This window comes from Nerophis lumbriciformis, linkage group LG26, assembly GCF_033978685.3.
Source record: "Nerophis lumbriciformis linkage group LG26, RoL_Nlum_v2.1, whole genome shotgun sequence".
NCBI classification, from domain to species: Eukaryota; Metazoa; Chordata; class Actinopteri; order Syngnathiformes; family Syngnathidae; genus Nerophis; species Nerophis lumbriciformis.
Window position 1 is genome coordinate 38,200,437 of NC_084573.2, and position 72,089 is coordinate 38,272,525.

At 39.6% G+C, this 72,089-nt stretch overlaps 2 protein-coding genes across 3 annotated transcripts in view; one reads left to right on the top strand and one right to left on the bottom strand.

Annotated features, from left to right (window-relative positions):
- Positions 1-1,467: 1,467 nt before the first annotated feature.
- On the bottom strand, positions 1,468-30,098 carry LOC133623662 (uncharacterized). Of its 2 annotated transcripts, none has more exons than XM_061986922.2 (5): positions 29,659-30,098; positions 15,881-19,621; positions 15,640-15,769; positions 9,798-10,595; positions 1,468-2,526 (listed from the first exon to the last, which is right to left on the bottom strand). In XM_061986922.2, the coding sequence occupies exons 2-5, from the start codon at positions 19,188-19,190 to the stop codon at positions 2,007-2,009; spliced, it is 4,758 nt and encodes a 1,585-aa protein (XP_061842906.1). In that variant the 5' UTR covers positions 19,191-19,621; positions 29,659-30,098; the 3' UTR covers positions 1,468-2,006. The 2 variants fall into 2 exon arrangements, with proteins under 2 accessions (XP_061842906.1, XP_061842907.1); XM_061986923.2 differs by having other exon boundaries at positions 29,954-30,067.
- A 33,850-nt stretch (positions 30,099-63,948) lies between these two features.
- Positions 63,949-72,089, top strand: part of rin3 (Ras and Rab interactor 3) — a 61,856-nt gene continuing 53,715 nt past the window's right edge. Inside the window, exon 1 of the mRNA XM_061986920.1 lies at positions 63,949-64,073. Coding sequence (XP_061842904.1) covers positions 64,039-64,073 — 35 coding nt within the window. The 5' untranslated portion in view covers positions 63,949-64,038. The remainder of the gene's footprint in view (positions 64,074-72,089) is intronic.

Below are 72,089 nucleotides of genomic sequence, written 5' to 3' on the forward strand. Positions count from 1 at the left end.
CGGCCACGGGGGTGGCGGGCAGGTAAGCTGCTTACCTGCTGCGCGTGACGCCGGCCGCGGCGAAGGCGGACGAGGCGGGGTGTCGGTGCGGTGGGCGCGGTGGTGACCCTGGACGTGCGTCGGGCCCTTCTCGCGGATCGCCTCAGCTACGGCTCCCGGTGGGGCCCTCTCGGGGGAAGGGGCCTCGGTCCCGGACCCCGGCGAGGCGTCCCTTCTCCGCTCCGTAAAAGTGTCCATCTCTTTTTTTTTTTTTCTTCTGTTGTGGCATATGCTGCAGGTGCCTGCTCGTTTTTCGTATGTGGGTAACAACATTTAACTATGTATATATATTTCCCAATTGGTTTAACTGCCACCCGCCTGAATCTATTTAAAATCTTTTTTTTTTTTATTTCAACCGCCCGACCCGACCCGCGGATAAAATCAAATTTTTTTTAATTTCATCCGCCCGATCCGCGTATAATCCGCGGACTCCGCGGTTGTGCCCGCAAACCGCGCATCTCTAATATATATATATTTATTTTATTATATATATATATATATATATATATATATATATATATATATATATATATATATATATATATATATATATATATATATATATATATATATATATATATATATATATAATAAAATAAATACTTGAATTTCAGTGTTCATTTATTTACACATATACACACACATAACACTCATCTACTCATTGTTGAGTTAAGGGTTGAATCGTCCATCCTTGTTCTATTCTCTGTCACTATTTTTCGAACCATGCTGAACACCCTCTCTGATGATGCATTGTTGTGTGGCACGCACAAAAGTGCTTTCATCAAATGCACTAGATGGCAGTATTGTCCTGTTTAAGAGTGTCACAACATTGCTGTTTACGGCAGACGAACTGCTTTACGGTAGACAAAAAAGTGACTGCTGTTGTTGTGTGTTGTTGCCGCGCTGGGAGGACGTTAATGAAACTGCCTAACAATAAACCCACATACGAAACCAAGAACTCGCCCTCCATCATTCAACAGTTATAACGTCATTGGGCAGGTATACTGGTTATATTGTGGGTTAGCGGACTCAGGTCCTCATGGACCTGAGTCCGCCTGAATTTCGGGAGATTTTCGGGAGAAAATTTGTCCCGGGAGGTTTTCGGGAGAGGGGCTGAATTTCGGGAGTCTCCCGGAAAATCCGGGAGGGTTGGCAAGTATGGCGTAGATGGCCCACCTGGGCCCCACGTTGGGCGCAAAATTGTGGAAGTTGCCTCCCAGTGGGTCCTCCAGACCACCAAGCATTTCCGGGCAAGTCCGTTTCATTGTTACAAGACAGTTTTATTTTTCCAAACAAGTCTTTTTGTGAATGTTCGTCGTGCTCTCGCTCCCTCCCAGCTCCAACAACGTCTCTCTTCCAGATTGCTGCCTATATAGGGCGACGGGTGATTAGATAACAAGGCCCAGGTGGGCCATCTCCGCACCTGTCGCTGACTTCGAGGCCGGTCCTGGCACACCCCGCCTCGCTGCAGGCCCGCAGGCCACGCCCCTCTCCACAGTGTTGTTTGGGGAATCCCTTGCCAGCAGTTTCATTGAAGCTGTTTCCAGGAAATTAAGTAGCTTTATAGAAAATAAACCAAACCATGACCCTAAACTTGAGGTATGCACCAAAGCATGATAATGGGGTACGGTTGCACCCCAACCAACCAATGTTTGCTTTGCCACATGCAACACAAAGCCGAGATGTCTACATTTTCATCAAATAGCCAAGCGTACCGTGACCTACTTTGGTTTGGTTTTAGGATCTTTAAATGTTTCAGTGTACGGCCCTCGGGTGTGGACTGGATCATCAACAAATCGTATATACTTAGCTTTTTTTTTACAGCGTCGCGTGGCAATGGCACAAGCTAGGTACGCGATTCAAAACATTCATGATTGTTTTAAGCCAGAGAAACTTGAAGAACGTATCAGTTTTCCAGGAAGCAACTCAGCTGAGGCGTTGAAAAGCTCCTGCCAAAAGCCCGAGTGCTAGCCGGATGAAGAGGACGATGAGGATGATGATGAAGGTGATGAGCAGGAAGGGGGAGGTCTGTGCTCCCCGCTTCCACCGAGTTCAGTTATCCTCGCCACGGACGATGGACCTTCCTTCTCCTTCCGGCTGCCCGTGCAGACGGACCTCTGGGCGGGTTTGAACTGCCACGTGACCTTCTTGGTGGACGACGAGAGCTCAGCGGAGCTCGACGACGTCTCTGTCGACCCCTGACTGGCCGGTGTTGCCGTAGCGTGGGACGACGCCATCCCCTCGAGTGGCTCACCCAGCACTTGAGGTTCTGTGTTTTCTTCAAAGGAGTCCCAACGCGGTTCCTCCGGCAGCAGGGCGGGCTGCGCCTCTCCAACGGGTTTAAGCCCGGCGGCGGCGACTCTGGAGGGGCGACGGGGATCCGAGTCAGACATGTCCGAGTCCCAGTCGCTGTCTCCTGCCACCGCACCGCAACCCAGTACTGACTCGTCGACAGGACCAGAGTCTGAACTTTCAGAGTCTGACTCCCTAAGAAATAGATACGGATAAAGTAACATGTTTTCAGTTAATGTACCAAAGTTCCTTTGAAGTCAAACCATATCATCCTGTTCTACAGTGGTGAATTTTAACCATAGATAAAAAGATACAGATAAAGGTACATAAAGACACATTTTTCAATTCACAGTTCATGTTGATGTGGAAAACACTATTAATATTATCAAATAATGTACATTATTCACTTGTTCAGTCACTTTCTACTGCTGATCCATCTGTTCAAGGGCAATTTTAGAGTCCGTCCAATAAATCGAACATGCATGTTTTGGACTGTGGAAAGAAACGGGAGTCCATCCATCCATCTTCTTCCGCTTATCCGAGGTCGGGTCGCGGGGGCAGCAGCCTAAGCAGGGAAGCCCAGACTTCCTTCTCCCCGGCCACTTCGTCCAGCTCTTCCTGTGGGACCCCGAGGCGTTCCCAGGCCAGCCGGGAGACATAGTCTTCCCAACGTGTCCTGGGTCTTCCCCGCGGCCTCCTACCGGTCGGACGTGCCCTAAACACCTCCCTAGGGAGGCGTTCGGGTGGCATCCTGACCAGATGCCCGAACCACCTCATCTGGCTCCTCTCCATGTGGAGGAGCAGCGGCTTTACTTTGAGCTCCTCCCGGATGGCAGAGCTTCTCACCCTATCTCTAAGGGAGAGCCCCGCCACCCGGCGGAGGAAACTCATTTCGGCCGCTTGTACCCGTGATCTTGTCCTTTCGGTCATAACCCAAAGCTCATGACCATAGGTGAGGATGGGAACGTAGATCGACCGGTAAATTGAGAGCTTTGCCTTCCGGCTCAGCTCCTTCTTCACCACAACGGATCGATACAGCGTCCGCATTACTGAAGACGCCGCACCGATCCGCCTGTCGATCTCACGATCCACTCTTCCCTCACTCGTGAACAAGACTCCGAGGTACTTGAACTCCTCCACTTGGGGCAAGATCTCCTCCACAACCCGGAGATGGCACTCCACCCTTTTCCGGGCGAGAACCATGGACTCGGACTTGGAGGTGCTGATTCTCATCCCAGTCGCTTCACACTCAGCTGCGAACCGATCCACTGAGAGCTGAATATCCTGGCCAGATGAAGCCATCAGGACCACATCATCTGCAAAAAGCAGAGACCTAATCCTGCAGCCACCAAACCAGATCCCCTCAACGCCTTGACTGCGCCTAGAAATTCTGTCCATAAAAGTTATGAACAGAATCGGTGACAAAGGGCAGCCTTGGCGGAGTCCAACCCTCACTGGAAACGTGTCCGACTTACTACCGGCAATGCGGACCAAGCTCTGGCACTGATCATACAAGAAACGGGAGTGCCCGGTGAAAACCCTCGCATAGGAAAACAGAGAGGTCTGATTTGAGATGAAAAGCCTAAAGTACTTCCATGAGGTACATCACCGTTTTCCAACGCTAAAGTACTATAAAATATAGTAGGGAAAATAATTGATAGTTGTATAGATCCAAGATTAAAAATAAACCTCCTGATCTATGGTTATTAACCCCTTTACAAAAGACAGCGAAGAACCATGACAGTGGGTTGTTTTCACAGAGAGAAACAGTAAATTAACAAAACAATCCTGTAAAAAACAGGATAGAGAGGTTTTAAATTATTTGTATTTAATTGGGTAAGTATTTTATTCCAAGTACTTAAATACTTGATAGAGAAACCAAAGTACAGAGGTCCATTTGTTTTTTGTAGCTGGTCACCAGCAGAGACGTGCAACCAGGGAAGGAGGATGACATAGGGCAGTGGTCACCAACCTTTTCCAGCCCAAGATCCCTGGTCCCCACCTGAAGTGGTGGGATGGCGGTGTCCCCTGGCGTGCGCCGGGGGTAGGGCAATGCGCCCCCCTGTCGTCTGGATGTCTACCAAGCGGCAGGGGGCAGCCCTGCAGGACTGTGTCCCAGGTGTGGGATAGTTGGTAGGCTCTTTCGTCCCTGTTGACAGTCTTTGGGGCCTGCTTCAGCCTGCTATTATGTTAGATCCACTATGGACTGGCCTCTCACACTATTATGTTAGATCCACTATGGACTGGACTCTCACACTATTATGTTAGATCCACTATGGACTGGATTCTCACACTATTATGTTAGATCCACTATGGACTGGCCTCTCACACTATTATGTTAGATCCACTATGGACTGGACTCTCACACTATTATGTTAGATCCACTATGGACTGGACTCTCACACTATTATGTTAGATCCACTATGGACTGGACTCTCACACTATTATGTTAGATCCACTATGGACTGGACTCTCACACTATTATGTTAGATCCACTATGGACTGGACTCTCTCACTATTATGTTAGATCCACTATGGACTGGACTCTCACTATTATGTTAGATCCACTATGGACTGGACTCTCACTATTATGTTAGATCCACTATGGACTGGACTCTCACACTATTATGTTAGATCCACTATGGACTGGACTCTCACACTATTATGTTAGATCCACTATGGACTGGACTCTCACACTATTATGTTAGATCCACTATGGACTGGACTCTCACTATTATGTTAGATCCACTATGGACTGAATTCTCACACTATTAACTAGATCCACTATGGACTGGACTCTCACTATTATGTTAGATCCACTATGGACTGGATTCTCTCACTATTATGTTAGATCCACTATGGACTGGACTCTCACTATTATGTTAGATCCACTATGGACTGGACTCTCACTATTATGTTGATGGACTGGACTCTCACACTATTATGTTAGATCCACTATGGACTGGACTCTCACTATTATGTTGAATCCACTATGGACTGGACTCTCACTATTATGTTAGATCCACTATGGACTGGACTTTCACACTATTATGTTAGATATACTATGGTCTGGACTCTCACTATTATGTTAGATCCACTATGGACTGGATTCTCACACTATTAACTAGATCCAATATGCACTGGACTCTCACACTATTATGTTAGATCCACTATGGACTGGACTCTCACACTATTATGTTAGATCCACTATGGACTGGACTCTCACACTATTATGTTAGATCCACTATGGACTGGACTCTCACACTATTATGTTAGATCCACTATGGACTGGACTCTCACACTATTATGTTAGATCCACTATGGACTGGATTCTCACACTATTATGTTAGATCCACTATGGACTGGCCTCTCACACTATTATGTTAGATCCACTATGGACTGGACTCTCACACTATTATGTTAGATCCACTATGGACTGGACTCTCACACTATTATGTTAGATCCACTATGGACTGGCCTCTCACACTATTATGTTAGATCCACTATGGACTGGACTCTCTCACTATTATGTTAGATCCACTATGGACTGGACTCTCACTATTATGTTAGATCCACTATGGACTGGACTCTCACTATTATGTTAGATCCACTATGGACTGGACTCTCACACTATTATGTTAGATCCACTATGGACTGGACTCTCACACTATTATGTTAGATCCACTATGGACTGGACTCTCACACTATTATGTTAGATCCACTATGGACTGGACTCTCACTATTATGTTAGATCCACTATGGACTGAATTCTCACACTATTAACTAGATCCACTATGGACTGGACTCTCACTATTATGTTAGATCCACTATGGACTGGATTCTCTCACTATTATGTTAGATCCACTATGGACTGGACTCTCACTATTATGTTAGATCCACTATGGACTGGACTCTCACTATTATGTTGATGGACTGGACTCTCACACTATTATGTTAGATCCACTATGGACTGGACTCTCACTATTATGTTGAATCCACTATGGACTGGACTCTCACTATTATGTTAGATCCACTATGGACTGGACTTTCACACTATTATGTTAGATATACTATGGTCTGGACTCTCACTATTATATTAGATCCACTATGGACTGGATTCTCACACTATTAACTAGATCCAATATGCACTGGACTCTCACACTATTATGTTAGATCCACTATGGACTGGACTCTCACACTATTATGTTAGATCCACTATGGACTGGACTCTCACACTATTATGTTAGATCCACTATGGACTGGACTCTCACACTATTATGTTAGATCCACTATGGACTGGACTCTCACACTATTATGTTAGATCCACTATGGACTGGCCTCTCCCACTGTTATGTTAGATCCACTATGGACTGGACTCACACTATTATGTTAGATCCACTATGGACTGGACTCTCACTATTATGTTACATCCACTGTGGACTGGACTCTCTCACTATTATGTTAGATCTACTATGGACTGGACTCTTACACTATTATGTTAGATCCACTATGGACTGGCCTCTCACACTATTATGTTAGATCCACTATGGACTGGACTCTCACACTATTATGTTAGATCCACTATGGACTGGACTCTCACACTAGTATGTTAGATCCACTATGGACTGGACTCTCACTATTATGTTAGATCCACTATGGACTGGATTCTCACACTATTATGTTAGATCCACTATGGACTGGACTCTCACTATTATGTTAGATCCACTATGGACTGGACTCTCACACTAGTATGTTAGATCCACTATGGACTGGACTCTCACTATTATGTTAGATCCACTATGGACTGGACTCTCACACTATTATGTTAGATCCACTATGGACTGGACTCTCACTATTATGTTTGATCCACTATGGACTGGACTTTCACTATATTATGTTAGATCCACTATGGACTGGACTCTCACTATTATGTTAGATCCACTATGGACTGGACTCTCACTATTATGTTAGATCCACTATGGACTGGACTCTCACTATTATGTTAGATCCACTATGGACTGGACTCTCACACTATTATGTTAGATCCACTATGGACTGGACTCTCACACTATTATGTTAGATCCACTATGGACTGGACTCTCACTATTATGTTAGATCCACTATGGACTGGACTGTCACTATTATGTTAGATCCACTATGGACTGGACTCTCACTATTATGTTAGATCCACTATGGACTGGACTCTCACTATTATGTTAGATCCACTATGGACTGTACTTTCACACTATTATGTTAGATCTACTATGGACTGGACTCTCACACTATTATTTTAGATCCACTATGGACTGGACTCTCACACTATTATGTTAGATCCACTATGGACTGGACTCTCACTATTATGTTAGATCCACTATGGACTGGACTCTCTCACTATTATGTTAGATCCACTATGGACTGGACTCTCACTATATTATGTTAGATCCACTATGGACTGGACTCTCACACTACTATGTTAGATCCACTATGGACCGGACTCTCAAACTATTATGTTAGATCCACTATGGACTGGACTCTCACTATTATGTTAGATCCACTATGGACTGGACTCTCACTATTATGTTAGATCCACTATGGACTGGACTCTCACACTATTATGATAGATCCACTATGGACTGGACTTTCACTATATTATGTTAGATCCACTATGGACTGGACTCTCACACTATTATGTTAGATCCACTATGGACTGGACTCTCTCTATTATGTTAGATCCACTATGGACTGGACTCTCACACTATTATGTTATATCCACTATGGACTGGACTCTCTCTATTATGTTAGATCCACTATGGACTGGACTCTCACACTATTATGTTAGATCCACTATGGACTGGACTCTCACTGTTATGTTAGATCCACTATGGACTGGACTCTCACTATTATGTTAAATCCACTATGGACTGGACTCTCACACTATTATGTTAGATCCACTATGGACTGGACTCTCACTATTATGTTAGATCCACAATGGACTGGACTCTCACTATTATGTTGGATCCACTATGGACTGGACTCTCACACTATTATGTTAGATCCACTATGGACTAGACTCTCACACTATTATGTTAGATCCACTATGGACTGGACTCTCACACTATTATGTTAGATCCACTATGGACTGGCCTCTCACACTATTATGTTAGATCCACTATGGACTGGACTCTCACACTATTATGTTAGATCCACTATGGACTGGACTCTCACAATATTATGTTAGATCCACTATGGACTGGACTCTCACTATTATGTTAGATCCACTATGGACTGGACTCTCACTATTATGTTGGATCCACTATGGACTGGACTCTCACACTATTATGTTAGATCCACTATGGACTGTACTCTCACTATTATGTTAGATCCACTATGGACTGTACTCTCACTATTATGTTAGATCCACTATGGACTGGACTCTCACTATTATGTTAGATCCACTATGGACTGGACACTCACACTATTATGTTAGATCCACTATGGACTGGACTCTCACTATTATGTTAGATCCACTATGGACTGGACTTTCACACTATTATGTTAGATCCACTATGGACTGGACTCTCACACTATTATGTTAGATCCACTACGGACTGGACTCTCACACTATTATGTTAGATCCACTATGGACTGGAATCTCACACTATTATGTTAGATCCACTATGGACTGGACTCTCACTATTATGTTGGATCCACTATGGACTGGACTCTCACTATTATGTTAGATCCACTATGGACTGGACTCTCACTATTATGTTAGATCCACTATGGACTGGACTCTCACACTATTATGTTGGATCCACTATGGACTGGACTCTCACACTATTATGTTAGATCCACTATGGACTGGACTCTCACACTATTATGTTAGATCCACTACGGACTGGACTCTCACACTGTTATGTTAGATCCATTATGGACTGGACTCTCACTATTATGTTAGATCCACTATGGACTGGACTTTCACAATATTATGCAAGACCCACTCGACGTCCATTGCATCCGGTCTCCCCTATAGGGGGGTTACCCACATCTGCGGTCCTCTCCAAGGTGTCTCATAGTCATTCACATTGACATCCCACTGGGTTGTGAGTTTTTCCTTGCCCTTTTGTGGGCTCTGAACCGAGGATGTCGTCGTGGCTTGCGCAGCCCTTTGAGACACTTGTGATTTAGGGCTATATAAATAAACATTGATTGATTGATAGTTTGGCCTTGTAGAGTCATACCAAAGACTATAGAAATGGGAGCCATTACCTCCCTGCTTGGTACTCAGCATCAAGGGGTGGAATTGGGGGTTAAATCACCAAAAATGATTCCCAGGCGCTCCCATCACCTCCCAGGGGGTGGAACAATGGGATGGGTCAAATGCAGAGGGTAATTTTCACCACACCTAGTCTGTGTGTGACAATCATTGGTACTTTAACTTCAACAAAGAACATCCCGGAACATACCTGCCACTGTACGATGTAGATCCTTCAGGACCCAGGAGCAGGCAGTCCGGAGCAGCGAGGTATACGAAACTGTCCGTGCACAAAAAGTCTCCCTCCTCCGGTTTATAGGGCACCAGGTGAGAAGTCTTGGCGTCCGGTTCCAGGATGGTCTTCTTGTTGTCAAAGTGTTGGCGCAGGATCTCTTGGGTAGGAAACCCCGTCACCGTGGGGAGCTCACCGTGTGGTCTTTCGGACACGGCGAGGTAAACAAAGTTATCCGGTTGGACGAAGGGATCAATGTCCCCACAGTCCAGTCCTGAGCTTCGGAAGGGCTTGTGGTACTGATCCAGAAGGTGTTTTATTGGCTGCCTGGAGGGAGACGGAGGAAGAAGCGGGTCATCTGCCAAGATGCTCACCTTTCTGCTCGGCCTGTGAGAAACACTCCCGACCGTGTCCAGCGTGGCCTGGTAAGTCGAAACCGTTTTACCATCCCTCCACCCGTTCCCATCCCCTCCCGTACCACGGGCATCCCCTTCCCTTTCAGGGTTCGTTTGGAGGTCTTCCTGCGCGGAGGTGTCGAGGAGCGAGGGGTAGCACCATTGGAGCTCAGCGCTTTCCTCCCTGCCCCATTCCTTCAAATTGACTTCGTCCCCGTCCTTCTCCAGGGACGTGCTGCTGCCGCCGAGGTCGGAGCCGCTGATTGGCTGGTCGCTGTCGGAGCCGCCTTCGTCCTGGCTCTGATTGGACGACAGAAAAATGCCACTGGAGTCAGATTCCAGAGTTAGGTTGGAGTCTGGAGAGCTGTCCTCTTTATTGGGGCTGGAAGAGAGGAAACATTGCTTAATGCTTTGCTTTGACGTTTGTGCTGACCTACTTTTTTGGATCCAAGCCCGTCAATAGTTTCTGTAACGCTGCTTGGTCCTTTCATGAACCCAGAATTGTGGATTCGATTTGAAAGTAATTGGTAGCTTAATTCATTTTTACTGTAGACTTATGTCAGTCAGAAGCACACTTTGAACTCTCCAACTAGGGTCATGTACATAAAACTGGATGGACGCGGGGGCCACTTTTATACATCTTGTACAAAAAGCCAAAAGCAGTGAAGTTGTCAGGTTGTGTAAATGGTAAATAAAAAGAGAATACAACAAATCCTTTTCAACTTATATTCAATTGAATAGACTGCAAAGCAAACTTGCCAACCAGACTCCCGAAATTCTGCGCCTCTCCCGAAAACCTCCCGGGACATATTTTCTCCCGAAATTCAGGCGGAGCTGGAGGCCACGCCCCCTCCAGCTCCAATGCGGACCTGAGCGACGTGTTTTCCTCTACCGTAAAGCAGTCCGTCTGCCGTAAACAGCAATGTTGTGACACTCTTAAACGGGACGATACTGCCATCTAGTGCATTTCACACAGCAATGCATCATCAGAGAGGGTGTTCAGCATGGTTTCGAAAAACAGTGACGGAGAATAGAACAAGGATGGACAATTCAACCCTTAACTCAACAATGAGTAGATGAGTGTTATGTGTGTGTATAAGTGTAAATAAATGAACACTGAAATTCAAGTATTTCTCTTATTTTTATTTATATAATAAAAGAAATATATATTTATAGCTAGAATTCACTGAAAGTCAATTATTTCCTATATATATATATATATATATATATATATATATATATATATATATATATATATATATATATAAATGTGTGGGGGAAAAATCACAAGACTATTTCATCTGTACAGGCCTGTTTCATGAGGGGGGGTTCCCTCAATCATCAGGAGATTTTAATATATATAATATATATATATAATATATATATATATATATACATATATATATATATATATATATATATATATATATATATATATATATATATAGGAAATAATTGACTTGGTGAATTCTAGCTGTAAATATACTCCTCCCCTCTTATCCACGCCCCCAACCACGCCTCGCCCCCCGCCCTAACACCCCACCCCCCGAAATCGGAGGTCTCAAGGTTGGCAAGTATGCTGCAAAGACAAGATACTTAACGCTCACACTGAGAAACCGCACACTTTTACTATGAAGCCACGCTGTTGAAACACGTGGCTTGGCATTGTCTTGCTGAAATAAGCAGGGGCGTCCATGGTAACGTTGCTTGGATGGCAACATATGTTGCTCCAAAACGTGTACAGTATTTTCCGCACTATAAGGCGCACCTAAAAACCACAAATTTTCTCAAAAACTGACAGTGCGCCTTATAACCCGGTGCGCTTTATATATGGATTAATATTAAGATTCATTTTCATAAAGTTTCGGTCTCGTAACTACGGTAAACAGCCGCCATCTTTTTTCCCCGTAGAAGAGGAAGTGCTTCTTCTTCTACGCAAGCAACCGCCAAGGTAAGCACCCGCCCCCATAGAACAGGAAGCGCTTCTTCTTCTACTGTAAGCAACCACCCGCCCGCGTAGAAGAAGAAGAAGCGCGCGGATATTACCGTACGTTTCATTTCCTTTGTGTGTTTACATCTGTAAAGACCACAAAATGGCTCCTACTAAGCGACAGGGATCCGGTTCATGAAAAGACGCAATCTCTCCATCCGCACACGGATTACTATTTCACAGCAACTGCCTAAAGACTTTCAAGAAAAGCTGGCTATTTCCGTGCATATTGTAAAAACAAGATAGCTGAAAAAAAGATCCGGCCAGAGAACATTATCAACATGGACGAGGTTCCACTGACTTTTGATATTCCTGTGAACCGCACTGTGGATACAACGGGAGCACGTACGGTGAATATTTGCACCACAGGGAATGAGAAGTCATCCTTCACTGTGGTTCTAGCTTGCCATGCTAATGGCCAGAAACTTCCACCCATGGTGATATTCAAAAGGAAGACCTTGCCAAAAGAGACCTTTCCAGCCGGCGTCATCATAAAAGCTAACTCGAAGGGATGGATGGATGAAGAAAAGATGAGCGAGTGGTTAAGGTAAGTTTACGCGAAGAGGCCGGGTGGCTTTTTTCACGCAGCTCCGTCCATGTTGATATACGACTCCATGCGCGCCCACATCACGCTGGTTTTTAATATATTATTAAAGTTTGACTGACCTATCTGACTGTTTTTTTGACATTCCTTTAGCGCAGTTAGATGCGGCTTATAACACGGGGCGGCTTATAGGTGGACAAAGTTTTGAAATATGCCGTTCATTGAAGGCGCGGCTTATAACCCAGGGCGGCTTATGGTGCGGAAAATACGGTAAGTTACCCATGCCTTGGCCACTAATACACCCCCATACCATCACAAATGTTGCCTTTTTACACTTTGACCCTAGAACAGTCCGGATTGGTTCTTTCCCTCTTTGGTCCGGAGGACACGGCGTCCACAGTTTCCAAAAAAACAATTTGAAATGTGGACTCGTCAAACCACAGAACACTTTTCCACTTTGCATCAGTCCATCTTAGATGAGCTTGGTGGCGTTCCCGGGTGTTGTTGATAAATGGCTATGGCTTTGCATAGTAGAGTTTTAACTTGCACTTTACAGATGTAGCGACCAACTGCAGTTACTGACAGTGATTTTCTGAAGTGTTCCTGAGCCCATGTGGTGATATCCTTTACACACTGATGTGGCTTTTTGATGCGGTGCCGCCTGAGGGATCCAAGGTGTGTAATATCATGGCTCACGTGCAGTGATTTCTCCAGATTCTCTGAACCTTTTGATGATATTACGGAGCGTAGATGGTGAAATCCCTAAATTCCTTGCAATAGCTGGTTGAGAAATGTTGTTCTTAAACAATTTGCTCAGGCATTTGTCGCCCCGTCCTTGTTTGTGAACGACTGAGCATTTCATGGAAGCTGCTTTTATACCCAATCATGGCACCCACCTGTTCCCAATTAGCCTGTTCACCTGTGGGATGTTCCAAATAAGTCTTTGACGAGCATTCCTCAACTTTCTCACTCTTTTTTGCCACTTGTGCCAGCTTTTTTGAAACATCTTGCAGACATCAAATTCCAAATGAGCTAATATTTGCAAAAAAATAACAACGTTTACCAGATCGAACGTTAAATATCTTGTCTTTGCAGTCTATTCAATTGAATATAAGTTGAAAAGAATTTGTTGTATTCTCTTTTTACAGAGGAGCATGTTGGGCAGCGCACACACACAGAGTACTTACAAGTAGACAGAAAAGGGAGAATGGACGCATTTTGGTGTAAAAAGTAAAGATAAAGGCGAAGTTATAACACTGAAACACCCTCAGGAAGAGCTGCTTTAAGACATGCGGCTAACATCCATCCGCAGTGTTTAAGCTACTTCTAAATCACTAATCCTGGCCTCCTTAGGGACAAATAAAGTACATTTCTTACAAGTAGCATTATCACTGGAGGACGAGGAATAGCTAAACATGCTTCACTACACACCGTAGGAGGATACAATAGCTCACCGCCGTCACAATGTAAACAAATGCAGTGGATCTACACCTGACATCCACTGTAATGATACCAAGTACAGGAGTGTATCTAGTCGACACTACTATGATTACATTGTTATTTTTTATCGTCAAATTCATATTATGTTTATAAAGTCAGGAAATACGTCCCTGGACACATGAGGACTTTGAATATGACCAATGTGTGATCCTGCAACTACTTGGTATCGGATCGATACCTAAATGTGTGGTATCATCCAAAACTAATGTAAAGTATCAAAGAAGAGAAGAATAAGTGATTATTACATTTTAACAGAAGTGTAGATAGAACATGTTAAAACAGAAAATAAGCAGATATTAACAGTAAATGAACAAGTAGATTAATACTCAATTTTTTTACAGTTTGTCCCTCATAATGTGTACAAAATAGTAGGTGTATAAATGACACAATATGTACTAATTAGGAGTCTTTGTTTGTTTACTTACTACTAAAAGACAAGTTGTCTAGTATGTTCACTATTTTATTTAAGGACTAAATGACAATAATAAACATATATCCATCCATCCATCTTCTTCCGCTTATCCGAGGTCGGGTCGCGGGGGCAGCAGCCTAAGCAGGGAAGCCCAGACTTCCCTCTCCCCAGCCACTTCGTCCAGCTCTTCCTGTGGGACCCCGAGGCGTTCCCAGGCCAGCCGGGAGACATAGTCTTCCCAACGTGTCCTGGGTCTTCCCCGCGGCCTCCTACCGGTCGGACGTGCCCTAAACACCTCCCTAGGGAGGCGTTCGGGTGGCATCCTGACCAGATGCCCGAACCACCTCATCTGGCTCCTCTCCATGTGGAGGAGCAGCGGCTTTACTTTGAGCTCCCCCCGGATGGCAGAGATTCTCACCCTATCTCTAAGGGAGAGCCCCGCCACCCGGCGGAGGAAACTCATTTGGGCCGCTTGTACCCGTGATCTTGTCCTTTCGGTCATAACCCAAAGCTCATGACCATAGGTGAGGATGGGAACGTAGATCGACCGGTAAATTGAGAGCTTTGCCTTCCGGCTCAGCTCCTTCTTCACCACAACGGATCGATACAGCGTCCGCATTACTGAAGACGCCGCACCGAGCCGCCTGTCGATCTCACGATCCACTCTTCCCTCACTCGTGAACAAGACTCCGAGGTACTTGAACTCCTCCACTTGGGGCAAGATCTCCTCCCCAACCCCGGAGATGGCACTCCACCCTTTTCCGGGCGAGAACCATGGACTCGGACTTGGAGGTGCTGATAATAAACATATGTTTCATCATTTTTTGTTCAATTAAAGACAATAAGGATGTTTTTTGTCGTCCCCTTTATTTAGAAAAGTATCGAAAAGTATCGAAACGCATTTGGTATCGGTACCAAAATATTGGTATCGGGACAACCCTAGTCCTGTGTAAACAAAACTTTCACACACTGGCACTGACCTTGTGCCAACAGTCAAAGTCCCAGTGGAAGAAGTAGTTGACCATCCCACGGGGTCTTTGTCTGCGTCGGTGGCAGGTAAAGGGACTTTGGAGCTGAGCTCCAGATTGACCAGGAACCTGCTCCCCACACCTGAATAACAGCAGAAACACGTGTTACACATGTTAAACTGTGGTCAACCACAATATAGCACTAAAATGTAGGTCATAAAGATACCAAATGAAACAAAACCTGTTTACCTACCTGGTAAAAGAGCCCCTTTCTCTCTTTGCGGCCCAGGGTGTGTTTGGTAGGTGTCAGCGTGTTCCTTTTGAGACTCCACCTGTGTTTGGTACAAATCTGGGCTGTCTCTGTGGGTCTGAGACAGGTCCAGGTGCTCCAAGTCGGTATCCAGCTCTCTCGCTCTGCGCTCTAACTCTGTCAAGCTGAGCTCAGAGGCTGCAGAGGAGGGCGGGTGGGAGCCTCCGAAGCCCACCGGGGGCCGGAGAAGAGGCCAGCGTTGAAGGGAACCTGATAAGGAATCTGTATCGCCTCCTGCCGCTCCTCCTTTATCCCAGCCGTCATCCCATAATGTGTTGACCATCTCGAGTACGGAATCCCAGTTCCCCATCCCCTGTTCTTCTCCAAAAGTATCTCTGTCACTTACGTCCACCACACATTCTTCTTTCTTTAACTCCACCGTGACTTCCACTGATCTTTGGCCCTGTTGCTTTTGTGGTCTATCTTGAATATTTCCGGTTTCGGTCTCCTCATTAATCGTTAAATGACGCCTTTCTTCTATGACTGCCCTTTCTGAGACTTTTTCTTCCGAGTTTACTTTGATTGTGTCTTGTTCGATTTCTTTGAAAGTAGCCTTGTCCTTGGTTTTATCATGAATCTTATCATGTTCACCAATCCGCTCTGTCCCTCTCTTCTCCTCATCATTGCTTTCCTTTGTGGTCTCTCCTTGTTTTTCTTTGCTCCGGGATCTCTTAGGTTCGTCCTGGTCTCTGTAGACCCTCCAGTGCTCCAAGTTCTGCTCCTTCAAGGAGGCTCTTCCTACTAAACCTGCGCCCTGTACTTGTTCTTGATGAGACGGCTCTTTCAGCGAGAATCGGCCTGTAAAAATGGCGAGATCTGTAGTAAGCGGGTTTTCCGAGTGGTGACCTGGACGGGAATGAAGGTGAGCGTGCGGGCGGCGTTTCTCCAAGGCAGATATAACCGAGGGAAGTGGGGGTAGTATTGGGAGGTTATGGATTGCACCACCCTGCCGAACTGTCCTCTTTCTGACCATGATGCGACGAGGCCAGGTGGACTCAATGCCTTCAGCAGGGCTTGTTGACTCTAGGTCTGCAAGGCCTTTTCTAAGTCTTGGGCTAAGCACCCCGGGTCTCAGCCCAGTGGCTGTACCAGGTCGAGTCCTGGAATTGGATTTAGATGATTTGGACTTCTGGCTTTTGGATCCCTTTCCAACATGGCCAGATATTTTTTTGGAGATATCTACGGGGCTTTTCTGAGCTTGCTCTGCTGGGACAGTTTCATCCCCAACCTCAACATTTACCTGAGTTGTATTTTTGCTTCTGTGTTCTTCATTTGCAGTCTCCATGTTACTCTCATCCTCCTTCTCCTGAATTATCCCAATGTCTAAGACTGTCTCAGGCTCATGTGAAGTCGCAACTTTGAACTCAAGTTGAGGTTCCAATGTTGAGGGGACTGAACTAAACTCGTTATGCCCTTGAACTATTCCCCCAGCTTCTGTTCGAGCAATATTTTCCAGCCTTGAACTGTTATTAGTTTCAGGCCCTGTTTTAATCTCTTGCTTCATTTTAAAATCAGACCCAGTTCCATGAACATTTGTATCTCCAGGAACAACTCTATCTTCATAAAAAGTTGATGGTACAGCCTCAGCAATAGGTTCTTGTCTAGCGACACCTCTGAAGAGTTTTTCCCCACACCTTGACCCTCCCCGTTGTCCTTCTCTGTTGGCATTTTTTGACACATTTTCTACCTGCACTCCACATTCTACTTTCCCTTCCAAATCCCTTCTTTCAGCTCTTGTCTTTACCTGTGAGCCCATTCTTTTTTCAGACCCCTTTTTAATGCCGCCTTTGTTTCCGTTTTCATAGTTGCTCCAATTTCCGTTATTCTTTCCTTGCATACAAATCATAATGTCAGCCTCAGACATGCTTTCACCCCCACTGACCGTTCTTGTTCCACAGCCAGGTTTGCCGTCAACAAACCCTAGGCCCATATTCCCATTGTCACTTTTAGAATCAGAGCCTACCTTTGACCCAGCCCTATTCCTACCCACTGCACCAGTACCCATTCTCGGGGCAGCACTTGGTGAGGGTGAAGGCTGAGAGAGCAACAGAGGTGTTGTGTCCAAAACCTGATCGGATTCTAAAAAGACAGCATCTCTTTCAGAAGGAACTTGCCGGCCGTACCCGAAGGTCCCAAAAGTTGATGTGTCCCTCCTCTCCCTTTCTCTTGCCCGCTCCCTTTCCAACCTTCCCCTTTCTCTCTCTCTTTCCCACTCTCGCTGTGCCCACCCTCTCTCCATCTCCCTCTCTCGCTCCCTTTCCCACTCCCGCTCTCGCTCACTACGACCCCATCCACCTTGCTCTCTCAGGTCCAGCTCAAGGTCATGAGCTGACAGTTGGACCAGTGGGGCTCGGTAAGGGGAACGTCTAAGCTCATGGGGTGGGGACATTCTTAGGCTCTGTGTTTGGGAGTAATGTCTGGATTGAAGGACATGTGGAGGTGAACAGCGCAAACTCTGGGATTGACTCGGGCGAGGTTTGGCGGGTGAGAAAAAGACAGGAGTATGGTAGCCAGAGGAGAGAGGTGACCCAGAGAACGGCGATATCAGGGGTGATGTCAGTGCGGAGGAGTGGCCTCCAGCATGTGAATAGTGGGCTGGGTTCAAATATCCTCCTCCTTGGTCCATCATTTCATTTGTAGTGATGTCCAAACACTCCAGGTGTTTCGGAGGAGTGAGAACTTTCCAGGAGTGGCGGCCATCTCTGCTCTTTGTGCTGTCCCCATGGTGATGGTGATAGTGATGGGAGTGCTTCTTCGATGACGAGGATGATGATGCCACTCCTGGCGCTGAGAATGATGAGACAGCTGGAGAAACTGAACGGTTGAAGTGTCCAGGTGAAGGGCAGCCCCCACCACCTGTATCTTGAGCTCCAAGTTTCAGTGAATCAAAGATGGCCCTTTCATCCAGACGGCGGACAAAGGAAGGGTTAGGAGTTAGAGAGCATGGCTGAGAATCAAACATCTCAGCTGGGGATCTGCTGACCCTCAGGGAGCCACTGGCAGAGTAAAAACTCCCTTCACCCCCAACATCGCGCCTTGTGGACCCTCCTGGGTGGTGGTGATGGTGGTGGCTGTCTATTTGTTGATTAATGCACATGGTGTCATAGATGGAACGCTGTGGTACGTAGCCATCACCGTATCCCCCTTCCATGATGCCATCTCGCCCTCTCACTCCTCTTTCCCCAACTCCGTGTTTCTCCAGGCAACAGGAGCTCTTCCGGAAACAGCCTGGCCGGCTCAGTGGTTTGCCCATGTTTTGTTGGATGGCTGACAGTGGGAAGGGTGGATGGGAGACACGTGGGAAGTTTGAAGGGTCAATCGTGAAGTCGTTTGTGTATTTAGATTTGAAGAAGTTTTGCAGTAGCTATAAAAGCTATATAAGATCGAAAGGGTGTACTCTTTAAAAACAAGCTTTCAAAATATTTTCAGATAATGGAGGATATCCATCCATTTTCTACCGCTTGTCCCTCTCGGGGTATACAAGGAAATTCTTGTCCACTTTCTAGGTCCAAAAGATGTGTATTGCCTTACATGTTCTTGAAATGAGCTGATTTATATTTTTGACTATTCTGACCGCCTGATTAGAGCCGGTTGAGGTTTTTTTCAATGTTTGGAAGGCAGGCACAGAGCACACAGTGGATGGAAGACTGGCTTATCTTCTGTTTGTTGATGAGGAACATCCATCTGTGGAAAACAAATCATTGAAAGTGTCACTTCAGAGCGTACATAACATACAAGATACACAGTATATGAGGGACATCAGAAAATATGAAGTCATTATTGACATATATTCATGTGACTGAAAGGCGGCTTTCCTTGTTTTATACATAAAAAGTGTTGGTTCTTTTCCAAAGAGTATAGTTTCATTTTTTCAGACGCAAAATTGGATGTTGCCTTAATAACTAATCCCCTTCGGTTTTGTAGATTTTGTAAAGTGTACATTGTATATGATCAGCAATGACGAGGACATTTGAAGTCAAAGATGTCATGTCTGTGATCATGTTTTGTTTAGTTATGTTTTGCTTGGTTTTTGGATTTTTGCTCAACCAGTCTACATGTGCTTTGTGGACAAGGAGAAGGCATTCGACCGTGTACCCCGGGAAGTCCTGTGGGGAGTGCTCAGAGAGTATGGGGTAACGGACTGTCTTATTGTGGCGGTTTGCTCCCTGTATAATCAGTGTCAGAGCTTGGTCCGCATTGCCGGCAGTAAGTCGGACCCGTTTCCAGTGAGGGTTGGACTCCGCCAGGGCTGCCCTTTGTCACCCATTCTGTTCATAACCTTTATGGACAGAATTTCTAGGCGCAGTCAAGGCATTGAGGGTATCTGGTTTGGTGGCTGCAGGATTAGGTCTCTGCTTTTTGCAGATGATGTGGTCCTGATGGCTTCATCTGGCCAAGATCTTCAGCTCTCACTAGATCGGTTCGCAGCCGAGTGTGAAGGGACTGGGATGGAAATCAGCACCAAGTGGAGGAGTTCAAGTACCTCGGAGTCTTGTTCACGAGTGAGGGAAGAGTGGATCGTGAGATCGACAGGCGGATCGGTGCGGCGTCTTCAGTAATGCGGACGCTGTATCGATCCGTTGTGGTGAAGAAGGAGCTGAGCCAGAAGGCAAAGCTCTCGATTTACTGGTCGATCTACGTTCCCAACCTCGCCTATGGTCATGAGCTTTGGGTCATGACCGAAAGGACAAGCTCACGGGTACAAGCGGCCGAAATGAGTTTCCTCCGCCGGGTGGCGGGGCTCTCTCTTAGAGATAGGGTGAGAAGCTCTGTCATCCGAGGGGAGCTCAAAGTAAAGTTGCTGCTCCTCCACATGGAGAGGAGCCAGATGAGGTGGTTCGGGCATCTGGTCAGGATACCACCCGAACGCCTCCCTCGAGAGGTGTTTCGGGCACGTCCGACCGGTAGGAGGCCACGGGGAAGACCCAGGACACGTTGGGAAGACTATGTCTCCCGGCTGGCCTGGGAACGCCTCGGGATCCCCCGGGAAGAGCTGGACGAAGTGGCTGGGGAGAGGGAAGTCTGGGCTTCCCTGCTTAAGCTGCTGCCCCCGCGACCCGACCTCGGATAAGCGGAAGAAGATGGATGGATGGATGGATGGTTTTTGGACACTTTTTAGTTCTTGTCTTCACTCCCTTTGTCACCATAGTAACCATTAGTTTGAGTCACGCACCTGTTTTCACTAATCATGTCGGTATTATTTAAGCTTTCAGTAGCCAGGCAGTCTGTCTGGCGACATTAACTCTGATACCTCCATGATTACGCGTCCATGCCATAGTTCTATGATCTTTCCATGCTTGACCAAGTAAGTTTTGTTTCATGTCCATAGTCTGTTTATGCGTTAATTTTGTTCATAGCCAAGTTTGTGCTTCCGCCCTTGGGCGCGCTTTTTGTTTGCTCCCTTTTTTTTTGTAGTTTGTTAGTGTTAAAATAAATATGTATCTACCTTCACGCCATGTCCAGTCCAACTTTACTAGCATCTCGGGAAAACAAACATCCCATAGACCACGTTATGACAAAAGACAAAGTCACAGTGAGGGAAATAAGTATTTGATCCATATGTGATTCTGTAAACTGATCCTAGAACCGTCTCAAATTGTTACGTTAGGATGATCTTATTTGAAAAAGACAGATTGGTCGGGAAAAAATTTATTAAGTAAAGGGTATAAGGCTGGCTTGAGCAATTATTTTGACTCGGGGGTGCAAATTTAGAGGAAAAAAAATGTGTCTAGGGGCCGGTATATCTGATTTTTGGGAACACTAACACAAAACCTCACAATAATGTCTCATGGAATGCTAAAAACGTTATCAGAATCAGAATCAGAATCAGCTTTATTGTCATTACACAGGGTAACGAGATTGAGGCCATTCCATACAGTGCGATGTGTGCATGCTAGAAAAACAATGTGCAAATATATACAAATATAAAAAATATAGAAGTGCAATGAATATAGGGTGAAATGAATATATACATGAAAATAACAGGGTGGTTGGTGGAAAGGGTTATTGCACCAAAGAGAAGGCAGTTATGAGGTACAATGGGGCAGTCCGTTCAGGATGGTTATGGCCCTGGGGAAGAAGCTGTTCTTTAGCCTGTTTGTTTTGGTTTTAATGCACCTGTAGCGCTTCCCAGAGGGCAGCAGGTGGAACAGGTCAGAGCCAGGGTGGGTGCTGTCCTTGATGATGGCACTGGCTCTGTTGAGGCAGCGGGAGGTGTAGATGTCCGTCAGAGAGGGGAGAGGGCGGCCGATGATCTTCTGAGCCGTCTTGACCACTCTTTGCAGCCTCTCCCTGTCTGCTGCACTGCAGCTGCCGTACCATACCGTAATACAGTAGGTCAGCAGGCTCTCGATGGACGAGCGGTAGAAGGTCAGCAGCAGGTCAGGCTTCAGGTTGTACTTCCCGAGGACTCTCAGGAAGTGTAGCCGCTGCTGAGCCTTCTTGATGATTGATGTGGTGTTGACTGTCCAGGAAAAGTCATTAGAGATGTGGACTCCAAGGTACCTGAAGGTGTGGACCCTCTCTACACGCTCGCCGTTGATGTAGAGGGGGACAGGGTCGGTGCTGCTCCTCCTGAAGTCGACGATGATCTCTCTGGTCTTGCTGGTGTTGAGAGCGAGGTTGTTCTCCGAAGACCAGGCCGTCAGCTTCAGGACCTCTTCCCTGTAGACAGCCTCGTCACCCCTGGAGATGAGCCCGACCACTGTGGTATCGTCAGCGAACTTGACGGTAAGGTTGTCACTGTGGGCCGGACTGCAGTCATGGGTGTAAAGGCAGTAGAGGAGGGGGCTCAGCACACAGCCCTGTGGGGAGCCGATGCTCAGCGTGCGGGAGGATGAGAGGTGCGGGCCAAGTCTCACATTCTGGGGTCGGTCCGTTAGGAAGTCCCTTATCCAGGCGTTTGTGAGAGGGGGGAGGCCAAGAGTGTCCAGTTTATTGCAGAGTCTGTCCGGGATTATTGTATTGAAGGCAGAGCTATAATCCACAGAGAGCATCCGGACGTAGCTCTGCTGCTGCTCCAGGTGGTTCAGAGCAGAGTGGAGAGCAACAGCGATGGCGTCCTCTGTGGACCTGTTCGCCCGGTATGCGAACTGGTGGGGGTCGAAGTCTGGAGGGATATGGTCCTTGATGTGCTGGAGAACAAGTCGCTCGAAGCATGACAGACCTGGAATTTTACAATTTTCTATGAAAGATAAAACGCTGAATACTGACAACATATGAATGTCACACCCCCTCTACGTCGACATATTTTACGATCAAGTGAAACGCAACAAAAATGCAACAAACACAGCCAAATATGAACGTGAAGGGTAAAATAAAACCCACCTACAATCTGATATATCTGATACATCACTAAGCTTTAGAACTTTGTTGGCAAAATCTCCTTCCATGTCTGTCCCTGACACCTACATTTCAGGCTCTGGAAACACTCTGTGGAAACGCTCCCCACCCACATCTCTGGTGCCTCGTCTGAGCTGCTGTGACTTACATTACCATAGTAACTAATACATTACCATAGTAACGAGTATATCATGCAAAAACACAGATTCCAACCATTGAAGTACTTAGTATAGTTCAGGGGTCGGCAACCTTTACCAGTCAAAGAGCCATTTTGACCAGTTTCACAAATTATCGAAAACAATGGGAGCCGCAAAATTTTTTTGAAATTTTTAAATGAAATAACACTGCATACAAAGTATTTTTTTTTTCTTTGTGCTATGTATAAACCAGGGATCTCAGACACGCTGCCCACACCTTTATATGGAATATAAATATAATATAAGCTGGTGCGTCACACGGGTTCAAAATGAATGCCGTTTGTCAGCGTCGTGCGTGCCATGATGAAACAGCATACAACACCCACTACAATCAGCGTGCCTGATTAGCCACGCGTTGTTTGAGACTTCCGCTTGCTCACGTAGGTGACAGCAAGGCATACTTGGTCAACAACCACACAGGCTACACTGACGGTGGCGGTATAAAAAAAACTTGAAGACTCTTACTAATAATGCGCCACACTGTGAACCCACACCAAACAAGAATGACAAACACATTTCGGGAGAACATCTGCACCGTAACACAACATGAACACAACAGGACAAATACCCAGAATCCCATGCAGCCCTAACTCTTCCGGGATACATTATACACCACCGCTACCAAACCCCGCCCACCTCAACCGACGCACAGAGAGAGGGGGGGTTGATGTGTGAGGGAGCAGGGTTGGGGTGGGGGCGGGGTTTGGTGGTAGCAGGGGTATATAATATAGCCCGGAAGAGTGGTATGTTGTCTATTACCATTGTTGCTATGTTGTCTATGACCATTGTTGGTATGTTGTCTATTACCATTATTGCTATGTTGTCTATTACCATTATTGGTATGTTGTCTATTACCATTGTTGGTATATTGTTGTTGTCTATATACCATAGTTGGTAAGTTGTCTATTACCATAGTTGGTATGTTGTCTATTACCATTATTGGTATGTTGTCTATTACCATTATTGGTATGTTGTCTATTACCATTGTTGGTATATTGTCTATTACCATTGTTGGTATATTGTCTATTACCAATATTGGTATGTTGTCTATATACCATAGTTGGTATGTTGTCTATTACCATTGTTGGTATATTGTCTATTACCATAGTTGGTATGTTGTCTATTACCATTGTTGCTATGTTGTCTATGACCATTATTGGTATGATGTCTATATACCATAGTTAGTATGTTGTCTATTACCATTGTTGGTATATTGTTGTTGTCTATATACCATAGTTGGTAAGTTGTCTATTACCATAGTTGGTCTGTTGTCTATTACCATTATTGGTAAATTGTCTATTACCATTATTTGTATGTTGTCTATATACCATAGTTGGTATGTTGTCGATTACCATTATTGGTATGTTGTCTATATACCATAGTTGGTATGTTGTCTATTACCATTGTTGGTATATTGTCTATTACCATTGTTAGTTTGTTGTCTATTACCATTGTTGGTATGTTGTCTATTACCATTATTGGTATATTGTCTATTACCATTGTTGGTATGTTGTCTATTATCATTGTTGGTATGTTGTCTATTACCATTGTTGATATGTTGTCCATGACCATTGTTGCTATATTGTCTATTACCATTGTTGGTATGTTGTCTATTACCATTATTGCTATGTTGTCTATTACCATTGTTGGTATGTTGTCTATTACCATAGTTGGTATGTTGTCTATTACCATAGTTGGTATGTTGTCTATTACCATTGTTGCTATGTTGTCTATGACCATTGTTGGTATATTGTCTATTACCATAGTTGGTATGTTGTCTATTACCATTGTTGCTATGTTGTCTATGACCATTGTTGGTATATTGTCTATTACCATTGTTGGTATGTTGTCTATTACCATTGTTGGTATGTTGTCTATTACCATTATTGGTATGTTGTCTATATACCATAGTTGGTATGTTGTCTATTACCATTATTGCTATGTTGTCTATTACCATTATTGCTATGTTGTCTATTACCATTGTTGGTATGTTATCTATTACCATTGTTGTTATATTGTCTATTAACATTATTAGTATGATGTCTATATACCATAGTTAGTATGTTGTCTATTACCATTGTTGTTGTCTATACACCATAGTTGGTAATTTGTCTATTACCATTGTTGGTATATTGTCTATTACCATTGTTGGTATATTGTCTATTACCATTAATGGTAAATTGTCTATTACTATTATTTGTATGTTGTCTATATACCATAGTTGGTATGTTGTCTATTACCATTATTGGTATGTTGTCTATCACCATAGTTGGTATATTGTCTATTACCATTATTGGTATATTGTCTATTACCATTATTGGTATGTTGTCTATATACCATAGTTGGTATGTTGTCTATTACCATTGTTGCTATGTTGTCTATGACAATTGTTGGTATATTGTCTATTACCATAGTTGGTATGTTGTCTATTACCATTGTTGGTATATTGTCTATTACCATTGTTGGTATGTTGTCTATTACCATTATTGGTATGTTATCTATTACCATTATTGGTATGTTGTCTATTACCATTATTGGTATGTTGTCTATGACCATTGTTGGTATATTGTCTATAACCATTGTTGGTAGATTGTCTATCACCATTATTGCTATGTTGTCTATTACCATTGTTGGTATGTTGTCTATTATATATTTTATTAATTTATGTTATTATGTGTTGTCTACTTTGTACTTTTTTGTGTCATTGCATGAAATAAAAGAATAAATGAATGAATGAAAGTGAAATAATGAGGACCAGGATGATGTTTCCACATCCAAATATTGATCCTATCAACTTCAAAGATATAGTTTTAAGTTCTTTTCGATGTTTTTGTTTTTTCATCATTTTTTTTTTTTTACCGCATGTCCCTCTCGGGATTTCATGAAGCCCTGGAGCCTAATCCACCGGAGCGGAAGGCAGGGTCCACCACGTTGGTAATAGTGTTTTATTCCTGTACTGGATTTTGTTTACAGACCCAGAGAGTAAGTCCTTGGACAGACGGAGGCTTTCGAGGCAAAACTCCAAAGGATGAAAAGAGCCAAATTAGCTTTTGGGGGTTTTTTTTTTAGGTATTTTGCACTGCCAACTTTGTTTTGCTCACACAATTGTATGGAATGGAGAAGAATAAGTTGAGAATAGGTATACGTGTTTGTGCATCAGTAGGCAGCATGCGATGTCGGGGTACAAAACCCCAAAACCAATACACCCCCATACCATCACACATGCTGGCTTTTACACTTTGCGCCTAGAACAGTCCGGATGGTTCTTTTCCTCTTTGGTCCGGAGGACACGACGTCCACACTTTCCAAAAATAATTTTAAATGTGGACTCGTCAGACCACAGAACATTTTTCCACTTTGTATCAGTCCATCTTAGATGAGCTCGGGCCCGGGTGTTGTTGATAAATGGCTTTGGCTTTGCGTAGTAGAGTTTAACTTTCACTTGCAGATGTAGCGACCAACTGTAGTTACTGACAGTGTTTTTCTGAAGTGTTCCAGTGCCCACGTGGTGATATCCTTTACATACTGATGTCGATTTTTTGATGCAGCACAGCCTGAGTGATCGAAGGTACTGTCATGTCTGTATTATCATGTTTTGTTTTAAGTCATGTTTTGTTTAGTTTCTGTCTTTTCACTCCCTTGTCTGGTCACCATAGCAACCATTAGTTTTCACCTGTCACGTCACGCACCTGTTTCACGTTTTGAGTCACGCACCTGCTTTCACTAATCATGTCCATAGTATTTAAGTTCATTCATTTTCTGTTGTTCGGCCTGACGACCACACCCCATATATGCTTCTGCACACCCTTATGATCCTTGCTGCTCTTTTTTCATGCCGGTTCCATGCCAAGTAAGTTTTTGTTCATCAAGCCACAGTTTATGTTTTGTTTAATTGTTCATAGTTTCCGCCACTGTGCGCGCTTTGGTTTGATCCTTTTTTGTAGTTCTAGTGTTTCAATAAATCATGTACCTTAATTCCCGTCTCGCCCGAGCCAACTTTCCGTTGCATCCCGGAAAAGCTAACACCCAGGACCAAGACATGACAGGTACGTAATATCTTCGCTTACGTGCAGTGATTTCTCCGGATTCTCTGAATCTGCATCCGGCAGTGGAGGCTCCTCTATGGGGTCTTGGGGCACTAGGAGGTTAACCCCTTTACTACTGTTACCCCAGGTGGCCCTTGGCAAAGGCCTAGTATCTGACTGCCCCCTAGCCAGGGATATGGTGAAGACCTCAAAGGCGGAGCAGGCGGAAGACGGTAGATGTATGAACGCACAACGTTTTTTTGGAGTCAAGCTATGCCGACACAAATCTAAGGACAGGGGGAGCCAGACGTCTCCCTTCACTGTTAGTCTTATTTTCTATATTCCTGAGAAACAGAGTCTTCTACAGTGGACATTTGATTTCAGTCTATTTATTTTGTCTTTAAAGACCTTCTACAAAAAAGCGAGTCAAAGATCATCTCCATGACAGCACTCTGAACTAAAACCCCGGACCACCAGTTGAATAGTCCTGGGCATGACGTTAAAGTGCATCCGGCAGTGGAGGCTCCTCTATGGGGTCTTGGGGCACTAGGAGGTTAACCCCTTTACTACTGTTACCCCAGGTGGCCCTTGGCAAAGGCCTAGTACCTGACTGCCCCCTAGCCAGGGATACGGTGAAGACCTCAAAGGCGGAGCAGGCAGAAGACGGTAGATGTATGAACGCACAACGTTTTTTTGGAGTCAAGCTTTGGACTCAAATCTAAGGACAGGGGGAGCCAGACGTCTCCCTTCACTGTTAGTCTTATTTTCTATATTCCTGAGAAACAGCGTCTTCTACAGTGGACATTTGATTTCAGTCTATTTATTTTGTCTTTAAGGACCTTCTACAAAAAAGCTAGTCAAAGATCATCTCCATGACAGCACTCTGAACTAAAACCCTGGGCCACCAGTTGAATAGTCCTAGGCATGACGTTAAAGTGCATCCGGCAGTGGAGGCTCCTCTATGGGGTCTTGGGGCACTAGGATGTTAACCCCTTTACTACTGTTACCCCAGGTAGCCTTTGGCAAAGGCCTAGTACCTGACTACCCCCTAGCCAGGGATACGGTGAAGACCTCAATGGCGGAGCAGGCGGAAGACGGTAGATGTAAGAACGACCACAACGGCTGGGATGGCGGAAGAAGGCTGAGCAGAAAAGGGTCCCCAGTCGTCTTGGACTCCATGCCACTGGACCCTGATCCGAGTCTGTCAAGGATTGCGTGGTGACTGCCTGTGCACCAGTCTCCCCACGTTAAACTAAGTCACGCACAGGCATCCTCCATAAAGGGATACACCCCTACAAGGAGGACTGTCATACTCGTTCGAGTGACCACCGATGATGATATATGTTAGAATATATGTTTCTAAATGATCGCAAAAGCTTTGTATTACATTGAGTTCCTGGCAGGGGGACGGGAGCTGTCTTTGGGGCCTACCAGGAGGAAGGCTCGTAAAACTCCACTGGGACTTCAAAGCGGACAGATGGCAGGATCTGCTCAACTTCCAGATGAACTATTTTTGAAGTATTTTACGAACTCTTTTTGAACTATTTTATGGAACTCTCTTTGAACTATTTTATGGAACTCTTTTTGAACTATTTTAAGACCTCTTCTTTTGAACTGTTCGGTAACCAAAGGCAATGCTGTTTACGACCCACTTCCCTCTGGAAGCAGCTGTGGTCAGGTGGGGGGAGAAAGTCAAATAAAGAAGGAGGAGTGCAATCTTTTGGCAGAGCGTGGGTGACACTGTAAGAGGCTACAGGACGACACATTTTCTCCTCAATATTGAGTCCAAATTGAATTCTGTCTCTGTTTGATTCTTTGCCTCTTGTCTTGTTTAATAGATGTCTTCAGTGTTTGAACCTGACAATATATATGATAATACACATCTTCAATATCGAGACAACTTGTTGATCCACTCTCCTGGTAGGCCTTGCATGATGAAATGATGGTAAACTTAGAAACCCTTTTGTCCTTGGTCAAGTCAACGGCGCCGCACTCTACCGACTGAACCGCACATGAGCAAGCACAACTCTAATTGAGCTCGTTAAACACAAACTTTTTGTCCAAATTCCACTAATGCACACAATCAAGTTTGTTTAAACGCACAACTTGGGGGATGTGGAAACAAAACGTTGACTGAAGCAAAAAGCGCGGCCTTTACCTCTCGTGCTTTCCTACGTAGACTCGGGTCGTTGGGAGTTTTCGGTGATTCCGTCACGCAAAACTGTAAATGCAAACTCCCCGAGTCAAAGGGAAATGTTTCCTGGGTTGAAATGAATTGCCATTAGCGGAGTGAGTGGACTGCCATCCAGCAGCATCCATCCATCCCAGCGCTCAGCATCTCTCCTTCAGCCACCTGCTGTATTGGCGTTCATCAACCCGCATCCAGCCTCCAGCCTCCAGACCGTCCAGGTAACGCTTCGTCCTCGCGCCTCAAATGCTGTGTTTGTCCTTACCGGGATGGTGCCTACGCCGTTCCTTCCCCGTGCATCTCACATCTTGATCCCGATCGTCGTTTTTTTTCTCCTTCTCGCCAGCTCCCTTCTTCTCTCCTCTCTCTCTCTCTCTCTCTCTCGCTCTGCTGTGAATCATGCCTTCTGTCAGAGGAAGGCTTTTTTTTTTTTTTCCCTGTTTTTGCGCTCTCCCTGCCAACCAATACACCAACGCAAAGCCTCCTCCTCCTCTCCCGTTCTCTCTCCCGCTCTCCCTCCCTTTGAGGTGTGCTTCTCCTCGATTCAACCTTCCCCTGTACTCTCCATACCAACTTTTCTCCCCATCTCCCCATCATTTCTCCTGATTAACGGGCGTACTCTCCTAAATCGGTGGATATTTAGTTTGACCTCAAACAACCATGAGAAAAGTGGATACTGTCAGGAGGAATCAACACAATCTAGCTATGTATCCATCTAACAGCTCCCACTCACTTTTTCTTCTCTCAGTCCCTCTCGTAGCCTTCTCAGCCTGCCCTCTACCTCCCACTCTTCACCTTTGCATTAATGCAACATGCATCGCTGTGGAGGCGGCAAAGGTAGTTAGCCAACCCTCATCCGAGCAGAAAGAATGGTAAATGGGTGATTCTTGTGTAGCATTTTTCTACCTTCAAAGAGCTGTGACACTATTCACCCATTCACACACTGATGGCCATGCAAGGCCCTAACCACCACCCGATCAGGAGCAAGGGTGAAGTGTTCTTGCTCAAGGACACGACGGACGTGGCGAGGTTGGTAGAAGGTGGGGATCGAACCAGGAACCCTCAGGTTGCTGGCACGGCCACTCTCCCAACAGCGCCACGCAGAACCTCATCCGAGCAGAAAGAAACCGTCATCCGAGAAAGTAAGAAAGGAACCCTCATCCGAGTAGAATGGAACCCTCATCTGAGCAGAAAGAAACCCTCATCCGAGCAGAAATACACCCTAATTTGAGAAAGAAACCCTCATCCGAGAAAGTAAGAAAGAAACTCTCATCCGAGCTGAAAGGAACCCTCATCCGAGAAAGTAAGAAAGAAACCCTCATCCGAGCAGAAAGAAACCCTCATCCGAGCAATAAACCCTCATCCGAGCAGAAAGAAACCCTCATCCAAACAAAAATAAACTCTCATCCGAAAAAGAAACCCTCATCCGAGAAAGTAAGAAAGAAACCCTCATTCGAGCAATAAACCCTCATCCGAGCAGAAAGAAACCCTCATCCAAGCAAAAATAACCCTCATTCGAGAAAGAAACCCTCATCCGAGAAAGTAAGAAAGAAACCCTCATCCAAGCAAAAAGAAGCCCTCATCCGAGCAGAAAGAAACCCTCATCTGAGATAGTAAGTAAGAAACCCTCATCCGAGCAGAAAAACCCCCTCATCTGGGCAGAAAGAAACCCTCATCCGAGAAAGTAAGAAAGAAACCCTCATCCGAGCAGAAAGAAACCCTCATCCGAGCAGAAAACAACCCTCATGCGAGAAAGTAAGACAGAAACCCTCATCCGAACAGAAAAAACCCCTCATCCGAAAAAGTAAGAAAGTAACCCTCATCCGAGCAGAAAGAAACCCTCATCCGAGAAATAAACCCTCATCCGAGCAGAAAGAAACCCTCATCCGAACAAAAATAAACTCTCATCCGAGAAAGAAACCCTCATCCGAGAAAGTAAGAAACCCTCATCCGAACAAAAATAAACTCTCATCCGAGAAAGAAACCCTCATCCGAGAAAGTAAGAAAGAAACCCTTATCCGAGCAGAAAAAAACCCTCATACGAGCAGAAAGAAACCCTCATCCGAGAAAGTAAGAAAGAAACCCTCATCTGAGCAGAAAGAATCCCTCATCCGAGCAGAAATAAACCCTCATCCGAGAAAGAAACCCTCATCCGAGAAAGTAAGAAAGAAACCCTCATCCGAGCAGAAATTAACTCTCATCCGAGCAGAAAGAAACCCTCATCCGAGAAAGAAACCTTCATCCGAGAAAGTAAGAAAGAAACCCTCATCCGAGCAGAAAAAACCCCTCATCCGAGCAGACAGAAACCCTCATCCGAGAAAGTAAGAAAGAAACCCTCATCCAAGCAGAAAGAAACCCTCATCCGAGAAAGTAAGAAAGAAACCCTCATCCGAGCAGAAAGAAACCGTCATCCGAGAAAGTAAGAAATAAACCCTCATCCAAGCAGAAAGAAACCCTCATCCGAGAAAGTAAGAAAGAAACCCTCATGCGAGCAGAAAGAAACCCTCATCCGCGAAAGTAAGAAAGAAACTCTCATCCGAGCTGAAAGGAACCCTCATCCGAGAAAGTAAGAAATAAACCCTCATCCGAGCAGAAAGAAACCCTCATCCGAGCAGAAAGAAACCGTCAACCGAGAAAGAAACCCTCATCCGAGAAAGTAAGAAAGAAACCCTCATCCGAGCAGAAAGAAACCCTCATTCGAGCAGAAAGAAACCCTCATCCGAGAAAGTAAGAAAGAAACCCTCATCCGAGCAGAAAGAAACCCTCATCCGAGCAGAAAGAAACCGTCAACCGAGAAAGAAACCCTCATCCGAGAAAGTAAGAAAGAAACCCTCATCTGAGCAGAAAGAAACCCTCATTTGAGAAAGAAACCCTCATCCGAGATAGCAAGAAATAAACCCTCATGCGAGCAGAAAGAAACCCTCATCCGCGAAAGTAAGAAAGAAACTCTCATCCGAGCTGAAAGGAACCCTCATCCGAGAAAGTAAGAAATAAACCCTCATCCGAGCAGAAAGAAACCGTCATCCGAGAAAGTAAGAAAGAAACCCTCATCCGAGCAGAAAGAAACCCTCATCCGAGCAGAAAGAAACCCTCATCCGAGGAAAAAAACCCTCCTCCGAGAAAGTAAGAAAGAAACCCTCATCTGAGCAGAAAGACACTCTCATCCGAGCAGAAAGAAACCCTTATCCGAGAAAGTAAGAAAGAAACCATCATCAGAGCAGAAAGAAACCCTCATCCGAGAAAGTAAGAAAGAAACCCTCATCCAAGTGGAAAGAAACCCTCATCGGAGAAAGTAAGAAAGAAACCCTCATCCGAGCAGAAAGAAACCCTCATCCGAGCAGAAAGAAACCCTCATCCGAGTAGAAAGAAATCCTCATCCGAGAAAGTAAGAAAGAAACCCTTTTCCGAGAAAGTAAGAAAGAAAGCCTCATCCGAGCAGAAAGAAACCCTCATCCGAGAAAGTAAGAAAGAAAGCCTCATCCGAGCAGAAAGAAACCCTCATCCGAGAAAGTAAGAAAGAAACCCTCATCCAAGCGGAAAGAAACCCTCATCGGAGAAAGTAAGAAAGAAACCCTCATCCGAGCAGAAAGAAACCCTCATCCGAGCAGAAAGAAACCCTCATCCGAGCAGAAAGAAATCCTCATCCGAGAAAGTAAGAAAGAAACCCTCATCCGAGCAGAAAAAAACCCTCATCCGAGAAAGTAAGAAAGAAACCCTCATCCGAGCAGAAAGAAACCCTCATCCGAGCAGAAAGAAACCCTCATTTGAGAAAGTAAGAAAGAAATCCTCATCCGAGGCGAAAGAAACCCTCATCCGTGCAGAATGAAACCCTCATCCGAGAAATTAAGAAAGAAACCCTCATGCAAGTAGAAAGAAACCCTCATCCGAGAAAGTAAGAAAGAAATTGTCATCTGAGCAGAAAGAAACCCTCATCCGAGAAAGAAACCCTCATCCGAGAAAGTAAGAAAGAAACCCTCATCCGAGCAGAAAGAAACCCTCATCCGAGAAAGTAAGAAATAAACCTTCTTCCGAGCAGAAAGAAACCTTCATCCGAGCAGAAAAAACCCCCTCATCCGAGCAGAAAGAAACCCTCATCTGAGAAAGTAAGAAAGAAACCCTCATCCGAGCAGAAAGAAACCCTCATCCGAGAAAGTAAGAAAGAAACCCTCATCCGAGCAGAAAGAAACCCTCATCCGAGCAGAAAGAAACCGTCAACCGAGAAAGAAACCCTCATCCGAGAAAGTAAGAAAGAAACCCTCATCCGAGCAGAAAGAAACCCTCATTCGAGCAGAAAGAAACCCTCATCCGAGAAAGTAAGAAAGAAACCCTCATCCGAGCAGAAAGAAACCCTCATCTGAGCAGAAAGAAACCGTCAACCGAGAAAGAAACCCTCATCCGAGAAAGTAAGAAAGAAACCCTCATCTGAGCAGAAAGAAACCCTCATTTGAGAAAGAAACCCTCATCCGAGAAAGTAAGAAAGAAATCCTCACCTGAGCAGAAAGAAACCCTCATCTGAGAAAGAAACCCTCATCCGAGAAAGTAAGAAAGAAATCCTCATCTGAGCAGAAAGAAACCCTCATCCGAGCAGAAAGAAACCCTCATCCGAGAAAGTAAAAAAGAAACTCTCATTTGAGCAGAAAGAAACCCTCATCCGAGCAGAAAGAAACCCTCATCCAAGAAAGTAAGAAAGAAACCCTCATCCGAGCAGAAAGAAAAAAAAGAAACCCTCATCTGAGAAAGTAAGAAAGAAACCCTCATGCGAGCAGAAAGACACCCTCATCCGAGCAGAAAGAGCTTGTTTGATCGACAAATTGACTTGAATCGTTGCCACCGCTGTTGTGTTTGTTACGGGGTGATTTACGTCAGACACTAAAAGGCGTCAAAGCTTGAGGATTTAGGGAGCAGGAGACAGTAATGGCAGAGGAAGCATCCGGCAAATATTAACCCTCAAACACACATGTCAAAGTGGTTCTCATGCACAGTTATGGCTGAGGGCCGCTTGTAACAGTGAATAATGTATGGGCATTTCATTATTAATTATATCAAAATGTTTTAAGTAGACTGTCGATTCTACAGTAAAAACTTTACATTTACAACATTTTACTGTAAAATTGTGGGGGTTTTTTAACATTTAACGGTAAATATAAAAACAGTACCACTGTTTTGCTTTTTGTTTGGAAGTGTATTAATGAACTCACATTATGTTTTACACATGGTGAATGTTCATATTCATCTTGGAGAAAGCAAACCAACAAGTTTAATTAAATAGTGATATTTCAGTTTGGGCACCTTAAGAGAAAGCCATTGCAGCTATTTGGGATACAACACTTCTCAGACGGCAAGAGAACTTTCCAATGTCCGGGTTAGCTGTGATTCTACTTAGCGAAAAACTTTGTCCATTTGTCAAAGGAGAGACAACGAGAATGCGGGCTCCCGTGGATGTCATAAAAAAAGTAGCGTGTGATTTGTATTACCTGGTCGTCGAGGGAAGCCTTTGAAGGAACATAGGTAAGGACAGCATCTGTGAAATGTAATTTGCAGGAGAGGAGTGAGTTTAGAGTTGAATTGTCCACCCTCGTTCTATTCTCTGTCACTCGTCGTCGCCATGACTGTCTCTTCTTCATCTCCTTCTTGTTGTGTGTGCAGTTGTGCACTCTCCAAAAGCCGTAGATGTTATAACGTGACTGGGCCGGCACGCTGTTTATATGAAGAAAAAGCGGACTTGACGACAGGCTGTCCTCACTCAGGTCCGCATGGACCTGGAGGGGGCGTGCCTGTTGTCCGGCTAGAAATCGGGAGAAATTCGGGAGAAGGGTTGTCCCGGGAGATCTTCGGGGAGAGGCACTGAAATTCGGGAGTCTCCCGGAAAATTCGGGAGGGTTGGCAAAGTATGCAATATATTGAAAGAGCTATACATACATGATCCAGGAGCAAGGAAATGCACTGTTGCACAAAGTTTAGATATCTTTTTAAAGGAGTGCCAGCAGACTTGATTCATTTTGGTGTCTGCTTGCTTCAAATCCGCCCTTTAGTCATTCACAAGCTAAAAGAGATCGTTGCTGGACAGAAGTTCTGCCGCACTGTCTTTGTTTCTGACTGTCCAAATATGTTGACACGCACAAGGAAGATGGTCTGTCATTGCCACACTCCGAGGTGCTAAATGAAAATGCAAAACAGTCTTGATTAATCGCATCGTGGGTGCTAAACATTTGCATCTCCTCCTCACTGTACTGTGGGTGTTCTGATAATCATACAGTGCATGAACATGAATGCAAACAAGCTCAATGGGTTGTGTGAGCTATTTGTTTATTTACGAGACGCAATCCTCGGCTCACGGGCGTTGTCGATGGGTTGCATGCGCTATCAAGTGTTTTAATACATCCATCCATCCATCCATTTTCTTCCGCTTATCCGAGGTCGGGTCGCGGGGGCAGCAGCCTAAGCAGGGAAGCCCAGACTTCCCTCTCCCCAGCCACTTCGTCCAGCTTCTCCCGGGGGATCCCGAGGCGTTCCCAGGCCAGCCGGCAGACATAGTCTTCCCAACGTGTCCTGGGTCTTCCCAGTGGCCTCCTACCGGTCGGACGTGCCCGAAACACCTTCCTAGGGAGGCGTTCGGGTGGCATCCTGACCAGATGCCCGAACCACCTCATCTGGCTCCTCTCGATGTGGAGGAGCAGCGGCTTTACTTTGAGCTCCCCCCGGATGACAGAGCTTCTCACCCTATCTCTAAGGGAGAGCCCCGCCACCCGGCGGAGGAAACTCATTTCGGCCGCTTGTACCCGTGATCTTGTCCTTTCGGTCATGACCCAAAGCTCATGACCATAGGTGAGGATGGGAACGTAGATCGACCGGTAAATCGAGAGCTTTGCCTTCCGGCTCAGCTCCTTCTTCACCACAACGAATCGATACAGCGTCCGCATTACTGAAGACGCCTCACCGATCCGCCTGTCGATCTCACGATCCACTCTTCCCTCACTCGTGAAAAAGACTCCGAGGTACTTGAACTCCTCCACTTGGGGCAAGATCTCCTCCCCAACCCGGAGATGGCACTCCACCCTTTTCCGGGAGAGAACCATGGACTCGGACTTGGAGGTGCTGATTCTCATCCCAGTCGCTTCACACTCAGCTGCAAACCGATCCAGTGAGAGCTGAAGATCCTGGCCAGATGAAGCCATCAGGACCACATCATCTGCAAAAAGCAGAGACCTAATCCTGCAGCCACCAAACCAGATCCCCTCAACGCCTTGACTGCGCCTAGAAATTCTGTCCATAAAAGTTATGAACAGAATGGGTGACAAAGGGCAGCCTTGGCGGAGTCCAACCCTCACTGGAAACATGTCCGACTTACTACCGGCAATGCGGACCAAGCTCTGGCACTGATCATACAGGGAGCGGACTGCCACAATCAGACAGTCCGATACCCCATACTCTCTGAGCATTTCTATATATGTATATAAAAGAAATACTTGAATTTCAGTGAATTCTAGCTATAAAAATCCCCCCCTCTGCCATCTCCCGAATTCGAAGGTCTCAAGGTTGACAAGTATGCTTGGGCAAGGTGTAGCACCTGAATGCCCCACCCCTCCCATCAGGGTTAGGATACTCCCTATGAACCAAATGAGAAGAGGATGCGTTACCCGGCCCGAAGGTAATGGCGCTAGACCCGGGGGCAGAGATCGTCAGCGAGCGCCTGGTGGCTGGGCTAGCCACGCAGCCCGGCCAGGCACAGCCCGAAGAAGCCACCATCTTCTCCGCCACGTGGGCCCACCACCCGCGGTCAGAACCAGTGGGGTCGGGTGCGCTGCCAATTGGATGGCAGTGAAAGTGGAGGCTCCAGACGGACCAATTCGGGGCAGCAGAGGCTGACGTTTTGGACGTGGAACATCTCTACGCTAGTGGGGAAGGAGCCTGAACTGGTGCGGGAAGTGGAGCGCTACCGGTTGGATCTGGTAGGGCTTACCTCTATGCATAGCAAGGGCTCTGAAACCACACTCCTGGAAGAGGGATGGATCTTGTTCACTTTTGGAGTTGCTCAGGGTGTTAGGGCCCAGGCGGGTGTGGGGATACTCACGAGTCCCCGGCTGAGTGCATGTATGTTGGAGTTCACCCCAGTGGACAAGAGGGTCGCCTGCCTTCGCCTTAGGGTTGGAGGGTGGAAAACTCTGACTGTTGTTTGTACGTACGCACCAAACAAGAGTTCAGAGTATTCGGCCTTCTTGGATACCTTGCACGGGGTCCTGTATGGGGTGCAGGGGATTCCATAGTGGGCAATGACAGTAATACTTGGACTGGCGTGATTGGGAGGAACTGTCTCCCTGATCTGAACCTGAGTGATGGATTGTTATTGGACTTCTGTGCTAGTCATGGTCCTCGTTGCACGTCCCAATGGGGGGGATTACATCTCCTCTTTGGCCTGGGAACGCTTCGGGATCCCGCAGGAGAACGTTGCTAATGTTGCTCTGGAAAGGGAAGTCTGGGGGTCTCTGCTGGAGGTGTTGTCTTTGCAACCCGACTCCGGATAAGCGTTTGAAGATGGATGGATGGGTGGATGGATGGATGGCAAGTCTTCAAAGTACCCCAAAACTGCCATAAATGATTGGAGGACGCGGGAAGAACTGTGGACACTCTTGTGATTTGGATAACATCGGACCGTCTGCCCTGCAGGATGAATTTGAGGACCAGTCATAGACAATTTAGAGTGAAAAGCAAACTTTATTTTCAATGGCATACAAAACATTCTAACTTGGATTGTTTCCCTGGCTTCGAGACTCTCCCGGAGGACGGTGCAGCGAAAACACAACAAACTCCCTTCTTGTCTCTCATGGACACACACCTGTTGTTGTTGACTCTGGACTGACTGGCGGCTGCAATCACACCAAGGCCGCAGAACAGAGACACGCTGCAGGTCTACACACTCATGCATCCATCCCCCATCCAACGCTCTCAATCCCTTAGGGGCAATGGATGGCTAACTAGCGCTTATACAGCAGCAGCTGGCCTCCGAAACCCCTTCTCCCTTCCCTCTGTTGCAAGTTTTGTTGATTCTATGTAACTTGTTTATGTGTGCTATGGCTATGGTTTTTTTCCCCTTGGCCTCAGTCTGGACCCCCTCCCTGGAGTCCAGCCTTTGACTGAATATTTTTTTTACCCCCCTCACCCTCTCCCCAACGTTTACCTGTTTCTCACCTTTTTTTTGTAAATTGGCAGACCGGTCAGCGATCCTTTTTCTGTCTCCAATGTTTGTTTTATCTTGAATGGGATTAATAAAGTTCTTCTGAATCTGAATCTGAAAACGATATTTGCCATGCAGGACACATAGTCTAAAAACTACATCTCGAGCTAAAAGTATCACAAAAAAGAATATGGAAAATGTTACAATCTTAATCCGGGGGTGGATGAGATCCGCCCGGAGTTCCTTAAGGCTCTGGATGCTGTGAGGCTGTCTTGGTTGACAAGACTCTGCAGTATCGCGTGGACATCGGGGGCGGTACCTCTGGATTGGCAGACCGGGGTGGTGGTTCCTCTCTTTAAGAAGGGGAACCGGAGGGTGTGTTCCAACTATCGTGGGATCACACTCCTCAGCCTTCCCGGTAAGGATTATTCAGGTGTACTGGAGAGGAGGCTACGCCAGATAGTCGAACCTCGGATTCAAGAGGAACAGTGTGGTTTTCGTCCTCGTCGTGGAACTGTGGACCAGCTCTATACTCTGGGCAGGGTCCTTGAGGGTGCATGGGAGTTTGCCCAACCAGTCTACATGTGTTTTGTGGACTTGGAAAAGGCATTCGACCGTGTCCCTCGGGAGGTCCTGTGGGGAGTGCTCAGAGAGTATGGGGTATCGGACTGTCTGATTGTGGCTGCCTGTATGATCAGTGTCAGAGCTTGGTCCGCATTGCCGGCAGTAGGTCGGACACGTTTCCAGTGAGGGTTGGACTCCGCCAAGGCTGCCCTTTGTCACCCATTCTGTTCATAACTTTTATGGACAGAATTTCTAGGCGCAGTCAAGGCATTGAGGGGATCCGGTTTGGTGGCTGCAGGATTAGGTCTCTGCTTTTTGCGGATGATGTGGTCCTGATGGCTTCATCTGGCCAGGATCTTCAGCTCTCGCTGGATATGCTCGCAGCCGAGTGTGAAGCGACTGGGATGAGAATCAGCATCTCCAAGTCCGAGTCCTTGGTTCTCGCCCGGAAAAGGGTGGAGTGCCATCTCCGGGTTGGGGACGCGACCCTGCCACAAGTGGAGGAGTTCAAGTACCTAGGAGTCTTGTTCACGAGTGGGGGAAGAGTGGATCGTGAGATCGACAGGCGGATCGGTGCGGCATCTTCAGTAATGCGGACGCTGTATCGATCCGTTGTGGTGAAGAAGGAGCTGAGCCGGAAGGCAAAGCTCTCAATTTACCGGTCGATCTACGTTCCCATCCTCACCTATGGTCATGAGCTTTGGGTTATGACCGAAAGGACAAGATCACGGGTACAAACGGCCCAAATGAGTTTCCTCCGCCGGGTGGCGGGTCTCTCCCTTAGAGATAGGGTGAGAAGCTCTGTCATCCGGGAGGAGCTCAAAGTAAAGCCGCTGCTCCTCCACATCGAGAGGAGCCAGATGAGGTGGTTCGGGCATCTGGTCAGGATGCCACCCGAACGCCTCCCTAGGGAGGTGTTTAAGGCACGTCCGACCGGTAGGAGGCCGCGGGGAAGACCCAGGACACGTTGGGAAGACTATGTCTCCCGGCTGGCCTGGGACCGCCTCGGGGTCCCACAGGAAGAGTTGGACGAAGTGGCTGGGGAGAGGGAAGTCTGGGTTTCCCTGCTTGGGCTGCTGCCCCCGCGACCCAACCTCGGATAAGCGGAAGAAGATGGATGGATGGATGGACGGTCAGCGATCCTTTTTCTGTTTCTAATGTTTGTTTTAGCTTGAATGGGATTAATAAAGTTCTTCTGAATCTGAATCTGAAAACGATATTTGCCATGCAGGACACATAGAGTCTAAAAACTACATCTCGAGCTAAAAGTATCACAAAAAAGAATATGGAAAATGTTACAATCTTAAAGGTGGGCCTATTGTTGTTGGTGTGATTGACAAGGAGAGAGACTGACTCATATTGCTCAATGTTGTATTTGTACGGGCACTGAGTGGAGTGGATTCAGAGAGGACAGGATGGAAGCAAACAGAAGAGAGTGAAAGCCTCAGTCAATACAGTGAAGGCAGTAGTTTGAAAAATAGCAAGTTCCTTCGCCTCGGTTTTTAGAATGCTGAAAGACTACAACGATATACTGGATCTTTAGAAATAGACAACTTAGGACTACAACCTGACAACAGTTGACTGATGCTACAGCTACACCATTGTCACTTACACATTAACTGCCCTAAATCTAATTATATATAGTGACCTTCTTACAAAGATGTGACCAATCCAGAATTGTTATGGTAGGTCTACTGAAACAGAGTGACAAAATAAGTATTTCATCCCCAAGCAAGCTTGCAAGAGAAACCCTTTTTGGCAGTCCCAGAGGTCAGAGCCTTGAGTGAGCTCATAGACAGAAATCCCAATTCCATGTTTCTTAAAAGTGTAACAAAAGAAGAAATAATCAAAATTGTAAAAAATTGTAAATCCAAGACCTCAACCGACTGTCATGGAATAGATATGGTAACGATAAAAAAGGTTATACAAGACATTTCAGAACCTCTGACATATATCACCAATATATCATTTTTAACCGGTAAATTCCCTGATATAATGAAAATTGCAAAAGTCGTACCAATTTATAAGAAGGGAGACGTACACCAGTTTACTAACTACAGACCAGTTTCATTACTTCCACAATTCTCCAAAATCTTGGGAAAATTATTCAATAGTCGATTAGATTTATTTATTAACAAAAGTGGGACGCTTGTGGAGAACCAATATGGATTCCGAGCAAATATCTCAACATCAATAGCACTAACCAAAATAACAGAGGAAATGACCAATGCAATAGATGGTAAAGAATGTGCGGCCGCAGTATTCATGGACTTAACAAAAGCATTTGACACAATTAATCATGATATTTTAATACGAAAATTAGAACGATATGGCATCAGAGGTTTGGTATTGAATTGGGTAAGAAGTTATTTAACCAACAGGAAGCAATATGTAAAGATGGGTGAAAATATGTCAACACGGCTAGATATATCCTGTGGTGTACCCCAGGGGTCAATACTGGGACCAAGATTGTTCAATCTTTATATAAACCACATTTGTAAGGTTACGAAGGACTTAAAGTTGGTTTTATTTGCAGACGACACAACTGCTTTCTGTTCAGGAGAGAACACACAGAAGATAATACAAATAATAACAGAAGAAATGAACACATTAAAAAGATGGTTTGACAAAAACAGACTATCTTTGAATCTCAGTAAAACTAAAATAATGCTATTTGGTAATAGTAGAAAAGAGCATCATACACAAATACAAATAGACGGAGTAGACATAGAAAGGGTAAAAGAAACTAGATTTTTGGGAGTATTAATAGATGATCAAATGAACTGGAAATCTCATATACAAAACATACAACATAAGGTGGCAAAAAACATTTCAATAATGAATAAAGCAAAATATGTCCTGGGCCAAAAATCACTACATATTCTCTACTGCTCGCTAGTGTTACCATATCTGAGTTATTGTGCAGAAATATGGGGAAATAACTACAAATGTGCGCTACATTCGCTAACCGTGTTACAAAAAAGATCAGTTAGAATAATACATCATGTTGGATATAGAGAACATTTATTTATTAAGTCAGAAATATTAAAGTTTGATGATTTGGTAAAATTGCAAACAGCTAAAATGATGTACAAAGCAAACTATAACCTGCTACCAAAGAATGTACAACAATTCTTCTCAACTAAAGAGGAGAAATATAACCTTAGAGGAAAAAATAATTGAAAACATTTATATGCACGTACAACACTTAGAACTTTTAGCATATCAGTATGTGGAATTAAATGATGGAATGGATTAAGTAAAGAAGTGAAAAATTGTACTGATATGATCCAGTTTAAGAGGTTGTTCAAAATAATAGTGCTTACAGAGTACAAAGAAGAAGAATTATGAGAAATACTTTCAACCTTATTGAAAATAAGATATTCTTCATCTCAGTATGTTAATAATGACTGAATTAATTAATTAATTACATATTACAAAACTGTTGTATACTAATTCATAGATGTTATTTTATTATATAAAAAGGTCAGTAAATGATTCTATATATTTGTAAACGCTTTGAAGTGGGAAAGGGGTAGGATTAAATAAGCTTTGCTTCTTCCTACTCCTTTTCGGGCATGATGTAAAATGAAATGATATGAAATTGTGTGATGTATTATGATGTAAGTGTGTTCGTGTTCCAAATAAACTAAAGAAAGAAAACAAAGAAAGAAAGATGTAGTTGGTCACCATGGTTGCAACCATTTTGATCCACCGTGTTTACGGACACCGGCTAAAAGTCTGAACATTTCGATGCTGCCCATTGATAACTCAAAATGTCAGCAGTCAACAGGATTAAGTTCAAGCCGCGCCAAGATTTTCATGAGATTTAGCCATCTTTGTTGGAAGTATATTTCTGTCTTTCTAAAAGACTCGTCCACAACCCCTAGCGGCTGCTGCCAAAACCCCCAAATATGTATACTCCAAGGAGAGTGTGCCTAATATTGGAGTATAAATATTTGGGGTTTTGGCACCAGCTGCTAGACTAGATGTGGCCAATTTAAGTCTAAGACTAGATGTGACCAATATAAGTCTAAGACTATATGAGACCAATCTCAGTCTAAGTCTAGATGTGACCAATCGAAATCTAAGTCTAGATGTGACCAATCTAAGTCCAAGACTATATGAGACCAATCTAAGTCTAAGACTAGATGTGACCAATCTAAGTCTAAGACTAGATGTGACCAATCTAAGTCTAAGACAAGATGTGACCAATCTAAGTCTAAGACTAGATGTGACCGATCTAAGTCTAAGACTAGATGTGACCGATCTAAGTCTAAAACTAGATGTGACCGATCTAAGTCTAAGACTATATGAGACCAATCTAAGTCTAAGACTAGATGTGACCAATCTAAGTCTAAGACCAGACGTCACCAATCTAAGTCTAAGACTAGATGTGACCAATCTAAGTCTAAAACTAGATGTGACCAATCTAAGTCTAAGACTAGATGTGACCAATCTAAGTCTAAAACTAGATGTGACCAATCTAAGTCTTAGACTAGATGTGACCAATCTAAGTCTAAAACTAGATGTGACCAATCTAAGTCTAAGACTAGATGTGACCGATCTAAGTCTAAGACTAGATGTGACCGATCTAAGTCTAAGACTAGATGTGACCAAATCTAAGTCGAAGACAAGATGTGACCAATCTAAGTCTAAGACTAGATGTGACCAATCTAAGTCTAAGACTAGATGTGACCAATCTAAGTCTAAGACTAGATGTGACCAATCTAAGTCTAAGACTAGATGTGACCGATCTAAGTCTAAAACTAGATGTGACCGATCTAAGTCTAAGACTATATGAGACCAATCTAAGTCTAAGACTAGATGTGACCAATCTAAGTCTAAGACCAGACGTCACCAATCTAAGTCTAAGACTAGATGTGACCAATCTAAGTCTAAAACTAGATGTGACCAATCTAAGTCTAAGACTAGATGTGACCAATCTAAGTCTAAAACTAGATGTGACCAATCTAAGTCTAAGACTAGATGTGACAAATCTAAGTCTAAGACTAGATGTGACCAATCTAAGTCTAAGACTAGATGTGACCGATCTAAGTCTAAGACTAGATGTGACAAATCTAAGTCAAAGACGAGATGTGACCGATCTAAGTCTAAGACTTGATGTGACCAATCTAAGTTTAAGACTAGATGTGACCAATCTAAGTCTAAGACTAGATGTGACCGATCTAAGTCTAAGACTAGATGTGACCGATCTAAGTCTAAGACTAGATGTGACCAATTGAAGTCTAAGACTAGATGTGACCAATCTAAGTCTAAGACTAGATGTGACCAATCTAAGTCTAAGACTAGATGTGACCGATCTAAGTTTAAGACTAGATGTGACCGATCTAAGTCTAAGACTAGATGTGACTGATCTAAGTCTAAGACTAGATGTGACCGATCTAAGTCTAAGACTAGATGTGACCTATCTAAGTCAAAGACTAGATGTGAACAATCTAAGTCTAAGACTAGATGTGACAAATCTAAGTCTAAGACTAGATGTGACCAATCTAAGTCTAAAACTAGATGTGACCGATCTAAGTATAAGACTATATGAGACCAATCTAAGTCTAAGACTAGATGTGACCGATCTAAGTGTAAGACTAGATGTGACCGATCTAAGTCAAAGACTAGATGTGACCGATCTAAGTCTAAGACTAGATGTGACCGATCTAAGTCTAAGACTAGATGTGACAAATCTAAGTCTAAGACTAGATGTGACCAATCTAAGTCTAAGACTAGATGTGACCAATCTAAGTCTAAAACTAGATGTGACCGATCTAAGTATAAGACTATATGAGACCAATCTAAGTCTAAGACTAGATGAGACCGATCTAAGTCTAAGACTAGATGTGACCGATCTAAGTCTAAGACTAGCTGTGACCAATCTAAGTCTAAGACTAGATCTGACCGATCTAAGTCTAAGACTAGCTGTGACCAATCTAAGTCTAAGACTAGATCTGACCGATCTAAGTCTAAGACTATATAAAACCAAGCTAAGTCTAAGACTAGATGTGACCAATATTGTTTCGTTCTTTTTTTCCTTACATTTTTCTTTTTCTTTTAGAAAAATACGTTATTTGAAAACGTACACCTTTTTACATGCAAGCAGACAAATAAGGTACATTTGCACAAAGTATCGATACCGCCAATACCAGCCATTATGTTACGCGGTATCGGATCGTTAATAAAATCAGTGGTATCGCACATCACGAGTCCGAACTGGTCTCCAACATGGCGCCCTGTAGTCACGTGACGGGCTTTTGACCAATCATTTCTTGCTCTTTTTCGACGCTCCAAAACAGGCCCGGCCCTAACCAATCTGGCGCCCTAGGCAAGATTTTAGGTGGCGCCCCCCCACATCGGCAGTGAAGTGTATATACTCACAAGAAACCGAATAGCTTTGTCTTTGACCTTTTTTTTTACTTAAAGAAAGCAAATTAACAATCAGAATAGTTAACAAGATAAAAAAAAAAAATGAATAAATAAATGAATGCAAAAAATAAAAAATGAATATATGAAATACAATATTTTTTACATACATATTGCTTAATTTACATTAATGATGTGCACTTTAACAACTAGGCTTACAACTATACCTAATATATAAAGGGGTGGAAAAGTGACTATTACCTGCAGGGCAAACATTAGCTAACCAGAAGGCAATAACAATGTAAACAAAAAACACCTGCTTAAAAGATCTAATACAAATGTCCCTGAGGAATGTAAGGTGGGAGTACTGTAATTACCTAACGTTACATTATTATTTTCCATAACAATTTAGCCCCCTCCACAATATTAACCCGACGTTAAAACAGAACTAGCTATTTATTGATTAGCAATTGCCGAATCATGTAACATTAGCTTAATGCTAAAAAGCCAGGTTACTATCACATTCTGTAACAGACAAATCATTTCATGTAGGCTAACGTTACCTACTTGCTACCTCTTGTCTTTTTCTCGTTTCTCCTCCTCTTCTTTTCTCTTTTTTCTTCCCTGGGCACCTGACAGTTTTGGCCGTTTTGACATCTTGTGTTGATTTTTTGATGTGGTGACGTCCACAAAGAGTCATGATACGGGAAGGGAGAAGGCGCACCGTGCGGGGGGCGTAATGTTTTAACAAATAATATTTCTATTATATAGGCTTTACTTTGCATTTTAATTAACGTGGGACTATTTTTTGTATTTAGAAATAATAGTACCAACTTTTTTTTTTCTTTTTCTCCAACATTTGTGGCACTGGCGTGGCGCCCCCTGATGGACGGCGCCCTTAGCATTTGCCTATACGGCCTATGCCACGGGCCGGCCCTGCTCCAAAGAATGTGACTGCCAATAAAATAGAGCTCGCAAACCGGACTAACAGACAAAATAGAAAGCAATCATACGTCTTATTTTATAAAGAAAATACTGCATGTACTTTAAAAGCAAATAAAGACACTTTTAAATAACTTCCAATCAGTACAATTAAACATTAGAGCGGTCGAGGAGGTCATAGCTGGCATAACTGTGTTGCTTTGGCGCCATCCAGTGGTGGTTTGCTGCTACTGCAAGTACTCAGCAGCTTCAGAGCACGTGACTGACGTGTTTGTACAGGAAGCAGCTGCACAGTCGTCATGCTCACTGGTGACGTCATCACTCTGACCGACAACTGAACTATTTTGACGACAAATACAACAATATTAGACAATATCAAAATAACTGATCATTACACTTTAAACAAAATAAAAAAATAAATTACATTTTACAATATGTTTAATCTGTATAATTTAGTGTATTAATTATGTTTGTATTAATTATATGTTTATTATTTTTTATTTGTATTTATGATGCATTATTTTTTGAAAAATTCGATAAAATAATATATATTTTATTTTATATTTTAAATCATTTTATCATCATTAGTTATTTTATGATGACTAATCCATGACTAATATTGTCATCCAGGGCGAGTCAACGAGATGGTTCTGGGGCCGCATTTCCAGGACCGGAAGGCTTGACTTATATTCTTATAATGTTTCCTCTGTGGTGGACATTTAGTTTTTGGTCTATTTTTGAGTTATAAATTGTAAAAGAAAAGAAAAAAAAAAGGCCTTAAGTGTCCATTGCAGAGGAGGCCGGCTACGACCTGCCATGCCTCAAAAGTTGTACTTCCTGTTTTTAAAGAGGAACTATACTTTTTTTTTTTGCCTTTCAATCACAATCCTCAATAAGACAAGAACACATATGTTTTTTACATGATGTAAGTATAAATATATATATATATATATATATATATATATATATATATATATATGTATGTGTGGGAAAAAAATCACAAGACTATTTCATCTCTACAGGCCTGTTTCATGAGGGGGGGTACCCTCAATCATCAGGAGATTTTAATGGGAGCATTCGCATACCATGGTTTATATAGGGCACAGAGTGGGTGGGTACCGTGATGACGGACTGGCAGTGTGTCGCGCCTCGCCAAGGAGCAGCAAGAATACCAAGAAGTGCATATGCCAAATTTTCAAAGAAAACGGCCTACGGATCACGACTGAAGCCAACAAGCAAACCGTCAACTTCCTTGACGTCACTTTCAACCTGAGAAATAACAGCTACCAACCATTCACGAAACCCAACACAACACTCCAATACGTGCACCATGACAGCAACCACCCACCCACCACCACGAAAAGAATACCTACCGGAATCAATAAAAGGCTATCGATGCTGTCATCTAGCAAAGCTGAATTTGACCAAGCAACCCCCCCCCCCCGTACCAAAAAGCCCTTGATGAAAGCGGATACAATTTCACCCTCACCTATGAACCCACGCCAGGAAACCAGCCAAAAAAGAACAGAAAACGAAACGACATCATCTGGTACAACCCCCCATACAGCAAAAACGTCTCAATTAACATTGGCCACAAATTCCTCACTCTGATTGACAAACACTTTCCCAAAGACAACACCCTAAGAAAAGTATTCAACAAGAACAACATTAAATTGAGCTACAGCTGTATGAACAATATACGACAAATCATCTCAAACCACAACAAAACAATTGCAAATGAGCCGTCGGCCCCCGGACAGAGCGACCCCAAAACCAACAAAGACTGCAACTGCCGCAAGAAACCTGATTGCCCTCTCAACGGGGGGTGCTTACAAACATCAGTTGTCTACCAATCTAAGGTAACACGCAAGGACATTAACACATCCGACACATATGTAGGATTAACCGAGGGAGAGTTCAAAACCAGATGGAACAATCACAAGGCTTCTTTCAGGAACCAAAACCTGCGGAATACCACAGAACTCAGCAAACACATTTGGGACCTCAAAGACAATAATGTTGAATATTCAATAACATGGCAAATTCTTGCATCCAGCACACCTTACAATAGTGGTAATAAAAGATGCAACCTATGCTTGAAAGAGAAACTGTTTATTATTTACCGTCCAGACCTGTCATCCCTCAACAAGCGCAGCGAAATTGTAACAGCATGCCGCCACAGACGGAAACACCTCCTAGGTAACACATGAGCCAATCACCACGCCCCTACGCCAGCCTGTACCCACCCACTCTGTGCCCTATATAAACCATGGTATGTGAATGCTCCCATTAAAATCTCCTGATGATTGAGGGTACCCCCCCCTCATGAAACAGGCCTGTAGAGATGAAATAGTCTTGTGATTTTTTCCCCACACATACATATATATATATATATATATATATATATATATATATATTCATAATTGTCATGTCTGTGTAATCATGTTTTGTGTTAAGTCATGTTTTTGTTTAGTTATAGGACTCTTTAGTTTCTGTCTTTTCACTCCCTCGTCTTGTTTCCATGATTACCCCATTAGTTTCACCTGTTCCACGTTTGGACTCATTGTGCACTCTTGTTTGTCACCATAGCAACCATTAGTTTTCACCTGTCACGTCACGCACCTGTTTCACGTTTTGAGTCACGCATCTGCTTTCACTAATCATGTCCGTAGTATTTAAGTTCATTCAATTTCTGTTGTTCGTCCTGACGACCTCGCAACACATTTATGCTCTGTTCATGCCTGATACTTCTTTTCATGTCAATTCCTCAAGCAACTACGTTTGTCCAAGCCAAGTAAGTTTTTGTTCCATATTTATAGTCTTTTTGGTTTCATAGTTTGTTCTCCGCCATTGTGCGTGTTTTTTGTTTGTACTTTTTTTGCTATAGTCTTTTGGTTTCATGGTTTATTCTCCGCCACTGTGCGCGCTTTCATTTATTCCTTTTTTTTTGATAATAATAAAAAATGTACCTTCATTCTCGTCTCGCACGAGCCAACTTTCCGTTGCATCCTGGAAAAGCACACACCTCGGACCAAGTCATGACAATAATAATATGATGTAACTACATATATATATATATATATATATATATATATATATATATATACAAACCCCGTTTCCATATGAGTTGGGAAATTGTGTTAGATGTAAATATAAACAGAATACAATGATTTGCAAATCATTTTCAACCCATATTCAATTGAATATGCTACAAAGACAACATATTTGATGTTCAAACTGATAAACATTATTTTTTTTTGCAAATAATCATTAACTTTAGAATTTGATGCCAGCAACACGTGACAAAGAAGTTGGGAAAGGTGGCAAAAAAGAGTGAGAAAGTTGAGGAATGCTCATCAAAGACTTATTTGGAACATCCCACAGGTGTGCAGGCTAATTGGGAACAGGTGGGTGCCATGATTGGGTATAAAAGTAGATTCCATGAAATGCTCAGTCATTCACAAACAAGGACGGGGCGAGGGTCACCACTTTGTCGACAAATGCGTGAGCAAATTGTTGAACAGTTTAAGAAAAACCTTTCTCAACCAGCTATTGCAAGGAATTTAGGGATTTCACCATCTACGCTCCGTAATATCATCAAAGGGTTCAGAGACTCTGGAGAAATCACTGCACGTAAGCAGCTAAGCCCGTGACCTTCCATCCCGCAGGCTGTACTGCATCAACAAGCGACATCAGTGTGTAAAGGATATCACCACATGGGCTCAGGAACACTTCAGAAACCCACTGTCAGTAACTACAGTTGGTCGCTACATCTGTAAGTGCAAGTTAAAACTCTACTATGCAAGGCGAAAACCGTTTATCAACAACACCCAGAAACGCCGTCGGCTTCGCTGGGCCTGAGCTCATCTAAGATGGACTGATACAAAGTGGAAAAGTGTTCTGTGGTCTGACGAGTCCACATTTCAAATTGTTTTTGGAAACTGTGGACGTCGTGTCCTCCGGACCAAAGAGGAAAAGAACCATCCGGATTGTTATAGGGTCTAAGTTGAAAAGCCAGAATGTGTGATGGTATGGGGGTGTATTAGTGCCCAAGACAATGGGTACCGTATTTTCCGCACCGTAAGGCGCCCTGGGTTATAAGCCGCGCCTTCAATGAACGGCATATTTCAAAACTTTGTCCACCTATAAGCCGCCCCGTGTTATAAGCCGCATCTAACTGCGCTAAAGGAATGTCAAAAAAACAGTCAGATAGGTCAGTCAAACTTTAATAATATATTAAAAACCAGCGTGATGTGGGCGCGCATGGAGTCGTATATCAACATGGACGGAGCTGCGTGAAAAAAAGCCACCCGGCCTCTTCGCGTAAACTTACCTTAACCACTCGCTCACCTTTTCTTCATCCATCCATCCCTTCGAGTTAGCTTTTATGATGACGCCGGCTGGAAAGGTCTCTTTTGGCAAGGTCTTCCTTTTGAATATCACCATGGGTGGAAGTTTCTGGCCATTAGCATGGCAAGCTAGAACCACAGTGAAGGATGACTTCTCATTCCCTGCGGTGCGAATATTCACCGTACGTGCTCCCGTTGTATCCACAGTGCGGTTCACAGGAATATCAAAAGTCAGTGGAACCTCGTCCATGTTGATAATGTTCTCTGGCCGGATCTTTTTTTCCAGCTGTCTTGTTTTTACAATATGCACGGAAAGTAGCCAGCTTTTCTTGAAAGTCTTTAGGCAGTTGCTGTGAAATAGTAGTCTGTGTGCGGATGGAGAGATTGCGTCTTTTCATGAACCAGAAACCTGTCGCTTAGTAGGAGCCATTTTGTGGTCTTTACAGATGTAAACACACAAAGGAAATGAAACGTACGGTAATATCCGCGCGCTTTTTCTTCTTCTACGCGGGCGGGTGGTTGCTTACAGTAGAAGAAGAAGCGCTTCCTGTTCTATGGGGGCGGGTGCTTACCTTGGCGGTTGCTTGCGTAGAAGAAGAAGCACTTCCTCTTCTACGGGGAAAAAAGATGGCGGCTGTTTACCGTAGTTGCGAGACCGAAACTTTATGAAAATGAATCTTAATATTAATCCATATATAAAGCGCACCGGGTTATAAGCCGCACTGTCAGCTTTTGAGTAAATTTGTGGTTTTTAGGTGCGGCTAATGGTGCGGAAAATACGGTAACTTACACATCTGTGAAGGCGCCATTAATGCTGAAAGGTACATACAGGTTTTGGAGCAACATATGTTGCCATCCAAGCAACGTAATCATGGACGCCCCTGCTTATTTCAGCAAAACAATGCCAAGACATGTGTTTCAACAGTGTGGCTTCATAGTAAAAGAGTGTGGTTTCTCAGTGTGAACATGAAATATCTCGTCTTTGCTGTCTATTCAATTGAATATACGTTGAAAAGGATTTTTTTTATTTATTTACCATTTACACAACGTGACAACTTCACTGCTTTTGGGGTTTGTTAAAAAAAAAAGTTCCCCTTTAAATAGCTCTATTGTGGATTAATGCACAGATATTCCAATCCAGACTAAAGTATGCACTTTTAAGTGAGGGTGGTAAACCCAGAATGGAAATTGAAACACTTTTGACAGAAGGAAAGTGTGTTTTTCGGGTTATGTGTGCGTGTTTTAATGGCAAAGTAATAAGTAATAGAAGTGGGAAGAGGAAAGAAGGGAAGTGGCAGCGTGGAATGGGCGTGTCATCAAAGTGGCAAACATGAAGTTTGACATTCCTCAGCGTGAGGGTGGACCATCTGGAACCTTTAAAGGACATATGGGAGTGGACAAGGAGGAAGGAGGAGGCAGTTGAATGTGCGGCCCACATGATTACAAACATTGTTTTCCGCCTTTTAAAAACATCACGTGAAATAATGCGATGAGAGCGAGGAGTGAGTCTCACAGTGGGTTTGACCGCAGACGCCCACTTCCGGTCCGACTGCTGAGGAAGCTCTAGATTTTTTTGATTTTTTTTGTGTTATTTTGTATTAATATTTAATACTCTATTTGTATTTGCTTTTGTTTTATTTCCCTGTTGTTGAAAGTGCCTTCACTGTTAAGTGAATTATAAATGTATGTGTGTTGTTCAATAAAAAATAAAATTTTAAAAATTAAATAAAAACTTGAGGAAGGTCTAGATTTTTTTAATTATATATATATTTAAAAATAAAATATTTGTTATTATTTTTTGTATTAATATTTAATACTCTATTTGTATTTGCTTTTGTTTTATTTCCCTGTTGTTGAAAGTGCCTTGACTGTTGAGTGAATTATAAATGTATGTTTGTTGTTCAATAAAAAAATTAAAAATTAAACAATTAAATAAAAACTCGAGGAAGGTCTAGATTTTGTTTATTATATATATAATTAAAAAAACGTTTTTTAATTATTTTTGTATTAATATTTAATACTCTATTTGTATTTGCTTTTGTTTTCTTTCCCTGTTGTTGAAAGTGCCTTGACTGTTGAGTGAATTATAAATGTATGTTTGTTGCTCAATAAAAAAATAAATAAAAAAAAAATTAAATGAAAACTCGAGGAAGGTCTAGATTTTTTTTTATTATATATATATTAAAAAAAAAATTTTTTATTATTTTTTGTATCAATATTTAATACTCTATTTGTATTTGCTTTTGTTTTATTTCCCTGTTGTTGAAAGTGCCTTGACTGTTAAGTGAATTCTAAATGTATGTTTGTTGTTTAATAAAAAAAAAAAAAAAAAAAAATGAATAAAAACTCGAGGAAGGTCTAGATTTTTTTTAATTATATATATATATTTAAAAAACAATTGTTATTTTGTTTTTTAATTAATATTTAATACTCTATTTGTATTTGCTTTTGTTTTCTTTCCCTGTTGTTGAAAGTGCCTTCACTGTTAAGTGAATTATAAATGTATGTTTGTTGTTCAATAAAAAAAAAAAAATGTAAAAAAAAAAAAAAAAACTCGAGGAAGGTCTAGATTTTTTTTTAATTATATATATATATTTTTAAAAAATTGTTATTTTGTTTTTTAATCAAAATTTAATACTCTATTTGTATTTGCTTTTGTTTTCTTTCCCTGTTGTTGAAAGTGCCTTGATTGTTGAGTGAATTATAAATGTATGTTTGTTGTTCAATAAAAAGAAAATTAAAAATACAATAAATAAATAAAATAAAAACTCGAGGAATCTCTAGATTTTTTTATTATATGTATATATTTTTTTAATATTTTATATTATTTTTTATTAATATTTAATACTCTATTTGTATTTGCTTTTGTTTTCTTTCCCTGTTGTTGAAAGTGCCTTGACTGTTAAGTGAATTATAAATGTATGTTTGTTGCTCAATAAAAAAATAAAAATTAAACAATTAAATAAAAACTCGAGGAAGGTCTAGATTTTTTTTATTATATATATATTTAAAAATAAAATATTGTTATTATTTTTTGTATTAATATTTAATACTCTATTTGTATTTGCTTTTGTTTTCTTTCCCTGTTGTTGAAAGTGCCTTCACTGTTAAGTGAATTATAAATGTATGTTTGTTGTTCAATAAAAAAATAAAAATTAAAAAAATAAATAAAAACTCGAGGAAGGTCTAGATTTTTTAAAATTATATATATATATATTTAAAAAAATATATATTTTGTTTTTTAATTAATATTTAATACTCTATTTGTATTTGCTTTTGTTTTCTTTCCCTGCTGTTGAAAGTGCCTTGACTGTTGAGTGAATTATAAACATATGTTTGTTGTTCAATAAAAAAATAAAAATTAAAAAAAATAAATAAAAACTCGAGGAAGGTCTAGATTTTTTTTAATTATATATATATATTTTTAAAAAATTGTTATTTTGTTTTTTAATCAAAATTTAATACTCTATTTGTATTTGCTTTTGTTTTCTTTCCCTGTTGTTGAAAGTGCCTTGACTGTTGAGTGAATTATAAATGTATGTTTGTTGTTCAATAAAAAGAAAATTAAAAATACAATAAATAAATAAAATAAAAACTCGAGGAATCTCTAGATTTTTTTATTATATGTATATATTTTTTAAATATTTTATATTATTTTTTATTAGTATTTAATACTCTATTTGTATTTGCTTTTGTTTTATTTCCCTGTTGTTGAAAGTGCCTTGACTGTTAAGTGAATTCTAAATGTATGTTTGTTGCTCAATAAAAAAATAAAAAAATAAAAATTAAATAAAAACTCGAGGAAGGTCTAGATTTTTTTTATTATATATATATATATTTAAAAATAAAATATTTATAATTTTTTGTATTAATATTTAATACTCTATTTGTATTTGCTTTTGTTTTCTTTCCCTGTTGTTGAACGTGCCTTCACTGTTAAGTGAATTATAAACGTATGTTTGTTGTTCAATAAAAAAATTAAAATTAAAAAATTAAATAAAAACCCGAGGAAGGTGTAGATTTTTTTTTTATTATATATATATTTAAAAAAAATGTTTTTGTTTTTTAATTAATATTTAATACTCTATTTGTATTTGCTTTTGTTTTCTTTCCCTGTTGTTGAAAGTGCCTTGACTGTTGAGTGAATTATAAATGTATGTTTGTTGTTCAATAAAAAAATTAAAATGAAAAAATTTAATAAAAACCCGAGGAAGGTCTAGATTTTTTTTATTATATATATATATATATATTTAAAAAAAAATATATTTACTATTTTTTGTATTAATATTTAATACTCTATTTGTATTTGCTTTTGTTTTCTTTCCCTGTTGTTGAAAGTGCCTTCACTGTTAAGTGAATTATAAATGTATGTTTGTTGTTCAATAAAAAAATAAAAATTAAAAAAATAAATAAAAACTCGAGGAAGGTCTAGATTTTTTTTATTATACATATATATTTTAAAAAAAATTGTTATTTTGTTTTTTAATCAATATTTAATACTCTATTTGTATTTGCTTTTGTTTTCTTTCCCTGTTGTTGAAAGTGCCTTGACTGTTGAGTGAATTATAAATGTATGTTTGTTGTTCAATAAAAAGAAAATTAAAAATACAATAAAAAAAAATAAAAATAAAAACTCGAGGAAGCTCTAGATTTTTTTATTATATATATATATTTTTTAAATATTTTATATTATTTTGTATTAATATTTAATACTCTATTTGTATTTGCTTTTGTTTTCTTTTCCTGTTGTTGAAAGTGCCTTCACTGTTAAGTGAATTATAAATGTATGTTTGTTGTTCAATAAAAAAATAAAAAATAAAAAATGAAATGAAAACTCGAGGAAGGTCTAGATTTTTTAAATTATATATATATATATATTAAAAAAACTTTTATTTTTTTTATTTTTTGTATCAATATTTAATACTCTATTTGTGTTTGCTTTTGTTTTATTTCCCTGTTGTTGAAAGTGCCTTGACTGTTAAGTGAATTATAAATGTATGTTTGTTGCTCAATAAAAAAATAAAAATTAAACAATTAAATGAAAACTCGAGGAAGGTCTAGATTTTTTTTATTATATATATATTTAAAAATAAAATATTTGTTATTATTTTTTGTATTAATATTTAATACTCTATTTGTATTTGCTTTTGTTTTCTTTTCCTGTTGTTGAAAGTGCCTTCACTGTTAAGTGAATTATAAATGTATGTTTGTTGTTCAATAAAAAAATAAAAAATAAAAAAAATGAATAAAAACTCGAGGAAGGTCTAGATTTTTTTTATTATTTATATATATATATATATTTTTTTTAAATTGTTATTTTGTTTTTTAATTAATATTTAATATTCTATTTGTATTTGCTTTTGTTTTCTTTCCCTGTTGTTGAAAGTGCCTTGACTGTTAAGTGAATTATAAATGTATGTTTGTTGTTCAATAAAAAGAAAATTAAAAATACAATAAAAAAATAAATAAAAAAAACTCGAGGAAGCTCTAGATTTTTTTATTTTATATATATATATTTTAAATATTTTATTTTATTTTTTATTAATATTTAATACTCTATTTGTATTTGCTTTTGTTTTATTTCCCTGTTGTTGAAAGTGCCTTGACTGTTAAGTGAATTCTAAATGTATGTTTGTTGCTCAATAAAAAAATAAAAATAAAACAATTAAATGAAAACTCGAGAAAGGTCTAGATTTTTTTTATTATATATATATTTAAAAAAAAAATTGTTTTTATTTTTTTGTATCAATATTTAATACTCTATTTGTATTTGCTTTTGTTTTCTTTCCCTGTTGTTGAAAGTGCCTTGACTGTTAAGTGAATTATAAATGTATGTTTGTTGTTCAATAAAAAAATAAAAATTAAAAAATTAAATAAAAACTCGAGGAAGGTCTAGATTTTTTTTTATTACATATATATATTTTTAAAAAAATTGTTATTTTGTTTTTTAATTAATATTTAATACTCTATTTGTATTTGCTTCTGTTTTCTTTCCCTGTTGTTGAAAGTGCCTTGACTGTTGAGTGAATTATAAATGTATGTTTGTTGTTCAATAAAAAAAAATAATAAAAAATAATAATAAAATAAAATAAAATAAAAACTCGAGGAAGCTCTAGATTTTCTTATTTTATATATATATTTTTTAAATATTTTATTTTATTTTTTATTAATATTTAATACTCTATTTGTGTTTGCTTTTGTTTTATTTCCCTGTTGTTGAAAGTGCCTTGACTGTTAAGTGAATTATAAATGTATGTTTGTTGCTCAATAAAAAAATAAAAATTAAAAAATTAAATGAAAACTCGAGGAAGGTCTAGATTTTTTTAATTATATATATATATATATTAAAAAAAAAAATGTTATTATTTTTTGTATCAATATTTAATACTCTATTTGTATTTGCTTTTGTTTTCTTTCCCTGTTGTTGAAAGTGCCTTCACTGTTAAGTGAATTATAAACGTATGTTTGTTGTTCAATAAAAAAATAAAAATTAAAAAATTAAATAAAAACTCAAGGAAGGTCTAGATTGTTTTATTATATATATATATATATTTTTAAAAATTGTTATTTTGTTTTTTAATTAATATTTAATACTCTATTTGTATTTGCTTTTGTTTTCTTTCCCTGTTGTTGAAAGTGCCTTGACTGTTGAGTGAATTATAAATGTATGTTTGTTGTTCAATAAAAAGAAAATTAAAAATACAATAAAAAAAAATAAAAAAACTCGAGGAAGCTCTAGATTTTTTTTATTTTATATATATATTTTTTAAATATTTTATTTTATTTTTTATTAATATTTAATACTCTATTTGTGTTTGCTTTTGTTTTCTTTCCCTGTTGTTGAAAGTGCCTTGACTGTTAAGTGAATTATAAATGTATGTTTGTTGCTCAATAAAAAAATAAAAATTAAACAATTAAATAAAAACTCGAGGAAGGTCTAGATTTTTTTTATTATATATATATATTTAAAAAAATTTTTTTTATTATTTTTTGTATCAATATTTAATACTCTATTTGTATTTGCTTTTGTTTTCTTTCCCTGTTGTTGAAAGTGCCTTCACTGTTAAGTGAATTATAAACGTATGTTTGTTGTTCAATAAAAAAATAAAAATTAAAAAAAATGAATAAAAACTCGAGGAAGGTCTAGATTTTTTTTTATTATATATATATATATATTTAAAAAAAAAAATATATTTTGTTTTTTAATTAATATTTAATACTCTATTTGTATTTGCTTTTGTTTTCTTTCCCTGTTGTTGAACGTGCCTTGACTGTTGAGTGAATTATAAATGTATGTTTGTTGTTCAATAAAAAGAAAATTAAAAATACAATAAAAATTTTTTAAAAAAAACTCGAGGAAGCTCTAGATTTTTTTATTTTATATATATATTTTTTAAATATTTTATTTTTATTTTTTATTAATATTTAATACTCTATTTGTGTTTGCTTTTGTTTTCTTTCCCTGTTGTTGAAAGTGCCTTGACTGTTAAGTGAATTATAAATGTATGTTTGTTGCTCAATAAAAAAATAAAAAAATAAAAATTAAATAAAAACTCGAGGAAGGTCTAGATTTTTTTTATTATATATATATATATTTAAAAATAAAATATTTATTATTTTTTGTATTAATATTTAATACTCTATTTGTATTTGCTTTTGTTTTCATTCCCTGTTGTTGAACGTGCCTTCACTGTTAAGTGAATTATAAACGTATGTTTGTTGTTCAATAAAAAAATTTAAATTAAAAAATTAAATAAAAACCCGAGGAAGGTGTAGATTTTTTTTTTATTATATATATATTTAAAAAAAATTTTTTTGTTTTTTAATTAATATTTAATACTCTATTTGTATTTGCTTTTGTTTTCTTTCCCTGTTGTTGAAAGTGCCTTGACTGTTGAGTGAATTATAAATGTATGTTTGTTGTTCAATAAAAAAATTAAAATTAAAAAATTTAATAAAAACCCGAGGAAGGTCTAGATTTTTTTTATTATATATATATATATATTTAAAAATAAAATATTTATTATTATTTTTTGTATTAATATTTAATACTCTATTTGTATTTGCTTTTGTTTTCTTTCCCTGTTGTTGAAACTGCCTTCACTGTTAAGTGAATTATAAACGTATGTTTGTTGTTCAATAAAAAAATTAAAATTAAAAAATTAAATAAAAACTCGAGGAAGGTCTAGATTTTTTTAAATTATATATATATATATATATATTTAAAAAAAAAAATTTATTTTGTTTTTTAATTAACATTTAATACTCTATTTGTATTTGCTTTTGTTTTCTTTCCCTGTTGTTGAAAGTGCCTTGACTGTTGAGTGAATTATAAATGTATGTTTGTTGTTCAATAAAAAGAAAATTAAAAATACAATAAATAAATAAAATAAAAACTCGAGGAAGCTCTAGATTTTTTTATTATATGTATATATTTTTTAAATATTTTATTTTATTTTTTATTAGTATTTAATACTCTATTTGTATTTGCTTTTGTTTTCTTTCCCTGTTGTTGAAAGTGCCTTCACTGTTAAGTGAATTATAAACGTATGTTTGTTGTTCAATAAAAAAATAAAAATTAAAAAATTAAATCAAAACTCGAGGAAGGTCTAGATTTTTTTTAAATTATATATATATATTTAAAAAAAAATTGTTATTTTGTTTTTTAATCAATATTTAATACTCTATTTGTATTTGCTTTTGTTTTCTTTCCCTGTTGTTGAAAGTGCCTTGACTGTTGAGTGAATTATAAATGTATGTTTTTTGTTCAATAAAAAGAAAATTAAAAATACAATAAAAAAATTAAATAAAAACTCGAGGAAGCTATAGATTTTTTTATTATATATATATATATTTTTTTTAAATATTTTATATTATTTTTTATTAATATTTAATACTCTATATGTATTTGATTTTGTTTTCTTTCCGTTGTTGAACGTGCCTTGACCGTTGAGTGAAATGTATGTTTGTTGTTCAATAAAAAAACAAAACAAAAAAACAATTTAAAATACAATTAAAACTCGAGGAAGCTCTAGATTTGTTTTATTATATATATTTTTTGTAATATTTTTTATTAATATTTAATACTCTATTTGTATTTGCTTTTGTTTTCTTTCCCTGTTGTTGAACGTGCCTTGACTGTTGAGTGAATTATAAATGTATGTTTGTTGTTCAATAAAAAAAAAACTTAAAAAGAAAAGAAAAACTCGAGGAAGCTCTAGATTTGTTTTATTTTATGTATGTATATATATATATATATATATATATATATATATATATATATATATATATTAATATTTTTTATTAATATTTAATACTCTATTTGTATTTGCTTTAGTTTTCTTTCCCTGTTGTTGAAAGTGCCTTGACTGTTGAGTGAATTATAAACGTATGTTTGTTGTTCAATAAAAAAATAAAAAATAAAATAATAAAATAAAAACTCGAAGAAGCTCTAGATTTCTTTAATTATATATATACAGTATATATTTAAAAAAATATTTTTTATTAATATTTAATACTCTATTTGTATTTGCTTTTGTTTTCTTTCCCTGATGTTGAAAAGTGCCTTGACTGTTGAGTGAATTATAAATGTATGTTTGTAGTTCAATAAAAAATGTTTTTAAACAAAATAAAAAAATAAATTAAAAACTTGAGGAAGGTCTAGATTTTTTTTATTATATATATATATATATATATATATATATATATATATATATATATATATATATATATATATATATATATATATATATTTAAAATATTTATCATTAATTTGTATTAATATTTAATACTCTATTTGTATTTGCTTTTGTTTTCTTTCCCTGTTGAAAGTGCCTTCACTGTTGAGTGAATTATAAATGTATGTTTGTTGTTCAATAAAAATAAAAAATAAAAATAAAATGCAAAAAATAAAATAAAAACTCAAGGAAGCACTTTTTGTATTATATGCAGGGGCGCCGCTAGGGATTTTGGGCCCCATGAAAAGAATCTTTACAGGGCCCCCAACACAGTGTCATTATTTTTTCTGTATTATAATTTCATCATCATTAGGGGCCTCTCTGGGCCCCCCTCCATCATGGGCCCCTAGAATCCGTCTCCTTTACCCCCCCTTATCGGCGCCCCTGATTATATGTATATATAATTTTTAAATGTTTTATTAATATTTAATACTCTATTTGTATTTGCTTTTGTTTTCTTTCCCTGTTGTTGAAAGTGCCTTGACTGTTGAGTGAATTATAAATGTATGTTTGTTGTTCAATAAAAAAATAAATACAAATAAAAATTAAAAAATTAAATAAAAACTCGAGGAAGCTCTAGATTTTTTTCATTATACATATATTTTTTTATTATTTTTTATTAATATTTAATACTCTATTTGTATTTGCTTTTGTTTTATTTCCCTGTTGTTGAAAGTGCCTTGACTGTTGAGTGAATTATAAACGTATGTTTGTTGTTCAATAAAAAGAAAAAAGAAAAATAATAGTAATAATAATAATAAAATAAAAACTCGAGGAAGTGCTAGATTTTTTTTATTATATGTATATTTTTTATAAATATTTAATACTCTATCTGTATTTGCTTTTGTTTATTTCCCTGTTGTTGAACGTGCCTTGACTTTTGAGTGAATTATAAATGTATGTTTGTTGTTCAATAAAAAATAAATAAAAATAAAAATAAAAATAAAAAAATTAAAGAAAAATTCGAGGAAGCTCTAGATTTTTTTCATCATATATATATTTTTTTAATATTTTTTTATTAACATTTAATACTCTATTTGTATTTGCTTTTGTTTTCTTTCCCTGTTGTTGAACGTGCCTTGACTGTTGAGTGAATTATAAACGTATGTTTGTTGTTCAATTAAAAAAATTAAAATTAAAAATAATAATAATAATAATAAAATAAAATCTCGAGGAAGTGCTAGATTTTTTTTATTATATGTATATTTTTTTTATAAATATTTAATACTCTATCTGTATTTGCTTTTGTTTATTTCCCTGTTGTTGAACGTGCCTTGACTTTTGAGTGAATTGTAAATGTATGTTTGTTGTTCAATAAAAAATAAATAAAAATAAAAATAAAAATAAAAAAATAAAAGAAAAATTCGAGGAAGCTCTAGATTTTTTTGATCATATATATATATATTTTTTTAAAATATTTTTTTATTAATATTTAATATTCTATTTGTATTTGCTTTCGTTTTCTTTCCCTGTTGTTTAACGTGCCTTGACTGTTGAGTGAATTATAAACGTATGTTTGTTGTTCAATAAAAAAATAAAAAAAATAAAATAAAAACTCAAAGAAGCTCTAGATTTTTTAAATTATATATATATATATATATATATATATATATATATATATATATATATATATATATATATATATATATATATTTTTTTTTTTTAAATATTTTGTATTAATATTTAATACTCTATTTGTATTTGCTTTTGTTTTCTCTCCCTGTTGTTGAAAAGTGCCTTGACTGTTGAGTGAATTATAAATGTATGTTTGTAGTTCAAAAAAACTTTTTTTTTTTAAATAAAAAAAGAATATAAAATAAAAACACGAGGAAGCTCTAGATTTTTTTTACTATATATATTTTTGTAATATTTTTTTTATTGATATTTAATACTCTATTTGTATTTGCTTTCGTTTTCTTTCCCTGTTGTTGAAAGTGCCTTGACTGTTGAGTGAATTATAAATGTATGTTTGTTGTTCAATAAAAAAATAAAAATAAAAATAAAATGCAAAAAATAAAATAAAAACTCGAGGAATCACTAGATTTTTTGTATTATATGTATATATATTTTTTAAATATGTTTTATTAATATTTAATACTCTTTTTGTATTTGCTTTTGTTTTCTTTCCCTGTTGTTGAAAGTGCCTTGACTGTTGAGTGAATTATAAACGTATGTTTGTTGTTCAATAAAAAAAAAAATAAAAAAAATAATAATAATAATAAAATAAAAACTCGAGGAAGTGCTAGATTTTTTTTTTATTATATGTATATTTTTTATAAATATTTAATACTCTATCTGTATTTGATTTTGTTTATTTCCCTGTTGTTGAAAGTGCCTTGACTGTTGAGTGAATTATAAATGTATGTTTGTTGTTCAATAAAAAATAAATAAAAATAAAAATAAAAATAAAAAAATTAAAGAAAAATTCGAGTAAGCTCTAGATTTTTTTCATCATATATATATTTTTTAATATTTTTTTATTAATATTTAATACTCTATTTGTATTTGCTTTCGTTTTCTTTCCCTGTTTTTTGAAAGTGCCTTGACTGTTGAGTGAATTATAAATGTATGTTTGTTGTTCAATAAAAAATAAAAAAAATAAAAATGAAATGCAAAAAATAAAATAAAAACTCGAGGAAGCACTAGATTTTTTGTATTATATGTATATATATATATTTTTAAATATGTTTTATTAATATTTAATACTCTATTTGTATTTGCTTTTGTTTTCTTTCCCTGTTATTGAAAGTGCCTTGACTGTTGAGTGAATTATAAATGTATGTTTGTTGTTCAATAAAAAAAAAAAAAAAAAAAAAAAAAAAAAAACTCGAGGAAGCTCTAGATTTTTTTAATTATATATATTTTTTGTAATATTTTTTATTAATATTTAATACTCTATTTGTATTTTCTTTTTGTTTTCTTTCCCTGTTGTTGAAAGTGCCTTGACTGTTGAGTGAATTATAAACGTATGTTTGTTGCTCAATAAAACAATTAAAAATAAAATAAAAATAAAATAAAAACTCGAGGAAGCTCTAGAGCGGACACGTTAATACTTTTATTAAACTAATGACTTTTTTTTAAGTTGGTTAATTACCATACAAGTCCGGGGCAAGAGCCGGGGGCGGGGTGCACCCGAGAAGGAGGCGGGCTCCTTGCGGGGCCCAGAAGCAAGCAGACTAGAGAGCGGAAAAAAAAGACCACGACGTTCGCTATGATGGAAGCCAGTCTTCATTCTGAGGGAAATGGGTGAGTTCCGTACCGTGGCGACATTTGAAGGAGGAGGACACGAAGCCGTGTTCGCTCCACGGCAACGGCGTGTCGCGGCCCGTAGACTCGGAGGAGGGCTCGCGGTTATTAGTCACAGAAAGTGATGTGACTCACTAATAATAAAATAGGTCAGTGGCTAATCTTAGCAAGTCTTTGTGTTGTTTACCTTCCATCGGGTAACTTGTGTGGTTGTGCAGGGAATTGTTGTCTAGGAGAAAGGCTGACTCCAACACATGACGTCATGGCACTTCAGGGCTGGCAAATCTTGTCAAAATAACTTTACCAATTGTTCACCAAGTAGCTATCAAAAATGATTTATACAACCATTAATCATCATGGGTGAAGGGTACAGTGGTGTAGTAGACCTAAGTATTCATCAAGTACCACCATAATGACAACATTAAATACAGTAGTGTAGTAGACCTAAGTATTCATCAAGTACCACCATAATAACATTAAAATACAGTAGTGTAGTAGACCTAAGTATTCATTAAGTACCACCATAATGACAACATTAAATACAGTAGTGTAGTAGACCTAAGTATTCATTAAGTACCACCATAATGACAACATTAACATACAGTAGTGTAGTAGACCTAAGTATTCATCAAGTACCACCATAATGACAACATTAAATACTGTAGTGTAGTAGACCTAAGTATTCATTAAGTACCACCATAATAACATTAAAATACAGTGGCGTAGTAGACCTAAGTATTCATTAAGTACCACCATAATGACAACATTAAATACAGTAGTGTAGTAGACCTAAGTATTCATTAAGTACCACCATAATAACATTAAAATACAGTAGTGTAGTAGACCTAAGTATTCATCAAATATCACCATAATAACAACATTAAATACAGTAGTGTAGTAGACCTAAGTATTCATTAAGTACCACCATAATAACATTAAAATACAGTAGTGTAGTAGACCTAAGTATTCATCAAATATCACCATAATGACAACATTAAATACAGTAGTGTAGTAGACCTAAGTATTCATTAAGTACCACCATAATAACATTAAAATACAGTAGTGTAGTAGACCTAAGTATTCATCAAGTACCACCATAATAACATTAAAATACAGTAGTGTAGTAGACCTAAGTATTCATCAAGTACCACCATAATAACATTAAAATACAGTAGTGTAGTAGACCTAAGTATTCATCAAGTACCACCATGAGAAAGTACCACTAATGAGAAAACGTTTGTTTGCAGTTGATTTCCATGCTACAAACATTAGTCAATTCATGTTCCTGGTTGTGTTTCCTTGCTTGGCGTTTGTTTCCTGTCGGCGCTCTTTTATTTTTGTTCCCCCTTCCTGCACGTCTCTCCCTGAGCGCTCCTTTACCCTTTACCTGTGCCTGATTGGCAGCCTGCCACACCTGCTTGCAGTTGCCAATCAGGCCTCACCCCGTTTCCTCAGCTCTCCAGGATTGATTAAGTTCGGGACCTTTCATGACCTATTTTAGTATATTAACCACTCTGAGCTGCACGTCCTTCTCCTGTTTCCTGCGTCTTGGGGTCACAGCCACCGCAGCCATACCACTTCCTGACTATGCACTTGTTTTTATGTGTGAGCTTGACATTTTGTCCCATTATTTAGCTGCAGATGTTGTTCAGCAGTGTTTGCTCGTGATATCAAGATTCAGTAAATGCTGTTGAGATGTAGTCATCTACTTTATTAATACTAGTGATGGGTTGATGAGGCGTCATGAAGCGTTTCGACACATTGCAAAACTGTATTGATACTGTGTCGATACTGTGTCACTAAATACTGACATCTGCTGGACATTAAAAATCCCTACAGGCAACCTATGGACCGACTCAACTGACACTGATTTGATGCCCTAGTACAGGGGTCACCAAACCAAAAACTACTTCTTGGGTACTGATTAATGCGAAGGGCTACCAGTTTGATACACACTTAAATAAATAAATATATTGTCATTTGTAAGTTACACGTAAGTGTGATTTAAACAAGAATAGCTAAATAAATACATTTATATACAGGTAAAAGCCAGTAAATTAGAATATTTTGAAAAACTTGATTTATTTCAGTAATTGCATTCAAAAGGTGTAACTTGTACATTATATTTATTCATTGCACACAGACTGATGCATTCAAATGTTTATTTCATTTAATTTTGATGATTTGAAGTGGCAACAAATGAAAATCCAAAAATTCCGTGTGTCACAAAATTAGAATATTACTTAAGGCTAATACAAAAAAGGGATTTTTAGAAATGTTGGCCAACTGAAAAGTATGAAAATGAAAAATATGAGCATGTACAATACTCAATACTTGGTTGGAGCTCCTTTTGCCTCAATTACTGCGTTAATGCGGCGTGGCATGGAGTCGATGAGTTTCTGGCACTGCTCAGGTGTTATGAGAGCCCAGGTTGCTCTGATAGTGGCCTTCAACTCTTCTGCGTTTTTGGGTCTGGCATTCTGCATCTTCCTTTTCACAATACCCCACAGATTTTCTATGGGGCTAAGGTCAGGGGAGTTGGCGGGCCAATTTAGAACAGAAATACCATGGTCCGTAAACCAGGCACGGGTAGATTTTGCGCTGTGTGCAGGCGCCAAGTCCTGTTGGAACTTGAAATCTCCATCTCCATAGAGCAGGTCAGCAGCAGGAAGCATGAAGTGCTCTAAAACTTGCTGGTAGACGGCTGCGTTGACCCTGGATCTCAGGAAACAGAGTGGACCGACACCAGCAGATGACATGGCACCCCAAACCATCACTGATGGTGGAAACTTTACACTAGACTTCAGGCAACGTGGATCCTGTGCCTCTCCTGTCTTCCTCCAGACTCTGGGACCTCGATTTCCAAAGGAAATGCAAAATTTGCTTTCGTCAGAAAACATGACTTTGGACCACTCAGCAGCAGTCCAGCTGGTGTCGGTCCACTCTGTTTCCTGAGATCCAGGGTCAACGCAGCCGTCTACCAGCAAGTTTTAGAGCACTTCATGCTTCCTGCTGCTGACCTGCTCTATGGAGATGGAGATTTCAAGTTCCAACAGGACTTGGCGCCTGCACACAGCGCAAAATCTACCCGTGCCTGGTTTACGGACCATGGTATTTCTGTTCTAAATTGGCCCGCCGACTCCCCTGACCTTAGCCCCATAGAAAATCTGTGGGGTATTGTGAAAAGGAAGATGCAGAATGCCAGACCCAAAAACGCAGAAGAGTTGAAGGCCACTATCAGAGCAACCTGGGCTCTCATAACACCTGAGCAGTGCCAGAAACTCATCGACTCCATGCCACGCCGCATTAACGCAGTAATTGAGGCAAAAGGAGCTCCAACCAAGTATTGAGTATTGTACATGCTCATATTTTTCATTTTCATACTTTTCAGTTGGCCAACATTTCTAAAAATCCCTTTTTTGTATTAGCCTTAAGTAATATTCTAATTTTGTGACACACGGAATTTTTGGATTTTCATTTGTTGCCACTTCAAATCATCAAAATTAAATGAAATAAACATTTGAATGCATCAGTCTGTGTGCAATGAATAAATATAATGTACAAGTTACACCTTTTGAATGCAATTACTGAAATAAATCAAGTTTTTCAAAATATTCTAATTTACTGGCTTTTACCTGTATATAAAAAAATGGGTATTTCTGTCTGTCATTCCGTCGTACATTTTTTTTTCCTTTTACGGAAGGTTTTTTGTAGAGAATAAATGATGAAAAAAAAACACTTAATTGAACGGTTTAAAAGAGGAGAAAACACGAAAAAAATTCAAATAAAATTTTGAAACATAGTTTATCTTCAATTTCGACTCTTTAAAATTCAAAATTCAACCGACAAAAAGAAGAGAAAAACTAGCTCATTTGAATCTTTTTGAAAAAATTAAAAAAAAGAATTTATGGGACATAATTAGTAATTTTTCCTGATTAAGATACATTTTAGAATTTTGATGACATGTTTTTAAATTGGTTAAAATCCAATCTGCACTTTGTTAGAATATTCAACAAATTGGACCAAGCTATATTTCTAACAAAGACAAATCAGTATTTCTTCTAGATTTTCCAGAACAACAATTTTAAAAGAAATTCAAAATACTTTGAAATAAGATTTAAATTTGATTCTACAGATTTTCTAGATTTGCCAGAATAATTTTTTGGAATTTCAATCATAGTAAGTTTGAAGAAATATTTCACAAATATTCTTCGTCGAAAAACCCGAAGCTAAAATATTTATTATTCTTTACAATAAAAAAATTAAAAAATTACTTGAACATTGATTTAAATGGTCACGAAAGAAGAGGAAGAAATTTAAAAGGTATATTTGTTTAAAAATCCTAAAATCATTTTTAAGGTTGTATTTTTTCTCTAAAATTGTATTTCTAAAAGTAATAAGAAGCAAAATAAATGAATTTATTTAAACAAGTGAAGACCCATCCATCCATCCATCCATTTTCTACCGCTTATTCCAAGTGAAGACCAAGTCTTTAAAATATTTTCTTGGATTTTCAAATTCTATTTGAGTTTTGTCTCTTTTAGAATTAAAAATGTCGAGCAAAGCGAGACCAGCTTGCTAGTAAATAAATACAATTTAAAAAATAGAGGCAGCTCACTGGTAAGTGCTGCTCTTTGAGCTATTTTTAGAACAGGCCATGATCTGGTCCTTACGGGCTACCTGGTGCCCGCGGGCACCGCGTTGGTGACCCCTGCCCTAGTATATACAATAATATAAACCAAGTCATTGTATTTCATTTAGGATGATTTCATATCTTCATTTAAATAAAAATATATTTTTATCTTTTTTAGATACAGTCAATAAATAATGTGAACATGTATCATAACATGGAAATCTAAGAGAACGTGTTGTGGATGATTGTGGTCTGGGAATTTTTTTAATTTTATTTTTTTACACATTTTTATTAAAAAAAAAAAAAAAAAAGTTTTTCCGACGTATTACATTTTAGACGATTTCTCTTAGTTATTATTTCTCCGGCTGTAGAAAAGAGCCGCTCACAGGGCACAGAGGAGGCGACACAGTTGGCGTATCGGTCACGTGACCAAAACAGCTCATGATCGGTCACGTGACTTTCTAAAAGCGGTACGCGCACCGACACAGGGTTTTGCTCTATGAGCTCGACGCATGCGCCGATGCATCGGTGTTGCCGGACCCATCACTAATTAATACTACTAAGGATATTCTCTTGATGCTAACAAATATCACCAAAGACACAATAATGAGGTCTTATACAGTGAATTGCACCAACAATCTCAATATTTATTACTAGGGCATAGGGTTGTACAGTACTAGCATAATACTGTGATACTAATGAATCATATTCGGTACTATACCACCTCTAAAAAGTACCGGTCCAAACCTATCGTCCTCACGTCATGACATTGAGTCATGGTGTTTGTTTGGCCACTGAGTTGGTTTCGACCAACTCAGTGGCCTACTGGTTAGAATATCCGCCCTGAGATGGGTAGGTTGTGAGTTCAAACCCCTGGCCGAGTCATACCAAAGACTATAAAAATGGGAGCCATTACCTCCCTGCTTGGTACTCAGCAACAAATGTTGGAATTGGGGGTTAAATCACCAAAAATGATTCCCGGGCGCGGCCACCGCTGCTGCTCACTGCTCCCCTCACCTCCCAGGGGGGTGATCAAGGGTGATGGGTCAAATGCAGAGAATCATTTTGCCACACCTAGTGTGTGTGTGTGACTATCATTGCTACTTTAACTTTAACTTTTAAAATTGCTGGTTTTACCAGCAGAGGAGCACGTTCGGCAGCGCACGCACACAGAGTACTTACAAGTAGACACAGTGTGCAGACAGAAAAGGGAGAACGGACGCATTTTGGTGTGAAAAGTAAAGATAAAGGTGAAGTTATAACTAGGGCTGAAACGACGCGTCGACGTAGTCGACGTCATCGGTTACGTAAATACGTCGAGGACGTTTTTGTTCGTCGACGCGTCGCATATTTACGTCACACTACCGTCATGGCGGAGCGCAAAGCAGACGATGCGAGGGGAAAAAAGCACGCCAAAAGTCGTCAAAAGTGTGGGAGTATTTCAATAAACGGCCTAAGAAGAAACGCTACTTTTACTCCGCTACTTTTATCTACATTCAGCTCGCTACTCGCTACTAATTTTTATCCATCTGTTAATGCACGCTTTGTTTGTTTTGGTCTGTCAGACAGACCTTCAAAGTGCCTGCCTTACTGGTGACGTTTCACTTCGTTCCACCAATCAGATGCAGTCACTGGTGACGTTGGACCAATCAAACAGAGCCAGGCGGTCACATGACCTGACTGGCTCCGAGCTAACTTCGGGTGTTACCATTTAGTGGTCAATCGTACGGAATATGCACTGTACTGTGCAATCTACTAATAAAAGTTCCAATCAATCAATCAAAAGTGTGAAGGAAAAAAGACCCTTTTTTTATTTCAACCGTAAAGACTGACTGCACAGTTCCTGTCTTCACAATAAAAGTCCCGCTCCATCGCGCCTGCGCTTTCAAAACAAGAGTCTCCGAAAGCCAGCGCAAACAAGCTAGCAAGCTACGGAGTTTGCCGCCAATGTATTTCTTGTAAAGGGTATAAAAACGAATATGGAAGGTGGACAAATAAGATGCCAAAAACCAACCACTTTCATGTGGTATTAGACAGAAAGGAAGAACTTTTTTTCTCCTCCATTTGAAAACGTGGACGTTACCAGCACTACTTCCTGATTACAATCAATGCAAGTCATCAGAATCAGGTAATACACCAACTTATATTCTTGTCTTCATGAAAGAAAGGAATCTATATGTTAAACATGCATGTATATTCATTAAAACACCTTTAACATGTAAACAAAAACGGCAAAATAAATAAATATAAATTATATACTGTATATATCAATGTATGTATATATATATATATATATATATATATATATGTGTGTGTGTGTGTGTGTGTGCATATATATATATATACACATATATATATATATATATATATATATATATATATGATATGTGTGTGTATGTTACTCAGTACTTGAGTAGTTCTTTCACAACATACTTTTTACTTTTACTCAAGTAAATATTTGGGTGACTACTCCTTACTTTTACTTGAGTAATAAATCTCTAAAGTAACAGTACTCTTACTTGAGTACAATTTCTGGCTACTCTACCCACCTCTGCTAATAATGTTGTTGTATGCACACTGTGTCGAGCGGAAATGGCCTATCATAGCAGCACAACGGCAGCGTTCTTGCCATCACCATCAACTAGTCAATCGTCCGCGTGAGTATACGTTGTCATCATTACACAAAAACATGAATGTGTCATTTGTATCTGCGTTGTAAATTCATAAACTAAAGCGCCGTTTCGCTCCGAGAGGAGCGTTTGGCGTGCCTGTTCAGTGTTTACAAAGACGCGCTCCTCTTTAACGCTAACGTTAATTAGTTGTGCAAATACCTTTTACAACATTAACAATTACGTATACTATGTACAAACGAACAATTAACTTTCACTTTAATCATACTATCATTGTTGTGTTATTAAGCAAAATAAGCAAAAGTTTTACTTTTGTTGAAATGTTTACACTGTTGTTACAGAATATTTTGTTTTGCCCTTTTTTGTATTGGATGTTTATCTTTATTTTTGCACATTTTAGCAAATAAGCAATACTTTTACTTTTGTTGAAATGTTTACACTGTTGTTACAGAATATTTCCGTTTTGCACTTTTTTGAATTGGATGTTTATCTTTATTTTTGCACATTTTAAAGCAAAATAAGCAATACTTTTACTTTTGAAATGCTTATACTATTGCAGAATATTAAGATTTGCACTGGATGTTTACTTTTATATTTGCACATTAAAAGCAAATAAGCTACTTTTAATTTTGTTAAATGTTTACATTGTTACAGAATATTTTGTCATGTTGTTGTCAATGTTGACTGAGTGGCCATACTTTTTTTTTTGTAAATAAAAGCCATGCCTTTTGAAAAAACTGGCCTACATTTATT

Coding starts and splice junctions, on each gene's coding strand:
- LOC133623662 (XM_061986922.2), bottom strand. CDS start 19,190: ATGGGCAAACCACTGAGCCGGCCAGGCTGTTTCCGGAAGAGCTCCTGT. Junction 15,770..15,880: donor GAAAGGGGCTCTTTTACCAG/GTAGGTAAACAG, acceptor GCTGTTATTCAG/GTGTGGGGAGCAGGTTCCTG. Junction 2,527..9,797: donor TCTACATCGTACAGTGGCAG/GTATGTTCCGGG, acceptor TCTATTTCTTAG/GGAGTCAGACTCTGAAAGTT.